At 39.8% G+C, this 72089-nt stretch overlaps 1 protein-coding gene across 22 annotated transcripts; it reads right to left on the bottom strand.

Annotated features, from left to right (window-relative positions):
• Positions 1-35790: 35790 nt before the first annotated feature.
• LOC130982254 (heparanase-like protein 3) lies at positions 35791-46030 on the bottom strand. 22 transcript variants are annotated; one of them, XM_057906185.1, is made up of 19 exons: positions 45545-46030; positions 45346-45460; positions 44283-44408; positions 44131-44183; positions 43077-44040; positions 41558-41628; positions 41240-41328; positions 41032-41092; positions 40882-40926; positions 40751-40792; positions 40339-40495; positions 39865-40095; positions 39578-39767; positions 39410-39481; positions 38986-39088; positions 38838-38909; positions 36989-37919; positions 36760-36876; positions 35791-36033 (listed from the first exon to the last, which is right to left on the bottom strand). In XM_057906185.1, coding segments are annotated over exons 8-14 (714 nt in total). In that variant the 5' UTR covers positions 41080-41092; positions 41240-41328; positions 41558-41628; positions 43077-44040; positions 44131-44183; positions 44283-44408; positions 45346-45460; positions 45545-46030; the 3' UTR covers positions 35791-36033; positions 36760-36876; positions 36989-37919; positions 38838-38909; positions 38986-39088; positions 39410-39480. The 22 variants fall into 22 exon arrangements, with proteins under 22 accessions (XP_057762168.1, XP_057762166.1, XP_057762167.1 ...); XM_057906183.1 differs by having other exon boundaries at positions 38986-39099; XM_057906184.1 differs by having other exon boundaries at positions 39410-39493.
• Positions 46031-72089: the final 26059 nt, after the last annotated feature.

Below are 72089 nucleotides of genomic sequence, written 5' to 3' on the forward strand. Positions count from 1 at the left end.
ACTAAAAACAGGCCAAAGTCATGGAGTGGGTCTTATAGAGTTTGGTAGGCCTTATGTTCAGAGTTGCTAGAGTTTAGTCTCCCCCTGTTTCATGGCTTGTTCATCGCATAGCCAGATTTGTCTCTTACTTCCTACGAGACAAAATCAATCAAATTTATCAAAATCATAATTTTTCAACAAAACTTAAATCCAACATACCCAAAATGTTCCTCAATGAACAGAACCTATCTTCACACAATGGTTTAGTGAATTTATCAGTGAGTTGTTCTTTGAATTTTACAAATTGAATATCAATAATACCCTTTTACACATATTCTCTAATAAAATGATATCTAACTTCAATGTGCTTAGTTCTAGAGTGCAGAACAGGATTTTTGGAAATGTTTATTGCACTCATATTGTCACAGAATAAAGGTATACTATTGATTTTTAATTTATAATCCTCTAATTGAGTTTCTAACCAAATTAATTGAGAACAACACACAGAGGCAGTTATGTATTCAGCTTCAGCTGTGGATAGAGCAACTGTGGCTTGTTTCTTGCTTGACCACATGTTTAGTGAGCTTCCAAGGAAGCAACATATACTGGATGTGCTCTTTCTATCCACCCGATCTCCCGCATAATCTGCATCACAAAACCTACTGCACATAAATCATTACATCTAGGGTACCATAAGCCGAAATCACAAGTTCCCTTAATGTATCTAATGATTCTTTTGACGACCGAAAGATGGGATTCTTTTGGGTGAGATTGAAACCTAGAACATACACCCACACTTTGAACAATATCTGGCCTCGAGGAAGTAAGATACATAAGTGAGCCTATCATGCCTCTATACCGTGCTTCAGCTACATCTTTGCCATTTTCATCCTTTTCAAGTTTAGTATTTGGATGCATAGGTGATGAGCGGATAATTTATACGCTTTTTGGCATTGTTTTTAGTATGTTTTAGTTAGTTTTTATTATATTTTTATTAGTTTTTAGTTAAAATTCACTTTCCTGGAATTTACTATGAGTTTGTGTGTTTTTCTATGATTTCAGGTATTTTCTGGCTGAAATTGAGGGACCTGAGCAAAAATCTGATTCAGAGGCTGAAAAGGACTGCAGATGCTGTTGGTTTCTGACCTCCCTGCACTCAAAGTGGATTTTCTGGAGCTACAGAAGCCTAATTGGCACTCTCTTAACGGCGTTGGAAAGTAGACATCCTGGGCTTTCCAGAAATATATAATAGTCCATACTTTGCCCTAGATTTGATGGCCCAAACCGGCGTTCCAAATCAGCTCAAGAATGCCCGGCGTTAATCGCCGGAATTGGCACAAGAATGGGAGTTAAACGCCCAAACTGGCATAAAAGCTGGCGTTTAACTCCAAGAAAAGTCTCTACACATGAAAGCTTCAACGCTCAGCCCAAGCACACACCAGTGGGCCCGGAAGTGGATTTTTATGTCATTTACTCATTTCTGTAAACCTTAGGCTACTAGTTCTTTATAAATAAGACCTTTTGCTATTGTATTTTCATCTTGGTTCTTCTGGTTCCCTCTCTGGGGCCGAAGCCAATGATCACATTATCACTTATGTATTTTCAACGATGGAGTGTCTACACACCATAGATTAAGGTGTGGAGCTCTGCTGTACCTCGAGTATTAATGCAATTACTATTGTTCTTCTATTCCATTTAGCTTGTTCTTGTTCTAATATATCACTTGTTCCTCAACTTGATGAATGTGATGATCCGTGACACTCATCATCATTCTCACTTATGAACGTGAGCCTGACAACCACCTCCGTTCTACCTTAGATTGAGTGGATATCACTTGGATCCCTTAATCGGAATCTTCGTGGTATAAGCTAGAATTGATGGCGGAATTCAAGAGAATCTGGAAGGTCTAAACCTTGTCTGTGGTATTCTGAGTAGGATTCAATGATTGAATGACTGTGACGAGCTTCAAACTCTTGAAGGCTAGGTGTTAGTGACAGACGCAAAAGAATCAATGGATTCTATTCCAACCTGATTGAGAACCGACAAATGATTAGCCATGCTGTGACAGAGCATTTGGACCATTTTCACTGAGAGGACAGGACTGTAGCCACTGACAACGGTGATGCCCAACATACAGCTTGCCATGGAAAGGAGTAAGAAGGATTGGATGAAGACAGTAGGAAAGCAGAGAGACGGAAGGGACAAAGCATCTCCATATGCTTATCTAAAATTCTCACCAATGAATTACATAAGTATCTCTATCCTTGTTTTAAGTTTCATTCATAAATCATCCATAACCATTTGAATCTGCCTGACTGAGATTTACAAGGTGACCATAGCTTGCTTCATACCAACAATCTCCTTGGGATCGACCCTTACTCGCGTAAGTTTTATTACTTGGACGACCCAGTGCACTTGCTGGTTAGTTGTGCGAAGTTGTGATAAAGAGTTGAGATTGCAATTGAGTGTACCATGTTGATGGTGCCATTGATGATCACAATTTCGTGCACCAAGTTTTTGGCGCCGTTTCCGGGGATTGTTTGAGTTTGGACAACTGACGGTTCATCTTGTTGCCTAGATTAGGTATTTTTTTTCAGAATTCTTAAGAATGAATTCTAGTGTTTCAAGGTGATGTTCTTATCATCACCAAAGCTGATTGATTCTCATCAATTTAGCTCTTGAATGCAATGTCCTGCTGAAGCTTGGCTAGCCATGTCTAATTTCTTTAGAATGAAACTTTAGACTAACATTGCATGATTCCTGGAATTCTCATTAAGAATTTTGATATGTTTATTTTTTTTCCACTTAATTTTCGAAAAAGCACAAAAATATTTCTTGTTTGAGTCTAGTGTTTCATGTTAAGTTTAGTGTCAATTGCATGTTTCTATTCTTCTTGCATTACATGTGTCTTAAGTGATCTTCAAGATGTTCTTGATGATTTCCTTGCTCTGATCTTTAAATTCTCCTGTCTTGAGTATTTTTGTTGTTTGTCATATGCATTCTCATTTTGTTAGTGTCAATGGTATACAAACTGCTAAGTTTGGTGTCTTGCATGCATTGTTATTTGATTTTAGTTACATTTTGATTATTAAAAAAATCCAAAAAATTTTTTAATTTGTGTCTTATCTAGTCAATAATACAGAGAATTGAAGATTCAGAATATTCAGCAGAGGAATTACACAGAAAAAGATGGGCGTTCAAAACGCCCAGTGAGGAAGGAAAACTGGCGTTTAAACGCCAGCCAGGGTGCCTGCTTGGGCGTTTAACGCCCAAAAGGGTAGTATTTTGGGCGTTTAATGCCAGGATGGCACTAGAGGGAAGATTTGTTTTTAATGCAAATTTTTTTCAAGTTTTCAAAGTTTTTCAAAATCAAATCTTTTTCAAATCATATCCTTTCAATCATATGTTTTCAAAATCAATTTCTTTCCATTTTTAAAAATACTTGCTAACAATTAAGGATTTGATTCAACATTTCAGGTATGTTGCCTTTTCTGTTGAGAAAGGTTTAATGTTTGAATCATATCTTTTCTTGTTAGCCAAGTCATTAATTTTTCAAATCAAATCTTTTTTAAATTGTTTTTCAAATCATATCTTCTCAATCACATCTTTTTAAAAACTATATCTTTTCAATCATATCTTTTAATCACATCTTTTTCAAAATAGTTTTCAATCATATCTTTTTGATTTCTGATTTCAAAATTCTTTTAAAAAATCACTTGATTTCTTTTCCACTCTTAGTTTTCGAAAATCAATTAGTATTTTTCAAAATGTTTTTAAAATCTTTTTAATTAATTTTTGAAAATTTCTTCCCCTCTTTGCACATCCTTCTATTTATGGACTAACACCCCTCCTCAATGCACAATTCAAACTCCATCATACTTGATAAGTTCGAATTCTTCTACCTCCTCCTTCTAATTTTCTTTTCCTCTGACGCCTCAAGGAATCTCTATACTGTGACATAGAGGATTCCATATTTCCTTGTTCTTTTCTCTTTCATATGAGCAGGAACAAAGACAAAAGCATTCTTGTTGAGGCTGACCTTGAACCTGAAAGGACCTTGAAGCGAAAGCTAAGAGAAGCTAAGGTACAACTCTCTATAGAGGATCTAACAGAAATCTTCAAAGAAGAAGACATGGCAGCCGAAAGCAACAATAATGCCAACAATGCAAGGAAGGTATTGGGTGACTTTACTGCACCTACTCCCGACTTTTATGGGAGAAGCATCTCTATCCCTGCCATTGGAGCAAACAAATTTGAGCTTAAGCCTCAATTAGTTTCTATAATGCAACAGAATTGCAAGTTCCATGGACATCCATTGGAAGATCCTCATCAGTTTTTAGCTGAATTCTTGCAAATCTGTGACACTGTCAAGACTAATGGGGTTGACCCTAAGATCTACAGACTTATGCTATTCCCTTTTGCTGTAAGAGACAGAGCTAGGATATGGTTGGACTCACAACCTAAAGAAAGCCTGAACTCTTGGGAAAAGCTAGTCAATGCCTTCTTGGCAAAGTTCTTTCCACCTCAAAAATTGAGTAAGCTTAGAGTGGAAGTCCAAACCTTCAGACAGAAGGAAGGAGAATCCCTCTATGAAGCTTGGGAAAGATACAAACAATTGATCAGAAAGTGTCCCTCTGACATGCTTTCTGAATGGAGCATCATAGGTATCTTCTATGATGGTCTATCTGAACTGTCCAAGATGTCATTGGACAGCTCTGCTGGAGGATCTCTTCATCTGAAGAAGACGCCTACAGAAGCTCAAGAGCTCATTGAAATGGTTGCAAATAACCAATTCATGTACACTTCTAAAAGGAATCCTGTGAACAATGAGACGAATCAGAAGAAAGGAGTTCTTGAGATTGATACTCTGAGTGCCATATTGGCTCAAAATAAAATATTGACTCAGCAAGTCAATTTGATTTCTCAAAGTCTGTCTGGAATGCAAGCTGCACCAAGCAGTACTAAGGATGCTTCATCTGGAGAAGAAGCTTATGATCCTGAGAACCCTTCAATGGAAGAGGTGAATTACATGGGAGAACCCTATGAAAACACCTATAATTCTTCATGGAGAAATCATCCAAATTTCGCATGGAAGGATCAACAGAGACCTCAACAAGGTTTCAACAACAATAATGGTGGAAGAAACAGGTTTAGCAATGGCAAGCCTTTTCCATCATCTTCTCAGCAACAGACAGAGAATTCTAAGCAGAGCCATTCTGACTTAGCAACCATGGTCTCTGATCTAATCAAAACCACTCAAAGTTTCATGACTGAAACAAGGTCCTCCATTAGAAATTTGGAGGCACAAGTGGGTCAGCTGAGTAAGAAAGTTACTAAACTCCCTCCTAGTACTCTTCCAAGCAATACAGAAGAGAATCCAAAAGGAGAATGCAAGGCCATTAACATGACCCACATGGCCAAATTTGGAGAGGAGGAAGAGGCAGTAAACGCCACTGAGGAAGACCTCAATGGACGTCCACTGGCCTCCAATGAGTTGCCTAATGAGGAACCATGGGAATCTGAGGATCAGAATGAGACCATAGAGATTCCATTGGATTTACTTCTGCCATTCATGAACTCTGATGAGTATTCTTCCTCTGAAGAGGATGAGTATGTCACTGAAGAGCAAGTTGCCAAGTACCTTGGAGCAATCATGAAGCTAAATGACAAGTTATTTGGTAATGAGACTTGGGAAGATGAACCCCCTTTGCTCACCAAAGAACTGGATGACTTGTCTAGGCAGAGATTACCTCAAAAGAGACAAGATCCTGGGAAGTTTTCAATACCTTGTACCATAGGCACCATGACCTTTAAGAAGGCTCTGTGTGACTTAGGGTCAAGTATAAACCTCATGCCTCTCTCTGTAATGGAGAAGCTAGGAATCTTTGAGGTACAAGCTACAAGAATCTCACTAGAGATGGCAGACAATTCAAGAAAACAAGCTTATGGGCTTGTAGAGGATGTTCTGGTAAAGATTGAAGACCATTACATCCCTGCTGATTTCATAGTCCTAGAGACTGGGAAGTGCATGGATGAATCCATCATCCTTGGCAGACCCTTCCTAGCCACAGCAAAGGCTGTGATTGATGTGGACAGAGGAAAATCGATCATTCAAGTGAGTGAAGAATCCTTTGTGTTTAAGGCTCAAGGATATCCCTTTGTCACCATGGAGAGGAAGCATAAAGAGCTTCTCTCAAAACAGAGTCAAACAGAGCCCCCACAATCAAACTCTAAGTTTGGTGTTGGGAGGCCACAACCAACATCTAAGTTTAGTGTTGAACCCCCACATTCAAACTCTAAGTTTGGTGTTGGGAGGTTCTAACATTGCTCTGAGTATCTGTGAGGCTCCATGAGAGCCCTCTGTCAAGCTACTGACATTAAAGAAGCGCTTGTTGGGAGGCAACCCAATGTTATATTTAATCTATTTTCCTTTGTTATTTCATGTTTTCTATAGGTTGATGATCATAGGAAGTCACAAAATCAATTGAAAAAGCAAAAACAGAATGAAAAATAGAAAAAAATAGCACACCCTGGAGGAAGATCTTGCTAGCGTTTAAACGCCAGTAAGGGTAGCAAATGGGCGTTTAACGCCCAGTCTGGCACCATTCTGGGCGTTTAACGCCAGAAAGGGGCACCAGACCGGCGTTAAACGCCAGGAAAGGGCAAGAAGCTGGCGTTAAACGCCAGAAATGGGCACCAGCCCGGCGTTTAACGCCAGAATTGGCATAAAGAGCATTTTTGCTCGCCACTTGGTGCAGGGATGAATTTTCCTTGACACCTCAGGATCTGTGGACCCCACAGAATCCCCACCTACCCCACCACCCTCTCTCTTCTTCTTCACTCCTTCATTTTCACACAACCTAAACACTACTTCTCCCCCTTTGGCCGAACCACAAAGCCATCTCCATCTCCTCTATTTCTTCTTCTTCTACTTTCTTCTTTTTTCTTTTGCTCGAGGACGAGCAAACCTTTTAAGTTTGGTGTGGTAAAAGCATTGCTTTTTGTTTTTCCATAACCATTTATGGCATCCAAGGCCGGAGAAACCTCTAGAAAGAGGAAAGGGAAGGCAAAAGCTTCCACCTCTGAGTCATGGGAGATGGAGAGATTCATCTCAAGGGTGCACCAAGACCACTTCTATGAAGTTGTGGCCAAGAAGAAGGTGATCCCAAGGTCCCTTTTCAAACTCAAAAAGGTCAACTTTAATCAAAGGTTGGACCAAGTCCTCATGGATATCTGTGTGGAAGGAGCTCAAAGCAAACAAGAGATCAAACTCATCATGAAATCCCTGAGATACCTCAAGGGATGAACTTTCCTCCACAAAACTATTGGGAGCAAATCAACACCTCCCTAGGAGAATTGAGTTCCAACATGGGACAACTAAGGGTGGAGTACCAAGAACATTCCATCCTCCTCCATGAAATTAGATAAGATCAAAGAATCATGAGAGAGAAACAACAAAGGCAAGGAAGAGACATTGAGGAGCTCAAGCACTCCATAAGATCTTCAAGAGGAAGAACAAGCCGCATCACTAAGGTGGACCCGTTCTTTAATTTCCTTGTTCTTTATTTTCCTGTTTTTCGAATTTTAATGCTTATGTTTATCTATGTTTGTGTTTTTGATCATTAGTGTCTTAGTGTCTATGCCTTAAAGTTATGAATGTCCTATGAATCCATCACCTTTCTTGAATGAAAAATGTTCTTAATTAAAAAAGAGAATAATTGCATGAATTTTGAATTTTATAACAGATTAATTATTTTGATGTGGTGGCAATACTTTTGTTTTCTGAATGTATGCTTAAACAGTGCATATGTCTTTTGAATTTGTTGTTCATGAATGTTGGCTCTTGAAAGAATGATGAAAAAGGAGACATGTTACTGAGGATCTGAAAAATCATAAAAATGATTCTTGAAGCAAGAAAAAGCAGTGAATACAAAAAAAAAGGGAAAAAGGAGAAAAATGAAAAAAAAGAGAGAAAAAAAAAATAAGGTTGTGATCCAAGGCAAAAGGAGTGTGCTTAAGAACCCTGGACACCTCTAATTGGGGACTCTAGCAAAGCTAAGTCACAATCTGAAAAGGTTCACCCAATTATGTGTTTGTGGCATGTATGTATCCGGTGGTAATACTGGAAGACAGAGTGCTTTGGGCCACGGCCAAGACTTATAAAGTAGCTGTGTTCAATAATCATCATACTTAACTAGGAGAATCAATAACACTATCTGGATTCTGAGTTCCTATAGAAGCCAATCATTCTGAATTTCAAACGATAGAGTGAGATGCCAAAACTATTCAGAGGCAAAAAGCTAAAAGCCCCGCTCATCTAATTAATACTGATCTTCATAGATGTTTTTGGAATTCATTGCATATTCTCTTCTTTTTATCTTATTTGATTTTCAGTTGCTTGGGGACAAGCAACAATTTAAGTTTGGTGTTGTGTTGAGCGGATAATTTATACGCTTTTTGGCATTGTTTTTAGTATGTTTTAGTTAGTTTTTATTATATTTTTATTATTTTTTAGTTAAAATTCACTTTTCTAGACTTTACTATGAGTTTGTGTGTTTTTCTATGATTTCAGGTATTTTCTGGCTGAAATTGAGGGACCTGAGCAAAAATCTGATTCAGAGGCTGAAAAGGACTGCAGATGCTATTGGATTCTGACCTCCCTGCACTCGAAGTAGATTTTCTAGAGCTACAGAAGCCCAATTGGTGCGCTCTCAACGGCGTTGGAAAGTAGACATCCTGGGCTTTCCCGCAATATATAATAGTCTATACTTTGCCCGAGATTTCATGGCCCAAACCGGCATTTCAAATTAGCTCAAGAATGCCCGGCGTTAAACGCCGGAACTGGCACAAGAATGGGAGTTAAACCCCCAAACTGGCATAAAAGCTGGCGTTTACCTCTAAGAAAAGTCTCTACACATGAAAGCTTCAACGCTCAGCCCAGGCACACACCAAGTGGGCCCGGAAGTGAATTTTTATGTCATTTACTCATTTCTGTAAACCTTAGGCTACTAGTTCTTTATAAATAAGACCTTTTGCTATTGTATTTTCATCTTGGTTCTTCTGGTTCCCTCTCTGGGGCCAAAGCGAATGATCACATTATCACTTATGTATTTTCAAGGGTGGAGTGTCTACACACCATAGATTAAGGTGTGGAGCTCTGCTGTACCTCGAGTATTAATGCAATTACTATTGTTCTTCTATTCAATTCAACTTGTTCTTGTTCTAAGATATCACTTGTTCCTCAACTTGATGAATGTGATGATCCGTGACACTCATCATCATTCTCACTTATGAACGTGTGCCTGACAACCACCTCCGTTCTACCTTAGATTGAGTGGATATCACTTGGATCCCTTAATCGGAATCTTCGTGGTATAAGCTAGAATTGATGGCGGCATTCAAGAGAATCCGGAAGGTCTAAACCTTGTCTGTGGTATTCTGAGTAGGATTCAATGATTGAATGACTGTGACGAGCTTCAAACTCTTGAAGGCTGGGCGTTATTGACAGACGCAAAAGAATCAATGGATTCTATTCCAACCTGATTGAGAACCGACAGATGATTAGCCATGCTGTGACAGAGCATTTGGACCATTTTCACTGAGAGGACGGGCCTGTAGCCACTGACAACGGTGATGCCCAATGGTGCACGAAATTGCAATCACACTTTTGCAATCCCGCACAACTAACCAGCAAGTGCACTGGGTCGTCCAAGTAATACCTTGCGTGAGCAAGGGTCGATCCCACGGAGATTGTCGGCTTGAAGCAAGCTATGGTTATCTTGTAAATCTTAGTCAGGATATCAGAAATTATCAGGATTGATTGTAAAAAGCAAAAGAACATGAAATGGTTACTTGTATTGCAGTAATGGAGAATAGGTTGAGGTTTTGGAGATGCTCCATCTTCTGAATCTCTGCTTTCCTACTGTCTTTCTTCATCAAACACGCGAAGCTCCTTCCATGGCAAGCTGTATGTAGGGTTTCACCGTTGTCAGTGGATACCTCCCATCCTCTCAGTGAAAACGTTCCTATGCTCTGTCACAGCATAGGCTAATCAGCTGTCGATTCTCGATCAGGCCGGAATAGAATCCATCGATTCTTTTGCGTCTGTCACTAACGCCCCGCCTGCTAGGAGTTTGAAGCACGTCACAGTCATTCAATCATTGAATCCTACTCAGAATACCACAGACAAGGTTTAGACCTTCCGGATTCTCTTGAATGCCGCCATCAGTTCTAGCTTATACCACGAAGATTCTGATTAAGGAATCCAAGAGTTATCTACTCAATCTAAGGTAGAACGGAGGTGGTTGTCAGGCACACGTTCATAGTTGAGAATATGATGAGTGTCACGGATCATCACATTCATCCGAGTTAAGAACAAGTGATATCTTAGAATGGAAGCAAGCATGATTGAATAAGAAACAGTAGTAATTGCATTAATCCATCAAGACACAGCAGAGCTCCTCACCCCCAAACATGGGGTTTAGAGACTCATACTGTGGAAAGTATACAAAGAAACGTGTAAAGTGTCATGAGGTACAGATACATTGTCAAAAGATCCTATTAATAGTAAACTAGTAACCTAAGGTTTACAGAAATGAGTAAATGACAGAAAAATCCACTTCCGGGCCCACTTGGTGTGTGCTTGGGCTGAGCATTGAAGCTTTCATGTGTAGAGACCTTTTCTGGAGTTAAACGCCAGCTTTCATGCCAGTTTGGGCGTTTAACTCCAAGTTTTATGCCAGTTCCAGCGTTAAACGCTGGAATTTCTGAGGCTGATTTGCCACGCCGGTTTGGGCCATTAAATCTCGGGCAAAGTATGGACTATCATATATTGCTGGAAAGCCCAGGATGTCTACTTTCCAACGCCGTTGAGAGCGCGCCAATTGGGCTTCTGTAGCTCCAGAAAATCCACTTCGAGTGCAGGGAGGTCAGAATCCAACAGCATCTGCAGTCCTTTTCAGTCTCTGAATCAGATTTTTGCTCAGGACGCTCAATTTCAGCCAGAAAATACCTGAAATCACAGAAAAATACACAAACTCATAGTAAAGTCCAGAAAAGTGAATTTTAACTAAAAACTAATAAAAAATATACCAAAAACTAACTAGAATATACTAAAAACATACTAAAAACAATGCCAAAAAGGGTACAAATTATCCGCTCATCACAACACCAAACTTAAATTGTTGCTTGTCCCCAAGCAACTGAAAATCAAAATAGGATAAAAAGAAGAGAATATACTATAGACTCCAAAATATCAAAGAAACATAGTTCCAATTAGATGAGCGGGACTAGTAGCTTTTTGCCTCCGAACAGTTTTGGCATCTCACTCTATCCTTTGAAGTTCAGAATGATTGGCATCTATAAGAACTCAGGACTCAGATAGTGTTATTGATTCTCCTAGTTAAGTATAATGATTCTTGAACATAGCTAGTGTATGAGTCTTGGCTGTGGCCCAAAGCACTCTGTCTTCCAGTATTACCACCGGATACATACATGCCACAGACACATAATTGGGTGAACCTTTTTAGATTGTGACTCAGCTTTGCTAGAGTCCCCAATTAGAGGTGTCCAGGGTTCTTAAGCACACTCTTTTTGCCTTGGTTCACAACTTTATTTTTTTCTTTTCTCTTTTTTTTTTTCAAAATTTTTTTTTTTCACTGCTTTTTCTTGCTTCAAGAATCACTTTGATGATTTTTCAGATCCTCAATAACAGTTCTCCTTTTCCATCATTCTTTCAAGAGCCAACAATTTTAACATTCTTAAAACAACAAATTCAAAAGACATATGCACTGTTCAAGCATTCATTCGGAAAACAAAAATTATTGTCACCACATCAAACTAATTCAACTAGTTTCAAGGATAAATTTCGAAATCCTGTACTTCTTGTTCTTTTGTGATTAAAGCATTTTTCATTTAAGAGAGGTGATGGATTCATAGGACATTCATAACTTTAAGGCATAAATTTTATTAATTATGAATTAAGAACAAGACTCAAATATAGATATAAGATGAGACTAAAAAAATAAAAATAGGAATAGAAAACAAAAGAAAAACGCAAAAATAGGCTCCTAATGATAGAGGTTTTCACAGAGTTAGGACTCAACAACCTTGATTTTGAGAAGTGGATGCTCCCTCAGCTTGAGAGGAGAGCTTTTGGCGTTTCATCTCTTGGAGTTCACGCCCCTGCTTCTCTTGTTCCTTCAGCAATTTGCAGAGCATGCAGTTCTGATTCTGCTGTTCTTCCTTCAGTTGCTCCATAGTTTCTTGCAACTTGGTGATAGATGCTTCTAGGCTGGCCCAGTAGCCAATTTCAGGGAATTCAGGGAGGAACTCCTGCGCCCTCCTTTTGATAGAGTTGTCTTGCATTTGTCCTTCCATTGACTTCTTGGTGATTGGATGTTCAATGGGTATGAATTCATCTACTCCCATCTTCACCCCAGCCTCTTTACAGAGCAAGGAGATCAAGCTTGGGTAAGCCAATTTGGCTTCAGTGGAATTCTTATTTGCAATTGTATAGATCTCACAAGCAATCACATGATGAACCTCCACTTCTCTTCCAAGCATAATGCAATGAATCATCACTGCTCTCTTGATGGTGACCTCAGAACGGTTGCTAGTGGGTAGTATGGAGCGCCCAATAAAGTCTAGCCAACCTCTTGCAATTGGTTTGAGGTCTCCCCTCTTGAGTTGGTTTGGGACACCCTTAGAATTGGTTATCCATTTAGTTCCAGGGAGGCATATGTCCTCTAGAACTTGATCCAACCCTTTATCTGCTCTCACCATCCTCCTATTAAAGGATTCAGCATCATCTTGCAGTTGAGGTAATTTGAAGATTTCTCTTATTTTGTCCAGATGAAAGTACATAACTTTCCCTCTGACCATGGTTCTGTAGGTATGGTAAGCAGTTCTAGTCATTCTCTGCTTATCTGTTAGCCACAGATTTGAGTAGAATTTCTGAACCATGTTCCTTCCAACCTTTATCTCAGGATTGGTTAGAACTTCCCATCCTCTGTTTCGAATTTGCTCTAGGATCCCCGGATATTCATCCTCTTTCAGATCAAATTTAACTTCCGGGATCACTGACCTCAGACCCATTATCTTGTGATAATGGTCTTCGTGTTCTTTGGTTAAGAACTTCTCTTGGTTCCAAAGATTCTTTGGATTATTCTCTTTCTTTCCTCTTAAATTGGTTTGTTTTCCTTTAGGAGCCATGATCTTGATGAATCTTGGCTTAGTGATCACGGAAAAGCACACCAAACTTAGAGGTTTGCTTGTCCTCAAGCAAAAGAAAGAAGAGAAGAGAGAGAGAGGAAGAGGAAATTCGAATGGTGTGGTGGAATGAGGGGGGACAAACGTGTATTTATAAGGTGGGGAGGGGAGATTTCAAAAAGAAAAGAAAAATTTGAAAGGAGATTTGAGAAGATATGGAAAGAATTTGAGAGAAAGGTGAGTTTTTGAACAATATTTGGAATTGATTTGAAATAGATTTGAAGAATGGTTTTGATTTTTGAAGATTTGAAAGTGAATGATGAATGGTTGAAGTGTGATTTTGTAGAAAAGTATGGGTAAGAAAAGGAAAGTTTGAAAAAATTTGATTTGAAAATAAAATTGTGGTCCCCCCACCTTTCTGGCGTTAAACGCCCAGAATGGCACCCATTCTGGCGTTTAACGCCCATTTGATGCCCCTTTTGGGCGTTTAACGCCCAGCCAGGTGCCCTGGCTGGCGTTAAACGCCAGAATTCCTTTATCACTGGGCGTTTTTCCAAAACGCCCAGGATGTTGCACACCTGGCGTTAAACGCCCAGAATGGTGCCCATTCTGGCGTTTAACGCCCAAAATGGCACCATTCCTGGCGTTAAACGCCCAGAATGGTACCCATTCTGGCGTTTAACGCCCAAAATGCCCCTTACTGGCGTTTTTTTGCCAGTAAGCTCATTTTCTTTGCTTTTTGAGCTGAATCCTTCTGTAACTCTGTGAATTCCTTCATTTTTGATACTTGCCTCTGTAAGAACAAATCATATAACCTCCTAATGACTGGGTTGCCTCCCAGCAAGCGCTTCTTTACTGTCTTTAGCTGGACCTTCACTGAGAATCACTCAAGTCTCAGTTTTGAGCATTCCTGCTCAAAATTGCCTTCAAGATAATGCTTGATTCACTGTCTGTTAACAATGAACTTTTTGTCAGAATCAATATCCTGAAGCTCAACATATCCATATGGTGAAACTCCTGTAATCACATACGGACCCCTCCACCGGGATTTGAGTTTTCCCGGAAACAATTTGAGCCTAGAGTTGAAGAGCAGAACTTTTTGTCCTGGCTCAAAGACTCTGGTTGACAACTTCTTGTCATGCCATTTCTTTGCATTTTCCTTATAAATTTTTGCATTTTCAAAGGCATTGAGTCTGAACTCTTCTAGCTCATTTAGCTGGAGTAATCTCTTTTCACCAGCTAACTGTGCATCCATGTTTAGGAATCTGGTTGCCCAATAGGCTTTATGTTCCAGTTCCACGGGCAGATGACAGGCCTTCCCATACACCAGTTGGTATGGAGAGTGTTCATACCCTGACCGAGCTCCTCCAGCTCGGCAAAATCCTAAAAGGTCCGACCTCATCTTAAGGCTCACGCCTAAAGGTCGGACCTCGGGCGATAATGCAAGGAAGGCCCATCAGAAGGAACACAGCCCAAAATCTAAAGGCCGAAAAGGCCTAGAAGAGGCGGTTCCACAAAGATAGAGATGAAACTCCCAAAAGATAAGATAAGATAAGAATATCTTATCCAGGGAAGATCACGGCCAACTACTATAAATACACTGGAGCACCCAGGTATGAGACACATTCCACATTCTACACATATCTGCTTGGACCCATGCTAACTTAAGCATCGGAGTGTCATTGCAGGTACAACCACCAATCGCCAACACATCAAGCTCGGGTCCCTGACCCCCACCTCGGGCATCTCCAGACGACCGAGCTGCACGTTTCAGGTAACCCCCGGAACATTGGCGCCATTGCCGGGGACCTGGAAGTCATCCCTTTACCATAGCAGACGACCCTCTCAACAATGACCACGCTGCTTCAGAACAAGAGGAGGAAGTTGACACCGGAGAACGACCGGACAGCCCTCTATCACCACGCACTCCAGGAGAAAACAAACAGAATCGCCCAAAGACATCACTCCCAAACAAAGATCCACAAAATCCCGAAAGAGAAAAGAGCTCGGAAATTCTAGAAGCAGTCCGGGCACAACAAAACCGACTGAAACAACTCGAAGAGGACATAAAGAAGCAAAAAGAAACTGAACAAGATCTGAGAAGGGAGGCTCGCAAGCGCAGAGAATTAGAAGAAAAACTGCGGAAAATAGAGGCCAACCTGAAAGATCGGACAGAACGCGACACCACCCCCGAAGGCAATCATGATCCCTTCACAAAAGAGATCATGAAGGAGAAGGTACCGCAAAACTTCAAACCACCCGATATGGATCTCTACGACGGCACCACCGATCCAAGTCACCACCTCAGCAACTTCAGAAGCAGAATGTACCTAGTCGACGCCTCCGACGCGATTCGGTGCAAAGCCTTCCCCACCACTCTCACCAAGTCAGCTATGAAGTGGTTCGACAAACTGCCACCAAGATCAATCACCAGCTTCGAAGACCTAACCAAAAAATTCCTAACAAGGTTCTCCATTCAAAAGGACAAGGCAAAACATGCCCCCAGTCTACTCGGGATCAAACAAGGTAACCAAGAAACTCTCCGAGAATACATGGAGCGATTCAACAAAGCCTGCCTGGACATAGAACACTTGCCCACTGAAGCGGCCATCATGGGACTAGCAAACGGCCTAAAAGAGGGACCTTTTTAGCCAATCCCTATCCAAACGATACCCGACCTCCCTATACGAGGTGCAGGAGCGGGCAGAAAAATATATCAACATGGAGGAAACCTCCTAGCTAAGAGACTCTTCTAGGAAGGAATCAACCTACCCACTCCGAGATCGAGATCGGGAACAGAAGAAGAAAGAAGAACCCAGCTCGGACAAGCCACGGAAGTACCACAACTACACCCCCTCCGAGTCTCCCTGGTAGACGTCTACAGAGAAGTATGCCACACCGAAAAAATTCCACCGCCCCGACCTCTAAAACACAAGAGAGCGGGGAGAGATCGGTCCGAATACTGCGAATATCACAAGCTCTACGGTCATTCTACTAACGACTGCCACGACCTAAAAAACGTTATAGAAAAGCTAGCCAGAGAAGGAAAGCTTGACAGATACATAGCAGAGAAAGGAGAAGAGACCAGGAAGAGAAGACGGGGAGACAATGAAGGTCGGGCCGAACAAGTCCCGCGAACCCCTGAAAGACACGTCCACATGATAAATGGAGGTTTTGCAGGCGGAGGAACATCCAGATCCTCGCGAAAAAGACACCTCAAAGAAGTCTATCATGTCCGAGAAGACAGTCCCCTGCCCGAGTTACCCACTATCTCTTTTACCCGAGAAGATGCTCAAGGGATAATACCCGGGCACGACGATCCAATGGTGATCACCGTTATTCTAGCAAACGCCAACTTACATCGAACCCTGATTGACCAGGGAAGCTCAGCAGATATCATGTTCAAAGCGGCCTTCGACAAGCTCGGACTTGAAGAAAAGAGCTAAAAGCCTATCCCACCGACCTATTTGGGCTAGGGGACACCCCGATCCATCCCTTAGGATACATCTCGCTACACACTACCTTTGGAAGAGGCGAGCAATCTAAAACATTAAGCATCGACTACATTGTAGTCGACGTCACTTCAGCATACAATGCCCTCATTGGGCGACCAACCTTAAACAGACTGGCAGCTATAGTCTCGACCCCACACCTCTGTATGAAGTTCCCTACCACAAAAGGAATCGCTACCCTAAAGGGCGACCAAAAACTAGCACGGCGATGCTACAACGAAAGCCTAAGCCTAAAAGGGAAAGAGATCAACACGATAGAACTCGGACGAGTTCAGGCCCGAGAAGATCTTCGGCCACAACCAGAGGGAGAAACCGAAAAAGTCCAGATTGGGAGCACACCTGAAAAAATAACAAACATAGGGGCAAATCTCGAGGCAGGCCTAAGAGAGGAACTCATAAAACTCTTAAAGGAGAATTCCGACCTCTTCGCCTGGAAAGCCTCCGACATGCCAGGCATAAGCCCCGATCTGATGTGCCACAAGCTATCAGTGTACCCGGGATCCCGACCTGTCCAACAAAGACGCAGGAAGCTCGGGCCCGAACGCATGCAAGCAATAGAAGAACAAGTACAAGCACTACTAGATGCAGGGTTCATTAGGGAAGTAAAATACCCCCTATGGCTCGCAAACGTGGTCCTGGTAAAAAAACCCAATGGAAAATGGAGGATGTGCGTCGACTACACGGATCTCAACAAAGCCTGCCCCAAAGATCCATATCCGCTACCAAACATCGACGCCTTAGTAGACGCAGCCTCAGGCTATAGATATCTCTCCTTCATGGACGCATACTCGGGATACAACCAAATCCCGATGTATGGACCTGACCAAGAAAAGACCTCGTTCATAACCCCAAGGGCAAACTACTGCTACGTAGTAATGCCCTTCGGGCTGAAGAACGCAGGGGCAACCTACCAGAGGCTAATGAACAAAGTGTTCTCAGAGCACATCGGACTACAACTGGAGGTGTACGTCGACGACATGCTGGTAAAGACACAAGAAGACAGAAACTTGCTGACCGACCTCACCAGTGTCTTCGGCACCCTCAGAAAACACAACATGAGACTTAACCCGACGAAGTGCACCTTCGCCGCAGAAGTCGGAAAGTTCTTAGGCTTCATGCTGACTCAAAGGGGCATCGAAGCAAACCCGGACAAATGCCAAGCAATACTCAATATGAAAAGCCCGACGTGTGTCAAAGAAGTACAACAACTGAATGGAAGGCTGGCCGCCCTATCAAGATTCTTGGCAGGATCAGCAATAAAATCACTACCTCTCTACTCACTCCTAAAGAAAGGGAAACCCTTCTCGTGGACCCCGGAGTGCGAAAAAGCCTTTCAAGAATTCAAGGAATTCCTCGGGCAGCCACCAGTCCTAACCCGACCTTTAAAAGGGGAAGAGCTCGTACTATACCTCTCGGTCGGACATCGAGCAGTCGCTTCAGCATTAATACGAGAAAATGACCAAGGACAACACCCCGTATACTTTGTAAGCAAGGCACTACAAGGGGCCGAATTAAACTATCAGAAAATAGAAAAATTCGCCTACGCCCTAGTGTTCACAGCTCGGAGGCTCCGTCCCTACTTTCAGACCCACACCATCAAAGTCCGGACAAACCAACCCATGAGACACATCCTACAAAAAACAGACCTGGCGGGACGAATCCTACAATGGGCGGTGGAACTGTCTGAGTTCGACCTCCACTACGAAGCCCGGACTGCCATAAAATCTCAGTATCTAGCCGACTTTGTCGCAGAATACACTGAGACCCCTGGAACACCACTCTCATGGAACCTGTATGTCGACGGGTCCTCAAACAAAACAGGAAGTGGAGCAGGGGTTATACTCGAAAGCGACCAAGGAACGCGGATAGAACTATCCCTAAAATTCGAGTTCCAGGCTTCGAACAACCAAGCCGAATACGAGGCCCTACTAGCAGGCCTAAAACTAGCCGAAGAGGTCGGAGCCCAGAAAATCACAATCTTCAGCGACTCCCAGGTCGTCACATCACAAGTAAATGGAAGCTACCAGGCCAAAGACCCAACTATGAAGAAATACCTGGACCAAACACAGGCACAATTACGCCACTTTTCAGAAATACAGATCCAGCACATACCTCGGGAACAAAATGCCCGGGCAGATGCCCTCTCAAAGCTTGCCAGCACCAAGCCCGGAGGCAACAACAGAAGTCTCCTCCAGGAAACCTTACGATCTCCCTCCGTGCTAAGAGAGGAAGAAACGCTAAATATATCCGACCAACAGCAAGGATGGATGACCCCCATACTCAGCTACCTGAAGTCGGGAACTCTCCCCGCCGAAAGAAAGGAAGCTAAAAGACTCACGAAAGACGCCCAGAATTATACACTAATTCACGACGTATTATACAGAAGAGGATTCGCAAACCCCCTCCTTAGGTGCGTCCCGACCTCAGAAACAAAGAGCGTCCTCGAAGAAGTCCACGGAGGCATGTGTGGGAACCACCTCGGAGCTCGGGCATTATCCAAAAAAGTAATCCGAGCCGGGTTCTACTGGCCAACTTTGCAAAAAGACGCCACGGAGTTTGTGAAAATATGCCCCCCCTGCCAAAAACACGCCAATTTTCACAAGGCACCACCCGAAGACCTTATCAGCATCACCGCACCATGGCCCTTCGCAAAATGGGGACTTGACCTACTCGGCCCGTTCCCCCAAGGACCGGGGCAAGTCAAATACCTCATAGTAGGGGTCGACTACTTCACAAAGTGGATCGAAGCTGAACCTTTAGCCACCATTACGGCTCAGAAAAGCCGGAAATTCCTATACAAAACATTGTCACAAGGTTCGGAGTCCCCTACTCCATTACAACAGACAATGGAACACAGTTCACGGACACAAGTTTTCAGAACTTGGTGGCCGAACTAAAAATCAAACAACAATTCACCTCAGTCGAGCACCCACAAGCCAATGGACAAGCAGAAGCTGCAAATAAAGTCATCTTGGCCGGGTTAAAACGGAGACTCCAAGAAGCCAAAGGGGCATGGGCCGAGGAGCTCCCCCAGGTGCTATGGGCATATCGGACAACTCCACACTCTACAACGGGAGAATCGCCGTTCCGACTAGCTTATGGGATGGAGGCAATGATTCCTATCGAAATAAATGAAGGGTCACCCAGAGTCATCTTCTACAACGAAGAAGGTAACCCACAGGCACAAAAGGAAGAACTCGACCTCCTCCCCGAGGTCCGAGAAAGAGCCCAGATCCGAGAAGAAGCCTTAAAACGGCGAACGGCCCTCAGATACAATCAGAAAGTAATAAAGCGAAGCTTCTCCATTCACGACCTGATTCTAATCCGAAACGACATCGGAACACAAAGGTCGGGAGAAGGAAAGCTAGCTGCAAACTGGAAAGGACCATACAAAGTAACAGAAGTCTTAGGAACAGGCTATTACAAGATATCCGACCTAGAAGGCAATGAGCTGCCCAGGGCCTGGCACGCCTGCAATCTAAGACGGTACTACAGCTAGAAAAATTTGACCCGAGGTGTACTCTTTTTCCCCTACAGGGGTTTTTTAATGAGACACCCGGTCAAGTAAGGCACCCGACCTAGTCAAGGGTAAACACTCTGTAAATATTCCTTCTTTTTTAAATACTAATCAAACCTTTCTATTTTCTTTTGTTCTTCCTCGTGATGAAACAAATCCTGAAAAAGTACCCCGCCAAGGCGCATTAATTTATGCTCGGCAAAACGCAAAAAATCATTTGCCAAGAGACCACACAAGGTCGGCAAAGATAAAGCGACGAGGTTCAAATTAATGTGAGAAGTTATAAAGTAACTCTGAAAAGGCTCAAAAAAGCCAAATAAAAAGAGATTACAAAAATAACTTAAAGGGCCGACCGACAACAAGGTCGGACCCAACAAAGGAGGTACTCGAAACGTCCGAGGTCCGAGGAAAAAGCCCGGATCAAAAGGAAGAAGCCTTAAAACGGCGAAAACAAGGATTTCGAAAACGCTTACTAAAAAGTTGCTTTACAAAAACAACTAAAAAGTACAAGCGAAAGAACGAAATCGAAGGAAGTTTCGAAAACGCTTACTAAAAAGTTGCTTTGCAAAAACAACTAAAAAGTACAAGCGAAAGAACGAAATCGAAGGAAGTTTCGAAAACGCTTACTAAAAAGTTGCTTTGCAAAAACAACTAAAAAGTACAAGCGAAAGAACGAAATCGAAGGAAGTTTCGAAAACGCTTACTAAAAAGTTGCTTTACAAAAACAACTAAAAAGTACAAGCGAAGGAACGAAATCAAAGGAAGTTTCGAAAACGCTTACTAAAAAGTTGCTTTGCAAAAACAACTAAAAAGTACAAGCGAAAGAACGAAATCGAAGGAAGTTTCGAAAACGCTTACTAAAAAGTTGCTTTGCAAAAACAACTAAAAAGTACAAGCGAAAGAACGAAATCGAAGGAAGTTTCGAAAACGCTTACTAAAAAGTTGCTTTACAAAAACAACTAAAAAGTACAAGCAAAAGAACGAAATCGAAGGAAGTTTCGAAAACGCTTACTAAAAAGTTGCTTTGCAAAAACAACTAAAAAGTACAAGCGAAAGAACGAAATCAAAGGAAGTTTCGAAAACGCTTACTAAAAAGTTGCTTTACAAAAACAACTAAAAAGTACAAGCGAAAGAACGAAATCGAAGGAAGTTTCGAAAACGCTTACTAAAAAGTTGCTTTACAAAAACAACTAAAAAGTACAAAGCGAAAGAACGAAACCAAAAGCAAAAGTCCCAAGCGCTAGCTAAAAAGTTGTTATCCAAAAACAACTAAAAAGCATAAAAGCGAAACAAAAAAAAACGCGAACAAAAACACCGCATAAATAAGCTAAAAAGTTACTACAAGTAGCTAATAAGCAAAGAGGTGTCCAAAGCGTTCACAAAAACCATCCAAAAACAAAAGAGCCCACAGGTCGGGCAAAACACCAAAAATAAAAGATTACAGAGGATCAAGGCCCTTTCCGGACTCCACATCAACAGCAGGCTGCGGAGGAAACATAGATATCGGGACTGCATCGACGGCAACGTCATCCCGGTTTGAAACCTCCACGCCAGATCCATTCCCGACCAAAGGTGAAGTCGGGTTCTCAACTGGAACACTGGGATCGGACATCGGAACCTCATCCTCGGTAGGAGCAGGAACAATCTTTCCCTCCACAACAACATTATCCGTACTAAACAAGCTCAGATCAAGGTCAGGAGCAAGAACCCGGACCTGAGCCTTCAAATTCTCGAACATAGCATCCATACCCTTAGCCACATGGCCTTCCAGCTTGTAAAAATCATCCTGAGCAGATTGCAACTTCTCCCTTGTCTCCACAAGCTCGGCATATACCCGAGTATAATTCTCTGTAGCCGCCTTCGCCATCTCCTCGGACGCTTTCGCTGCCACCACAGCCGCGGTAGCTTTAGCTTTCTCCTTCTCCAAAGAGGCCTCCAACTCCGTAATCCTAGCAGCCTTCAGCTCACTAAACTTCTCAAACTCGGACTGAGCCTTCTCAAGTCGGGAGCTGGTCGCGCCAATGGGAGATTTCTTGAACTCCCAGGCAATGGCAGCATGAAGACTGGCCATCCGAACACAACTCCGCGCCATATACTGAAAATGATGCTCCATAGACACGTCATGAGTAGAGATAAAAGTCTGAGGGAGAATATGCTGTTCAATCCAACCAAGAGCATCGAAATCCTTATCGTTAAAACCCGCAAGCTCTTGAGAGGTCTTCTGCTTCTTGGGAGGAGGACCCGAGAACGGGGGAGGAGAAGAGGTAGCAGGCCCGGAGGTCGGAGGGTCTTGATTTATAGCTCGGAACTGGGGAGTCGGAATAGTCTTCGACCGAGTCTGAACACCCACGGTAGCCTTCTGCGGAGAAGATCGAGCAGAAGCCTCAGCCTCGATATTTCGAGCAGCCACAGACTTCTTCGTCCGACGAAGGAACTTCATGGAATCCGCCTGAGAAGACATCTCTGCAGAAATATAAAGAAAAGGATTACCACAATAGAAATTCAACCAAAAACAAGTAAAACAACAATATTGAAAAAGAAGAATCTCGGAGAGGTCGGGAAACTACCTAACTCGGAACGGAGAAGGCTTGGATCCCCCAACATTTTCTTCGTGTCCAAGTGAGGTGCCCGACCCCATAAACTGCTCACCACACCCACGAAAGCCTGCTCAACCTCATCTAGACTCTCAAAAGTATACTTAACAGACACTACATTCTCCTGCCAACAAAGAGGAAAAGAAAGCTCCCCACTCTCATCCAGAAAGAAAGGTCGGACGTCTCCAATAGCCCGGACCTTGAAATAAAAGTTCTTGAAATCATGAAAGGACTCATCATAAAGGGTACAAAACTTCCTCCCCTGGTTAGCCCTAAAGGAGACCCAAGATACCTTCCCTCCACCCGAACCCGGCTTCGTCAACACAAACAAATAAGAAAAAAGGGAAATAGAGGGAGAGACACCCAGAAACTGACACAAAAGTTGAAACAGCTTCAAAAATGCCCAAGAATTTGGATGGAGCTGCGTAGGGGCAAGGTTACAAGACCACAACACCTCGGACTCCAGGTCGGTAAAAGGAAGTCGGACACTCAGCTTAGAGAAAAAACAATCATAAGCGTAAAAGAAGAGCTTCTCGGAACTATCTAAAGGCGGGAAGCAAACTCTCTCCTCGGAATCCGGGGCTACTAATTCATAATCCCTCTCAGACTCTCTATCTTCACATATGCTACATTGCCTACGAAACCTAGCTAAATACTCAGAATCTACCACAGAAGGGATTTTTAGAGGAACAGGATCTACCCAACCAAGACCACTCGGAATCTTGGTCGACATCGCTTGAAGAACCTTTTGAGACATAAAAATCTTGCCTCCAAAGAAAAATACAAACAGCAAGCAAAAATCATAAAGCAGACGGCGAAAACCCATTCAGCAAAACAAGAAACAAAGATCTTTTAGAAAGAAAATGCAGCAACCCGAAACGAAATACCAGAGAAAAGAGCCCCCCCATACAAACAAACAAAGTGATGGCGGCGCCTCTTTTCGGGGCAACCCAGGCATAGAGAAAAAGAAACAAACAGAGAGCCACACAAAAGAAACAGAAGCATATGTGCACGAGAAAAGAGATGGGAACAAACCTGGAAGAAGGAAGCGAGGACGACGAGCTCCAAAGACAAAGAGAACGGAACGGCGGCGCAGAGGAAACCCCGGAAAAGCACGCGGAAAAATTTGGAGAAGAAAAGCAAAGAGAAAAGCGATGCTCGAAAAAGGAAAATGGCGAAACTTAAAAAACAAAGAAGGGAACAGAATAAACGAAAGGAAGGGAGCAAATAAATAATACCGTCACAGAGCCCGAACGGAAATCGAGGAGAAACGGTAAAATGCAATAAATGCAGGAACGGTCATTTTGAATTTTGAAAAGACTACTATGCCCGAGCTCGACCTCCCAAAAAAAAAAAAAGGACGAACTCGGGCAGGGGCACTGTTCATACCCTGACCGAGCTCCTCCAGCTCGGCAAAATCCTAAAAGGTCCGACCTCATCTTAAGGCTCACGCCTAAAGGTCGGACCTCGGGCGATAATGCAAGGAAGGCCCATCAGAAGGAACACAGCCCAAAATCTAAAGGCCGAAAAGGCCTAGAAGAGGCGGTTCCACAAAGATAGAGATGAAACTCCCAAAAGATAAGATAAGATAAGAATATCTTATCCAGGGAAGATCACGGCCAACTACTATAAATACACTGGAGCACCCAGGTATGAGACACATTCCACATTCTACACATATCTGCTTGGACCCATGCTAACTTAAGCATCGGAGTGTCATTGCAGGTACAACCACCAATCGCCAACACATCAAGCTCGGGTCCCTGACCCCCACCTCGGGCATCTCCAGACGACCGAGCTGCACGTTTCAGGTAACCCCCGGAACAGAGAGGTTCCTATAGGAGTCTTGAATGCTGTTCTGTATGCCCACAGAGCATCATCCAAGCTCTTTGCCCAATCCTTTCTCCGGGCTATCACAGTCCGTTCCAGGATTCTTTTTAGCTCTCTGTTAGAGACTTCAGCTTGCCCATTTGTCTGTGGATGATACGGAGTTGCCACTTTATGGCTGATTCTATATCTAACCATAGCAGAGTATAGCTGTCTATTGCAGAAATGAGTGCCCCCATCACTGATTAGTACTCTGGGAACACCAAACCTGCTGAAGATGTGTTTCTGGAGGAATTTTAGCACGGTCTTGGTATCATTAGTGGGTGTAGCAATTGCTTCTACCCACTTAGATACGTAGTCCACTGCCACCAGAATGTAAGTGTTTGAGTATGATGGTGGGAATGGACCCATGAAGTCAATTCCCCATACATCAAACAATTCTATCTCTAATATCCCTTGTTGAGGCATGGCATATCCGTGAGGCAAGTTACCAGCTCTTTGGCAACTGTCACAGTTTCGCACAAACTCTCGGGAATCTTTATAGAGAGTAGGACAGTAGAAGCCACATTGGAGGACTTTAGTGGCTGTTCGCTCACTTCCAAAATGCCCTCCATACTGTGATCCATGGCAATGCCATAGGATCTTTTGTGCTTCTTCTCTGGGTACACATCTGCGAATTACTCCGTCTGCACATCTCTTAAAGAGATATGGTTCATCCCAGAGGTAGTACTTGGCATCCGAAATTAATTTCTTTCTTTGCACTTTGCTGTACTCCTGGGGTATGAACCTCACAGCTTTATAATTTGCAATATCTGGAAACCAAGGAGCTTCCTGAATGGCAAAGAGTTGCTCATCTGGGAAAGTCTCAGAGATCTCAGTAGAAGGGAGGGACGCCCCAGCCACTGGTTCTATTCGGGACAGATGATCAGCTACTTGGTTCTCTGTCCCTTTTCTGTCTCTTATTTCTATATCAAACTCTTGCAGAAGCAACACCCATCTTATTAGCCTGGGTTTTGAATCCTGCTTTGTGAGTAAGTATTTAAGAGCAGCATGGTCAGTGTACACAATCACTTTGGATCCTACTAGATAAGATCTAAACTTGTCAATGGCATAGACCACTGCAAGTAATTCTTTTTCTGTGGTTGTGTAATTCTTCTGTGCGTCATTTAGAACACGGCTAGCATAATAAATGACATGCAGAAGTTTGTTATGCCTCTGTCCCAACACTGCACCAATGGCATGATCACTGGCATCACACATTAATTCAAATGGCAATGTCCAATCTGGTGCAGAGATGACTGGTGTTGTGACCAGCTTAGCTTTCAGGGTCTCAAATGCCTGCAGACACTGTGTGTCAAACACAAATGGTGTGTCAGCAGCTAGCAGGTTACTTAAAGGTTTTGCAATTTTTGAAAAATCCTTTATAAACCTTCTGTAGAATCCTGCATGCCCCAGAAAGCTTCTGATTGCCTTAACATTGGCAGGTGGTGGTAATTTTTCAATTACCTCTACCTTTGCCTTATCCACCTCTATTCCCTTGCTTGAAATTTTGTGCCCAAGGACAATTCCTTCAGTCACCATAAAGTGACATTTCTCCCAGTTTAAAACCAGGTTAGTCTCTTGGCACCTTTTCAGGACAAGTGCTAGGTGATTAAGACAAGAGCTGAATGAGTCTCCATATACTGAAAAGTCGTCCATGAAGACTTCCAGAAATTTCTCTACCATATCTGAGAAGATAGAGAGCATGCACCTCTGAAAGGTTGCAGGTGCATTGCACAGACCAAAAGGCATCCTCCTATAGGCAAACACGCCAGAAGGGCAAGTGAATGCTGTTTTCTCTTGGTCTTGAGGATCTACTGCAATTTGGTTGTAGCCTGAATAGCCATCCAAAAAGCAGTAATAGTCATGCCCAGCTAGTCTTTCTAGCATTTGGTCTATGAATGGTAAAGGAAAATGATCCTTTCTGGTGGCTGTATTGAGCCTTCTGTAGTCAATACACATATGCCACCCTGTAACTGTTCTTGTAGGAACCAGTTCATTTTTTTCATTATGAACCACTGTCATGCCTCCCTTTTTGGGGACAACTTGGACAGGGCTCACCCAGGGGCTATCAGAAATAGGATAAATAATCCCAGCCTCTAGTAATTTAGTGACCTCTTTCTGCACCACCTCCTTCATGGCTGGATTTAGCCTCCTCTGTGGTTGGACCACTGGTTTGGCTTTATCCTCCAACAGGATTTTGTGCATGCATCTAGCTGGGCTAATACCCTTAAGATCACTTATGGACCACCCAAGAGCTGTCTTGTGTGTCCTCAGCACTTGAATCAGTGCTTCCTCTTCCTGTGGATTTAAAGCAGAGCTTATAATCACTGGAAAAGTTTCACCCCCTCCCAGAAATGCATATTTCAGGGATGGTGGTAGTGGTTTGAGTTCAGGTTTGGGAGGTTTATCCTCCTCCTGAGGAATTTTCGAAAATTCCTTTGCTTCCTCTAGTTCTTCTTGATCAGGTTGGGCATCTTTGAAGATGTCCTCAAGTTCTGATTCTAGGCTTTCAGCCATATTGATCTCTTCTACCAGAGAGTCAATAATGTCAGCGCCCATGCAATCATTTGGTGTGTCTGGATGCTGCATAGCTTTTACAGCATTCAACTTGAACTCATCCTCATTGACTCTCAAGGTTACTTCCCCTTTTTGTACATCAATGAGAGTTCGTCCAGTTGCTAGGAAAGGTCTTCCTAGAATGAGAGTTGCACTCTTGTGCTCCTCCATTTCCAGCACCACAAAGTCAGTTGGAAAGGTGAATGGCCCAACCTTGACAATCATATCCTCTATTATGCCTGATGGATGTTTAATGGAGCCATCAGCAAGTTGGAGGCATATCCTGGTTGGTTTGACTTCTCCAGTCAACCCAAGCTTTCTAATAGTGGATGCAGGTATTAGATTGATGCTTGCTCCAAGATCACATAGGGCTGTCTTGGTGCAAGCGCCTTCTAATGTGCATGGTATCAGAAAGCTTCCAGGATCTTGAAGCTTTTCTGGTAAGCTTTTCAAAATGACTGCACTGCATTCTTCAGTGAGAAACACTTTTTCAGTTTCTCTCCAATCCTTCTTATGACTTAAGATTTCCTTCATGAACTTAGCATAAGAAGGTATTTGCTCAAGTGCCTCTGCAAACGGAATCTTTATTTCAAGAGTCCTTAGGTAGTCTGCAAAGCGGGCAAATTGCTTATCCTGTTCCGTTTTACGGAGTTTCTGAGGATAAGGCATCTTGGCTTGATATTCTTCAACCTTAGATGCTACAGGTTTATTCCTTACAGAAGTGGTTGAAGAAGCCTTTTTAGAGGGATTACTATCAGCACTCTCAGGTGTCTGATCTTCCCTTGGCGTTTGAACGCCAGGAATGGGTGAAGATTGGGCGTTAAACGCCAACTTCTCTCCCTTTTCTGGCGTTTGAACGCCAGAACTGGGCAAGGAATGGGCGTTTAACGCCAGCTTTCCTTCCCTTTCTGGCGTTTGAACGCCAATAACATTCCTCTCTGGGCTCTTACTGTCCTCAGAGGGATTTTGAACAGTGGTTTGGTTATCCTCTATCAATTGTTCCCTGTTTGGCTTTTTGCTCTTTTGAGCAGTGGTATTCAGTGTCTTCCCACTCCTCAGTTGAACTGCTTGACACTCCTCTGTTATCTGTTTAGATATTTGCTGTTTTGCTTGATTCAATTGCAGTTCTATGTTCTTGTTAGCAACTCTAGTTTCATAGAGCATCTCTTTAAATTCTGCTAACTGTTCTGTCATCAGGAGCAATTGTTGATTAAGCTCAATCATCTGTTCTTGAGGATTAGGGTCAGTGACTACTGCCATGACTTCCTCTTTTGGAGAGAACTCATTGCTAGAGTACAAATATTGGTTTCTAGCAACAGTGTCTATAAGCTCTTGAGCTTCTTCAATTGTCTTCCTCATGTGTATAGATCCACTAGCTGAGTGGTCTAAAGACATCTGAGCTTTTTCTGTAAGCCCATAGTAGAAAATGTCTAACTGTACCCATTCTAAAAACATCTCAGAGGGACATTTCCTTAGCATACCTCTATACCTCTCCCAGGCATTGTAAAGGGATTCATTATCCTCTTGTTTAAAGCCTTGGATGTCCAGCCTTAGCTGTGTCATCCTCTTTGGAGGGTAAAAATGATTCAGGAATTTGTCTGACAACTGTTTCCATGTCTTTATGCTTGCTGTAGGTTGGTTATTCAACCACCTTTTAGCTTGATCTTTTACAGCAAATGGAAATAGTAATAGTCTGTAGACATCCTGATCCACCTCTTTATCATGTACTGTGTCAGCAATTTGTAAGAACTGTGCCAGAAACTCAGTAGGTTCTTCCTGTGGAAGACCGGAATACTGGCAATTTTGCTGCACTATGATAATGAGTTGAGGATTTAGCTCAAAGCTGCTTGCTTTGATGGGAGGTGTACAGATGCTACTCCCATATGCAGCTGTAATGGGGTTAGCATATGACCCCAGAGTCCTTTTGGACTGATCACTCCCACTTAGGTCCATAATGGACAAAAGGGAGATGATAATGATTGCAAACAGATAAATTTTGTTTTTTTTTTTATTTTTTTTTTTGAATTAAACGAAAAAATAAAATAAAACAAAAGAAAATTAAAATAAAAATTCGAAAATCAAAAAAAAAAAAGAAAATAAGATCAAAGCAAATTGAGAACTGAATCAATTAAGTAATTAAAAAGATTTTGAAAATAGCAATTAAAAAGATATGATTGAAAAAAATTTTTATGAAAAAGATTTTATTTTTGAAAAGAGGAAAGAGAAAAACACAAAAAGACACCAAACTTAAAATTTTTAGAAAATCAAACACTAATTTTTCGAAAATTTTAAGGGAAAAACACAAAGAGGACACCAAACTTAGAACTTTTACGGATCAAAAAGGGACTAAGGACATGCAAAATCAAAAATTAAAAGAAAAGCAAAAGCATGCAATTGACACCAAACTTAGAATATGAAACTAGACTCAACTAAAAGACTCTAAACCAATTAAAAACAAAACAGTCCTAATCTAAGCAACAAGATAAGCCGTCAGTTGTCCAAACTGGAACAATCCCCGGCAACGGCGCCAAAAACTTGGTGCACGAAATTGCAATCACACTTTTGCAATCCCGCACAACTAACCAGCAAGTGCACTGGGTCGTCCAAGTAATACCTTGCGTGAGCAAGGGTCGATCCCACGGAGATTGTCGGCTTGAAGCAAGCTATGGTTATCTTGTAAATCTTAGTCAGGATATCAAAAATTATCAGGATTGATTGTAAAAAGCAAAAGAACATGAAATGGTTACTTGTATTGCAGTAATGGAGAATAGGTTGAGGTTTTGGAGATGCTCCATCTTCTGAATCTCTGCTTTCCTACTGTCTTTCTTCATCAAACACGCGAAGCTCCTTCCATGGCAAGCTGTATGTAGGGTTTCACCGTTGTCAGTGGCTACCTCCCATCCTCTCAGTGAAAACGTTCCTATGCTCTGTCACAGCATAGGCTAATCAGCTGTCGGTTCTCGGTCAGGCCGGAATAGAATCCATCGATTCTTTTGCGTCTGTCACTAACGTCCCGCCTGCTAGGAGTTTGAAGCACGTCACAGTCATTCAATCATTGAATCCTACTCAGAATACCACAGACAAGGTTTAGACCTTCCGGATTCTCTTGAATGCCGCCATCAGTTCTAGCTTATACCACGAAGATTCTGATTAAGGAATCCAAGAGATATCTACTCAATCTAAGGTAGAACGGAGGTGGTTGTCAGGCACACGTTCATAGTTGAGAATATGATGAGTGTCACGGATCATCACATTCATCCGAGTTAAGAACAAGTGATATCTTAGAATGGAAGCAAGCATGATTGAATAAGAAATAGTAGTAATTGCATTAATCCATCAAGACACAGCAGAGCTCCTCACCCCCAACCATGGGGTTTAGAGACTCATACTGTGGAAAGTATACAAAGAAACGTGTAAAGTGTCATGAGGTACAGATACATTGTCAAAAGATCCTATTAATAGTAAACTAGTAACCTAAGGTTTACAGAAATGAGTAAATGACAGAAAAATCCACTTCCGGGCCCACTTGGTGTGTGCTTGGGCTGAGCATTGAAGCTTTCATGTGTAGAGACCTTTTCTGGAGTTAAACGCCAGCTTTCATGCCAGTTTGGGCGTTTAACTCCAAGTTTTATGCCAGTTCCAGCGTTAAACGCTGGAATTTCTGAGGCTGATTTGCCACGCCGGTTTGGGCCATCAAATCTCGGGCAAAGTATGAACTATTATATATTGCTGGAAAGCCCAGGATGTCTACTTTCCAACGCCATTGAGAGCGCGCCAATTGGGCTTCTGTAGCTCCAGAAAATCCACTTCGAGTGCAGGGAGGTCAGAATCCAACAGCATCTGCAGTCCTTTTCAGTCTCTGAATCAGATTTTTGCTCAGGACCCTCAATTTCAGTCAGAAAATACCTGAAATCACAGAAAAACACACAAACTCATAGTAAAGTCCAGAAAAAGTGAATTTTAACTAAAAACTAATAAAAAATATACCAAAAACTAACTAGAATATACTAAAAACATACTAAAAACAATGCCAAAAAGGGTACAAATTATCCGCTCATCACCCAACATACAGCTTGCCATGGAAAGGAGTAAGAAGGATTGGATGAAGACAGTAGGAAAGCAGAGAGACGGAAGGGACAAAGCATCTCCATACGCTTATCTGAAATTCTCACCAATGAATTACATAAGTATCTCTATCCTTGTTTTATGTTTCATTCATAAATCATCCATAGCCATTTGAATCTGCCTGACTGAGATTTACAAGGTGACCATAGCTTGCTTCATACCAACAATCTCCGTGGGATCGACCCTTACTTGCGTAAGGTTTATTACTTGGACGACCCAGTACACTTGCTGGTTAGTTGTGCGAAGTTGTGATAAAGAGTTGAGATTGCAATTGAGCGTACCATGTTGATGGCGCCATTGATGATCACAATTTCGTGCACCAATAGGTGTTCCCATTGGTTTGGAATTTTCAAGGCTAAATTTTTTGATTAATTCTTTTGCATATTTTCCTTGGTGAATAAAAATGCCACTAGGAGTTTGTGTAATTTGGAGACCAAGAAAGAATGTCAATTCTCCCATTAAACTCATTTCAAACTCACTAGTCATAAGTTTTCCAAACTCTTCACACAAGGTTTCATTTGCCGATCCAAACACTATATTATCCACATAAACTTGAACAAGTAGAATATCATCATTAGATTCTTTGATAAATAAAGTAGTATCGCTGGTACACCTTTGAAACTTATTTTCCAACAAGAAGGCACTAAGCCTTTCATACCAAGCTCTTGGAGCTAGCCTAAGGCGATAAAGAGCCTTTGAAAGTTTAAAAACATGAATTGGAAAATCTTTATTTTCAAAATCGGGGGGTTGAACAACAAATACTTCTCTATCTATAAAGCCATTAAGGAAAGCACATTTGACATCCATTTGGAATATTCTGAACCCCTTGTGGGCAGCATAGGCAAGAAGCAACCTAATTGCTTCCATTCTTGCTACCGGGGCAAAAGACTCATCAAAATCAATACCCTCCTTTTGATCGTAACCTTGGGCCACTAATCTAATCTCGTTACGAACAACACTACTATCCTCACCCAATTTATTTTTAAAGATCCACTTAGTACCAGTTACCTTCTTGCCATTAGGATTAGGTATAAGTGTCCAAACCTCATTCTTTTCAAATTGAGCTAGCTCTTCTTCCATGGCTTTGACCCATGACGGATCACCAAGAGCTTGCTTGACGTTGAGAGGCTCCAAGGGATAAGAGAGCAACATTGCTTTGATCAAATCATGGGGGTAACCCTTCAAAAACATCCATTCTCTTGGCCTTTGAGGTAAGGTTCTACCTTGATGAGCTTTAGCAGTCTGTTCTGTTCCGGTTTCTCTGGCTTGTTCAGGAGACAAAACTAGAATGTCTCCTCCATCCCGATGAGACATTTCTGGACGGACAGGTTCTTCACTTGGGATAGTTTTGGAATTTTCTTGACTTGATTGATGGTTCATATCAGCTTCACTTCCTGCATCATCATCTAAAAGGGCACTGGGAATTGAATTATTATCACAAAACGACACATCTATGGATTCCTCTATTGTTCTATGTTCCTTGAGATAAATTCTAAATGCTTTACTAGTGGTGGAGTATCCAACAAACATTCCTTTATAGGATTTTGGATCAAATTTTCCAAGATTTTCTTTATTGTTAAGTACAAAACATTTGCATCCAAAAATGTGGAAGTACTTAACATTAGATGGGGTACCTTTCTATAGCTCATAAGGAGTTTTCTTTAACCTTTTTCTAATGATCGTCCTATTCAAAATATAACAAGCTGTATTTATAGCTTCAGCCCACAAAAATTTTGGAACATCATTTTCACAAAGAAAAGCCCTAGTCATTTCTTGAAGGCTTCTATTCCGTCTTTCAACTACCCCATTTTGTTGAGGAGTTCTAGGACATGAAAAATTATGAGCAATTCCAAAATCATCAAAGAATTTTTCAAAATCTTGATTTTCAAATTCTTTTCCATGACCATTTCTTAAGTGGGCAATTTTCAAATTTTTTTCATTTTGAATCCTTTTACAAAGGGTTGAAAAGGCATGGAAATCATCATTTTTATGAGCTAGGAAGAGTACCCAACCAAATCTAGAGTAGTCATCCACCACCACCAAACCATAATGTTTACCTCCTAAACTTTGAGTTCAAGTTGGACCAAAAAGATCAATATGCAACATTTCTAATGGCCTCTTAGTGGAAATTCCATCTTTTGGTTTAAATGAGGATTTTACTTGTTTGCCTAGTTGACAAGCATCACAAGTAATATCCTTATCAAATTTAATATTAGGAATTCCTCTTACCAAGTTTTTCTTAACAAGCTTAGAAATTTGGTACATGCTTGCATGACCCAATTTCTTGTGCCAAAGCCATTTTTCAGATTCAAGAGATGTAAAATATGTTACGTTTTGATCCTTTAAGTCTTCTAGAGTTAATCCATACACATTATTACACCTTTTAGTTTCAAACAAGATTTCCCCAAAATTTTCACAAATAACTAAGCAATCCAATTTTCTAAAGATAACCTCATAACCAAGATCACATAATTGGCTAATGCTTAGTAGGTTGTATTTCAAACCATCAACAAGTAAAATATCATTTATGAAAGAAGAGAAACTTTTACCAACTTTTTCTATGCCCACTATTTTACCTTTTCCGTTATCACCGAAAGTGACAAAGCCTCCATCACACTCATCAAGCTTGATGAAGAACATTGCCTTTCCGGTCATATGCCTAGAGCATCCACTATCCATATACCACATGTTGTCCTTTCTTTTGGATGCTAGGCAAACCTACTCAATGTGATCTGCCATGAGGCAAGTTTGAGACTTAGCTTCTAATTCTTCATATGAGTTATTTTCCAAGTCTTCCCAAGAAGCCATGAGTCCCTTCTTCTTTCCATTTTTTGGCTTCTCCTCCTTCTTCAGTTTAGGGCAATTAGATTTGAAGTGCACAGCCTCTTTGCAGTTGTAGTAGATCACTTTGCTGAGATCCTTCTTCCTTAAGCTGCTCCTTTTGCTTCTTTCCTTTAGTTTCACCATTTTTCTGAAATTTTTAGCAAACAAAACAAAATCATTTTCAGACGAGTTATCAATGGATTCGTCATCTAGAGGGTTAGTAACAGATTTGAGAGCTATTCCTTTCCTTTTTGTATCTTTTTTCAAATATGTGTTTTCAAAAGCAAGTAAATTCAAAATTCTCCTCACAAGAACAGATTCTGGATATGTGATCCCCATAGCATCCAAGCCATTGATGATGATGTTGAATCTTTCAAATAGTTCATCTATCGATTCTCCTTCTTTCATTGAGAACATTTAATATTCTCTGTTCAGCATGTCTATTCTGATCTTCTTTACTAGGGTTGTACCTTCATGAGTGATTTGAAGTTTGTCCTATATTTCCTTTTCTATTGTGCATCTTGATAGCCGTCGGTATTCCTCAAAGCTGATTGCACAGTTGATAGCCTTGGCATTGAGCTCCATCTTTTTTCTATCTTCTTCAGTCCAACTGGCTTCGCCTTTGAGAGAAACCACACCATCAGCTCCTGTAGTGGTTGGAAATTGAGGACCTTCTAGGATTATCTTCCAGAGTCTGTAATCTATTGATCGAACAAAGATCTTCATTCTTTCCTTCCAATAAGTGTAGTTCTTTCCATTAAAGAGAGGAGGTCTATTGCTTGACTGCCCTTCTGTCAAAGTATAGGCCACCAGGTTTGAGCCACTATTATCTGCCATCAGGATCTTTTCTCCAAGCTACAAAGCTTGATCTCTTTGTGACCAAGCTCTGATACCAATTGATGGTAGTCAGTGGCTAAGAGAATGGATGGTTGAATCTTAGCCCTTTTTTGCTGAGTGTTACTTTCTGCCCTTTGAAATAACTTCAGGAGATTTTTCTTCTTTTTGTCTCGTAACTAGTCAAGACACTACAAGAAAATACGTCTCTTGTCACGCTTTTAAAGCATGGCAAAAAGCTGAAAAAAACGTGGCGATAGCTTTTCGCCACACTTTTTGAGCTACCGCCAGGCTTTTAAAAGGGTCACGACGGCTAGCGTGGCGATTGCTCTATCGCCACGCTTTTGGTGAGCTATCGCCACGCTTTTTTTGCCACGCTTTTTACATATTGCAACGCTTAAAAGCGTGGCCGTATGTGGGAAATATAGCCACGCTTTTAAAGTGTGACCATACGTGAGATATGGCCACGCTTTAAAAGCGTGGCGACAGTGAGATATGGCCACGCTTTTTCAAAGCGTGGCAACAGCAAGATATGGCCACGCTTACAAAGTGTGGTGAAAGCCTTGTCAAATTAAAAAAAAATTCTTTTTCTAGCTTAATCTTCATCGTTGCACAATAGAAATTCTCAACCCTTTTTTTTATTATCAAACCTATAAATATAGTATGCAATTTTTATTACAAGACAAATCAAACAGTCATTAGTGACATAATTTTTACTATAATTGTTTTAAACATTAAAAAACTAATGTTCAAATACAAAATAAATCTCGAGTTCAAATTCCAAAACTAAAAACTAAAGAAAAATACAGGAACAATACAGCTTAAACCTTGCTGTTCCTCCTTCCTTTAGCCCTTAAACTTCCTTCCTCACCTCCGCAACACCATTTCTCTCTTATGTACTATTTTCTAGTTTATCTTGCATGTCCTGCAATCCAGAAGTTACAGCTTTCTCCACTGCTTCAGAGACAGACCTGTCCACTTTGCTTTGTGCCTCTGCCAGCAAAGATTCATAATACTACAACAACAATGGCACAAAGAGAATTCGAGTTCAATCACACATCATCAATAATATTATTGCATCAAAAAGGTATACATATATATAAGATATACACAAATCTTGATGCCTATAAATTTTTTGTCCAAATGTTCCTCCTCAAGGTGATTTGAATTGAGATTTCTACTTAAAATATAATGCAACAGAATAAACAAAATAAATATATAAATTTAATAAAAATTATATTAAAAGTTAGTGTTTAAAATCTCAGCACATAAATTATACCCTCTCTAAATCAGAATAATATTACACATCTAAGTCTTCATAAATTAAGTTCAACAAAATTAAATAGTAAGACTTGAAATAATACTAGTCATAACTAATTTTTAATTTTTTATTATGATCATAAGCCCTTCAGAAATAATTATCAGGCAACATTATAATCCTTTCATGTCACTTCCAATAAAACCAGAAACAGCTGTTGGTACCAGAAATTCCCATATAATAATAGCAAATACAAACAGAACAATCAAACTGCAAAAGTAGTGTTGAAACTTTATGTTCATATGAGGTCACTCTTTCCAAAATCATACATGCCGAGATGTAGAAGGCATATAGCAAGGTGCTTCCTTCTTGAGATTTTTCAGAAAGTAACATTTTGTGACAATAGAATTGCCTAAACCAGCCAAAATAAGAACTTCAATACAAAGTGGAAACAAGAATTGAAGGAATGAAAAACCTGCTTACCTAGCAAGACAAGTATGTCCACTTTGAAACATAAGGGCATTGAAAGGAGTGATCGCAAAGTGTAGTGAGTATTCCACTTCTATCCGGGTCCAATCTCTCAATCATTCAAAGAACAAACTAGAAACATAAATCATATAAAACATCATTTCACAAGATTATTTCCATCCTCTAAAAACATAATGAATGAAGCAACACACACAAAGCCACAGCAAAAGCATATGCAGCCTACCGAGGCAAACTGGACAAGTTGGTATTTCATTACATCCATTAGGAGTTGTCCCAGCAATATCTACACATTTTGAGTACTCCACAGAAACCAACACTACAAGAAAAACACCCATTCAGGTACACTTGAAAACTGTAGCCAAAAGTGGAAAAAAATGATGCCTTAGGCTACGGCTACGCTTTTTGGGCTACGGCTACGTTTTTTGGGGTGATTCCTATTCGGCCATTGCCTATTCTCAAAGGCTACGCTTTTCTGCACCAAGGACTACGTTTTTGGCGTTTGGGAATAGGCTACGTTTTTCAAGTGATGTTGTGCAAGACCAAAGACTACGCTTTTCAGCTTCAATTCTTACTAGAATAGGCTATGCTTTTCAACACTATTGCATTACCTGTCAAGCGTAGCCACGTTATATTCCATGGCTACTTTTTATAAGTGTAGCCTTAGGTCCCTCATTTTTTTTTCATACTATAGCTACTGTATATAAATATAGCCTTAGGTCCGTTATTATTATTATTTTATTATATATATATATGTATATATATAATAATTCTGCATTTTTTAATTAAATGAGTTAAATATTATAAAATAAAAATAAATACATAATTATACTAAATAACTTTTTTAAATAATAAAAATTATCTGTAACCAAAATATATTTATAATAATGATCCAAAAGTACTAGAATAATGTTAATTTTAAATATTCATACATCTCATTAAAATAAACATAGCCATATCAAAATAACTATAATATCACTTAGAATTTACTACTAATACTCTATAAAAAACTAAAATATTATATCCTACATAAGTATCTTCTAATAAAAGTCATTAGTCAACTATACATGCATCCATTTCCAACACTACTCTATCTTATCCAATAAACCACAATAATAATCAACTTAATCTTCATTATCATCATCCTCAATATTATCCTGCATAATTATATAGAAAAGTAATTAGAAAAATATTTATAATGACATTCGCGATTATAAAAATTAAAAAACTAGACTGAAAACTATCAATGACTAATATCATTAATCCTTTCTGTACCATGTACAAGTTTCACCAATGCATAGTACTGTTTCACAAATCCAAAATTAGAATTCAAAGATCAAAAAAGTATAAGCTATAAACCATAAGATAAAGAGCTATAATTTAAAAAATCATCACCCTAGCAGTTAGACAAAAATCCCCTGCCTATTTCCACAATGCCAAAATCAGAACTGTTGCCACAAAGTTTCCCTATTCTCTTCACATTTGAAAAGTTGAACTCTCCTACACAAGCTAATCTTGAATTATTACTCCTCCAACTACTACTACTACATGCAACAGCAACATATAGAACATGATTAGGACTAGCACCTAAAAACTAAAATTTTAATATATTATTATCATGTTATACATACTATATCTGCTGTTGTAACATTTTTTTAAATTAAAACTAATAACTTTAATTTGAAAATACTAATACTATAAGTCTATAACCATAGCTAGTATTATTTGCTTTTTATCGGCAGATGAATAAAGAAATAGGGAAAAATTCATATATACCAAGTCATCCCATGTTTCTTCTAGTTCATGGTGAAAAGAAAAGAGCCAAAAATAGCAATATAACTTTCAGCCATAGCAAACAGAAGTGCACAAAATCAGAAATACAATAACCAGAATTGCACAAACAATTTTTAGCCACAAACAAACGGAAGTGACACACATATCATTGCAAGAAGTCAGAGGAGGAGATATGTGCTCAGTTTTACAGGGGAACAAAGTGAAACAGAACCAATAAACCAACCAAATTAGCAATTAGCAGTTGAATAATTTTCTTTTACCAACCAAGCATAAATCATCACCTTAGTCGCAGCTTCCAGGCTTACAAGGTCTAAGTGGAAGTCAAGCAGTCCAGGTGACCTATCAGCTAGAACCTAGAGCCAAAATAGAAAAATGGAAAGAAGGTAAGTGATCAAATGATATATTCCTTTAGTGCAATTGTTATTATACCTTGCAAAGATAGTGCATCAGTGTCATCTTATTGTTAGAAGCACGAGTGTCAGTAAGCTTTAAAAGACTATCCTACTTGAATCCAATTGCGGATCTTGCGGATCTGGCAAGCAACTAATGAAGTAAACATCTATATATGTCAGAACACAAGTTGGATATATCAGCTCACAAAGAAGGAATGTATAATTTGTACTCATTTTTATTTTATATATCGAAACAAAACACATCTTTTCACCATTGGATAGAATGTGTGATCTGCATATGATAAGTCTACACCCTCAACCAATGGTAGAAAGGTATGTGCGAGTTTGTAAAATGAGCACACAATATATTTTTCTGTAATAATGACACTTGAAAGCTAAAATGAGATAGTCCACAATAACATGCTGCACATCCTTCAACTATGAAATTTAATATTTGGTACCTATAATAATCTGGATTTGGCACAAAAGTAGAAGTGTTTAGTAAACCATAGTTTCCTCCAACCAAACTCTGTCTGCAGTATGTTCTGGTGTCATAAACAGTTGACATTCCAATGACAAAAAAAATAAAAAATAATAAAAAAAATTCAAGGTGAGTTAGTTAAACTAACCAGAAGCTGTAAACAAATGCATCAGACACAAGATGGTGGCCATTGTTGTAAGCCCCTCCTACCTCACCAACCCATGCTTTTGCTTTGGTTGCTGATTTTTGAAGTATGTTTTTGAGGCCACTGAATGTGCTAGCCACTCCATCAAGATATGATGGATCAAGAATTCTTTCAATTAGGTGCTCATCAACTCCTGTATGTAAGATAAAGTAGTAGCTTTTGTTATAACCGAAATTCATAAGCATTTGTCAAATATTATAACAGTAGTATTCCTTTTTGGTGGATGATACCTACTCCAAGGTTATATATATAGTGAGATACCACATCAACAGATTTACCATATTTGTTTACAAATTCCTGGAACCAGTTTGCATCATAGAAGCCACCGGGAGCAATGATCAGTGGCTTATGCCTGATCCCTCTATATACATCATGAAATATGTTTCTTAATGCAGCAATATCAGAAGCATATTGATTTGCAGAAACATTTGCTCCAACTCCACTCCCGCACAATTCATTGCCTGCACAAGCAAGAAGGAATTCATTTAAACTATTAATTCTATCAAGAGAGACATGTTATTTTCGTTTCGCAAAAAGAACTTGAAATACTTGCAATGTTTGTGTTAGAAACTAAATGTGAAATCCTGCTATGTGGCAAAGATAATGAGTCTTAAAACCACTATTTTTTAATTTTAGTCTTATTGAATCAATTACACTGATGCTTGCTACTTTGGCATATATGTAATCAGGGAGCATAAACTTACCAAATTCCCAACCAGCAATGCTGTAATTCTTCCTTATAGTATAACAGATAAAAGATTCGGCATTGGAAGAGTTCCATGGTCCAACTGCAGAACCAGATTGTAATGTTCTTCCAGCAAGAGCATTCAATCCAAAGATAACCTTAGCCCTGAAATATACCTATCATTAATGTTAAACTTTCTTTTTTTTCCCCCTTAAAATAAGTTTCCTCTCTTCTCTACTTCATTTCTCCACCATTCCTCCCAACTCCCTATCAGATTTTAAAGTAAGTAAAGGGTCTAAGAAATCAAATGCTGGTAGACGGATCCTAGTTATGGAGCCTACAAACAGTATCCTATATAATTCTGAGTACTTAGATTTACACTAAATTAGCTATCATAAATAATGATACGGCTATAACAAATTAGTACACACCTGTTCGCATTTTCCCAAATTCTCTTTGTCACCAGTGTATCCCTTCATAAACAAGGGGAATCGAAATTAGAAAAGCAAACAAACCAGAGTAAAAGATATGTTTTCGTAACAGCAGACGCCAAATGAGAAACCTTAGCTGACAAAACAAGAAGGGGAGAGGCTGACAAAACCTTCATCTATTGTAAACATAAAAATATTAGAAAAATTGAACGATCCATCATTGAAACTCTAATGTAATTTAAAAAGGGGAGAGGCTGCATAGCACCAACATAATAACTTACAGCAAATAAGGTAAGAATGTAAGCCCCGGCAGCTACTCCCATGCACATTACTGCACTAAAACTGTAGACAAAAAGAATATTGGGGTGAGATTGCCTTCTCAAAATGAACAACTGCCAATATTCAAAGCCTAATGGAAATTGGTGTAAACTAATTTTCTTTATGTCATTAAATGGAAATCAATTACAAATTAAGCTTGAACTTATTCACCCAAAAAAGTTGAGAACCTCGGCTATTTGATCTGCTAGGTCGTCAACAGAAAGAATTCGATAATCTGGAACAATCTCAAGAGCTCACAACTGCAACAACTCTTGAACAAAGTACAAGATGATAAGAAAGCAAGAACTTAAAATATTATCAATGAAAGAATTTATAACAGTGAGGAGATATATACATCAAGTAACACTACAAAACAATCAAACACAGCTTAACATGATAAGCACAAAACAATTAAACATAGCTTAACATGACGGAAGCAGGAAATGAATGCTTAATTTACAAAAAGTTGAAGAAATTGGGATCAAAGACCTTCAAAATCAAGAGGAGTAACATATTAAACCTTTTTTCTCAACCTTCTGCCTGCCATTCATGGCACTTTCCTGAAACAAAGATCACGAAAATAATTGGGAAACATCAAAACCAAAAACAAATTAAAAATAGAACATGATGCTTCTTAACTAAAAAACAAATAATCACAGAACCTCCCCTAATCAGAACAAATTCAACACAACAACAACAAGGATCAGTAACAAATTCAACTCATAGTTTTTGATTGCGGATGGCGGCTCATGGCGGTGAGCCAAAAATCCGCCATAAAGTTATAGCGGATGGCGTTGCGGAAAATGGCGGAAATGGCGGATTACCTAAAAAATACACATATATGTACAAAAAAACATGCAGAAAATTGCAAATATAATAAACTATAAAATCTATCTATATAAGCAACTTTCTAGTCATAAAACATCCAATTAATATAGCAAATAGAGTAGCAAATTTAGCAAATAAACATCAACAGGAGCAGCACCAACAGTAGGACCAGCAGAGGCAGGGGTAGGGGCATTAGAATTAAGGGCTTGTCTAGAAGTGGACATAGTATACTGAATGGAAAAAAATGGAAGAAGAGAAGTTTAACACTGATTATTGATAAAGAAGGGGCAGCAGGGAAGAGAGAAAAGAAAAAAAACAGGAGCAGAGAAGATGAAACACGTACGAACCAGCAGTGATGAACAGGTGATGAGCAGCAGTGATGAGAGAACAGAGACGAGCGGCGCGTCAGGCGGCGCGACGGGCGGCGCGACGGGCGGCTAGATGGGCGGCGGCGATGGCAGCGTGGTGAAGAAATCTGGGTCGCAGGGATGAGAGAACAGAGACGAAGAGAGGGATTTTTTTGAAGAGGCAAAGGAGGTAGTTTTTGAATGAGGGGCTGAAAATTAGGGTTAGTGGTTAGTGGGATCTGACTTAGGTTTATTAAATTACCCAAGCCACCCTCAAATTTTTTTGAAAAACCTGAGAAACCCCGCTATTTCCGCCATGCAGATTGCGTCCCGCCATGGCGCCACCGCAATTGCGGCCGCCATGGCGCCCCCCGTTATAACCCCATCGCGGCACCGAGTAAATGGCGGCAGGGTCAAAACCCGCCACGCCATACCGTTATGGCGCCGCCATAACCGCCATTTAAAAACACTGATTCAACTCAACTCAATTATCCAGCAACAAATTCTACTTCCAGCAACAACCACATTTATGATATGTTCAGCATCAAATTCAACTTACAGCTGACAACAAATTCTACTTCTAGAATTCTAGCAACAAATTCAGCTATGATAACTATGATAACTTTCAGGCAGCAACAAAAACTTAAACTATGATAACTTTCAGGAAGCAACAAAAAAACTTCAATTCTCCAAATATGATTTACAGCAGATTAACATTAGCTAAATCATAATTTTAGCAACAAACTCAACTTTGAGCAATAAATTCAAGATGTACTAATAATTTACAACAATAAAATTGAAAGAGGAATAACAGGGCTGAAGAAGAAACTCACATAGGTAGAGAGACGAAGCAAGCGTTGATGGAAGACCCGAGCCGAAGCTGAAACCCTAAACCCAGACTCGGGGCCGAGGAAGCGTTGATGGCTGAAGCAGAAAGGCGAGCTTACGAACTATGACAGAGCGCGACAGAGCTTGAGCGGCGATGAGCTTGAAGCGGCGACGTGAGCTCGAGTCGGCGATGAGCTTGAAGCGGCGACGCGAGCTCGAGGCGGTGACGTGCTTAAGGTGGCGACGTGAGCTTGAGGCAGCGACGAGCTTGAGGCGGCGACAGAGCTTGAGGCCGTGACGAGCTTGAGGGGGCGACAGAGCTTGAGGCAGCGACGAGCTTGACGGGGCGACCAAAGCTTGAGCGGCGACGAGCTTGAGGGGGTGACCAAAGCTTGAGGAGCTGGCGATGGGCTTAAGGGACAGAGTGGCGAGAGAAGAGAGAGGTGAGATGGGTTCTGATTCTAGGTTAGGGCACCACGCAAAGAGGGTAAGTGAGGGAGAAAAGGAAACAAAAAATTACTAAGTGTTTGTGAGTTGTGTTAAATTTTTTTGCACTAGATACATTAGGCATCACTTTTAAAATGCACCCAAAACTTAACAAATAGGCTACTCTCTAAAAGCGTCTCCTTTGATACGAAAAGTGAACCTATAGATATCAACCTACGGCTACGCTTTGGAAGTGATTTCTATAATACCTAAGGCTATACTTTTTAAATGATGCCACAATTGTGTATCCTTTTCTCTTATAAAAAGGCAACACGGAAAAAAGCGTAGCCTATTCATAGAATAGGATACGCTTTTCAAATGTAGCTTAAAAAAGTGTGGCTGAATGGGTATTTTTCTTGTAGTGTAAAAACAGGATATGGCACAAGAATGGAAAAAAGGAAACAGAAAAAAATGAACAAGAACCATGGCGAACTTCTCCCCACAATCTTCACGATCAAGTGCACATGCATAGAACATCACAAACTGAAACAAAATAAAGGCATTGATAACATATTTCACAAAGTATTACCAAATTAAGAGAGAGAGAGAGAGAGAGAGAGAGAGAGAGTGTACCTGGGTGAATTTTGACTTGTAGGAATTCAAAATAGTCCTTTGAAATGATCTCACTAGAACATCAAATACGTAGTTAAGAATTTAATAAACATATAAGTTAAGTATATAATACAAACTAATCAAAGCAAATATATGTAATGTCTGAAAAATACCTCAAACAACCGGCCACTGCTTTGACAGGACTCAAGATGCAAAAAAGTCAGCTCAATTAAGCTATCTAATTTCTCCACAATTGTCTTTCCCTCCAAACTTTTCCTATTTAAATATTCTGGAGCAGGCTGTAATAAAATAAAAAAACAACCATGAGATAGCACATAAGATATGTGAAACACACGAAAGTGAAGACAAAATATAGACCACATATTTCTGTTGATAAGATGATATATAGACTAGCAACTAACATACGTAGTAAATTCGAAGAATTACGTAATGAATAAAAGTTGGAAATATATTGCTCATAGATGAGCCAATAGCCTAATAGAACCTAACTACATTCATCTTTCAAAACCTTGCAACTAATTCTCATAGAAGTTGACTGAAAAATTAACAGTAAGCTAATTGCAGAACAAGGATTCAAATATGATGCATGAGCAACGCTTTGCCATGACAGGAAAGGAGTTTCATCCATGATCACTGCTAAAGGAAAAATGATGAACCGGCCAAAAACTAATTATAAGTGAGCCAATATATGTTACCTTGCGCTCACGATTAGCATAGAGACAATCCATTGGAAATGGAAACTTAACATACCAAAATATCAAGTCAAACAGAACATGTCAGTTTTGACATCAAGAGGCCAAAAAATGTGCATGGAAAAACAGATATGGAACAATAATAGGAATCCTTCAAATATTTGACCAAATAATTGAAAATAAGTTTGATAAGCGTGACAATTACCATCTATAAACCCTTACGAAAATTACCATCTATTGTTACCAACATAATCAAACCCTCAAGGTTGTCCCTCGCAACATAACCAAAAAAGAGCAAAAAAGAAAAGAGTAATGGTTCAATTTAGTTCCTAAAAGTGTACCTTCAAAAATATATTGATACTTTTGAAATTTCAGAGACTAAGATAAACACATGCAATTTCAAGAACCAAATTGAATCTTTACTAAAAGTGAATGACTTATCTTGTTTTATATTTAGTTATGTATCTAAGCATATACTTTACAACAAAAACATTGAAGAAACAAAGCAAGAGAAAGAAATTACTCGCTCAGCAAGCATGCGGGCTTTACTGGAGCCACCAACACCAACTGTAATTAGTTTAACACCAGCTTAATCAAACCTAGCTTTGGCTTCTTTCAAGGCTAAAGCTAATTCCCAACTTGGAACAAGATCAAACAAAGCATAATTAGAAGAACTATTCTTCAAAAAACTCTTCAATGGTGATCGAAAGAATATTAGTTACCTGCAAGGAATATTTACTCAACAGCTGCGACGACGACCAAACTGACGGCTCCCTCTCGCGTGTCCCCCTCTTCCCCGACGGCAACGATTCTCGCGGCTCCCTCATCAGCAACCAGGAAGTAGGACGGTGACTGGTGCAACGGGAGCAGCTCCTCTTTCCCCTCCTCGGCAATGGCGAAGAGCGAAGCTCTTCCAGCGGCGGCGACGCTTTTGGTGATAGCTCTTCCTCTCTCATCGTCGCATACACTCTCTCCCGGGTTTAACTCGACACCGGCGGCGGACTGGTCTTCGACGGAGCTGGTAGCAAGGCAGCATCTCCTTCCTCGAGAGGGGAAAATGGGGAGTGGGGCTACGGTGCTCTTGTGAGGGGAAAGGGGGGGAGTACGGTGGGTGTTAGGTTAGGGTTTGTGAAATGAAAAGTGGCAATATTCTCTGGATTGCAAAGGGTTTAGGGTTTTTTTTAAGGGTGAATACAAAATGTTGGAAGAGTTGTAGGCTTCGAAGGAAAGAGATAGAGTTTCAAAGAGGTGTGTAATTATAACCTTTTCGAAAAAAAAAAATTAAAACCTTTTTGGCCACGCTTTTAAAGCATACCAAAAAAATCATAGGAAACGGACACGTTTTTAAAATGTCACAATAACAAAACTCTATTGCCACGCTTTAAAAGCGTGCCTGTTTCTCCTTATGGCTACGCTTTTTAAGCGTGGCAAAACAAAGGGTGGCCAAATCTCGAATCAATTGTCACCCTAAAAAAAGCGTGGCCGTAGACCCCTTTCACCACGCTTTTCAAGCGTAGCAAGAAAAAAGGTGGCCAAATATCTAATCTATCGCCACCGTCATAAAAGTGTGGCCATTGACCACTTTTGGCCACGCTTTTAAAGCGTGGCAAGAAAAAAGCATTGCCATAGACCTTTTTTCTTGTAGTGAGAGACATTTTCTTTTTGTCTCGTAACCAGTCAGGAGATATTTTTCAATTTTGTCTCCTATGTAATAGAATCAGAAATGGAGTAGAAGAGGGAGAGAGAATCACACCAAGAAGTATCCTGGTTCAGCTGCTAAGTGCAATGCAGCCTACATCCAGTCTCCATCACAATAACGATGGAATTTCACTATAATCATGCATATTACAGGCACCAATTCTCCCTAGGAACTACCCTATCTATCTGGGACAAGTCCAGAATCTATCCCCAAACCTGAACTTGACTTGGTCACCTACTAAGCTTTCAACTGCTAAGTGCTAACCCAACTTGCAAGGGGATTTTCACAGAATCATGATACACAACACAGATGTACAGAGGACCTCTAAGACATCTATGTCTTTTTCTTTAATTTTGTACACTCTGCCTTTTTTCGCTCACTAGCTTTTTCTTACAAACCTCACACTGTTTGCCTTTTTCAGCATGAGACTTAAGACAGACAAAACTAAGGAAAGTACAAAATGAAACACATTGAAGGAGAAGAACTTCTGTTAGCTTGGGTAGCTGTGAGAATTATGTGCTTACTCTCCTTGTCTCAAGCCTTGGTCGTTCACCCTTATTATAGAAGGGGAAGCTTCCAAGGTTGAAACGGTTCAACCGAGCCAACTTCTTCTTCTTCAACACCAAAACCGGTTCGGACAGAGAGAAGAGAGAGGAAATCGAAAGCAAAACCAACATGCAATTACCTCTCTCTCATCCCTTCTCATCAAGCTTCATCAATCTGAGCCTTCCATCTTAACTTGGTCCCCAAGAAGGATTTCTAACCCTTGATGAACACTTGATCCTTGACAGCTCTAACTTCTCCATTTCTGCTTCCTCCTCCACGTAGCTACAGTAGCTACCTTCTGTGATGGATGAACAAAAAGTAGAAACGAGCCATACCACAGGGATCTTCTTCTCTGACCGAGTTGGATTGCAACCATTTTTGGCATGGTGATCTTGAGGCTTCTTCTCCACTTCTTACCTTTAGTAGAAAAGATCTCAGCCATGCCAATCTGTAGATCTTCTTTTTGCAAGGACCATTGGTGCACGAAATTGTGATCTCAATGGCGCCAATAACATGGTACGCACAATTGTAATCTGAACTCTTTTTTCACAACTTCGCACAACTAACCAACAAGTGCACTGGGTCGTCCAAGTAATAAACCTTACGTGAGTAAGGGTCGATCCCACGGAGATTGTCGGCTTGAAGCAAGCTATGGTCATCTTGTAAATCTCAGTTAGGTGGATTCAAATGGTTATGGAGATTTGATAATTAAAATATAAATGAACATAAGCGTATGGAGATGCATTGTTCCTTCTGAAAATCTGCTTTCCTATTGCCTTCATCCAATCCTTCATACTCCTTTCTATGGCAAGCTGTATGCTGGGTGACACCGTTGTCAATGGCTACTTCCCGTCCTCTCAGTGAAAATGGCTCTCTACGGTTTTTGTACAGCTAATCAACTGTCAGATTTCTCGTCTCGGATGAAAAATACCATGCACAGATATCGTATGGCTAATCAACTGTTGGTTCTCGATTGTGTAGGAATAGGATTTACTATCCTTTTGTGTCTGTCACCACGCCTTACAGTCGCGAGTTTGAAGCTCGTCACAATCATCCCTTCCTAGATCCTACTCGGAATACCACAGACAAGATTTCCAGATCTCGGGAATGCTACGAATTGATTCTAGCCTATACCATGAAGGCTCTAATCTCAGATTCAGATGCCCCATTGTCAGAAGGGAGTCGATGTGAATCGTTGATTAGAAATCCAAGAGATATACATTCAAGCTTGTTTTCATGCAGAACGGAAGTGGTTGTCAATCACGCATTTATAAGTGAGAATGGTGAAGAGTGTCACATAATTATCACATTCATCATGTTCTTGTGTGCGAATGGATATCTTAGAATAAGAATAAGCATGAGTTGAATAGAAGAACAATAGTACTTTGCATTAATACTCGAGGAACAGCAGAGCTCCACACCTTAATCTATGGTATGTAGAAACTCCACTGTTGAAAATACATAAGTGATAATGGTTTTCATTGGCTTCGGCCACCAGAGGGGGAACCAGAATAACCAAGACCCAAGATGTCTAATACAATAGTAAAAAGTTCTATTTATACTAAACTAGTTACTAGGGTTACAGAAACAAGTAAATAATGCAGAAATACACTTCTGGGCCCACTTGGTGTGTGCTTGGGCTGAGCATTGAAGCTTTCGTGTGTAGAGACTTTTCTTGGAGTTAAACGCTAGTTTACAGCTTGTTTTGGGGGTTTAACTCTAGCTTGTAACCTGTTTCTGGCATTTAACGCCAGAATAGGGCAGGAAGTTGGCATTTGAACGCCAGTTTGCGTCGTCTAAACTCGGGCAAAGTATAGACTATTATATATTACTGGAAATCCCTGGATGTCGACTTTCCAACGCGATCGAGAGCCCACCATTTGGGTTTCGATAGCTCCAAAAATTTTATTTCGAGTGCAGGGAGGTCAGAATCCAACAACATCAGCAGTCCTTTTTCAGTCTCTGAATCGGATTTTTGCTCAGGTCCCTCAATTTCAGCCAGAAAATACCTGAAATCACAGAAAAACACACAAACTCATCGTAAAGTCCAGAAATGTGAATTTTGCTTAAAAAATAATAAAAATATACTAAAAAGTAACTAGATCCTACTAAAAAGTACCTAAAAACAATGCCAAAAAGCGTATAAATTATTCGCTCATCACAACACCAAACTTAAATTGTTGCTTGTCCCCAAGCAACTGAAAATCAAATAGGATAAAAAGAAGAGAACATACAATGAATTTCACAATATCAATGAAACTTAGTCCCAATTAGATGAGTGGGGCTAGTAGCTTTTTGCTTTTGAACAGTTTTGGCATCTCACTTTATCCTTTGAAATTCAGAATGACTGACATCTATAGAAACTCAGAATTTTAGATAATGTTATTGATTCTCCTTGTTCAGTATGTTAATTCTTGAACACCTTGGCCGTGGCCCTAAGCATTTTGTTTTCCAATATTACCACCGGATACATAAATGCCACAGACACCAAACTGGGTTAACCTTTTCAGATTGTGACTAAGCTTTGCTAAAGTCCCCAGTTAGAGGTGTCCAGAGTTCTTAAGTACACTCTTTTTGCTTTGGATCACGACTTTAACCACTCAGTCTCAATCTTTTTGCTTGGACCTTCATGACACAAGCTCGTGGTTAGGGACAGCTTGATTTAGCCGCTTAGGCCAGGATTTTATTCCTTTGGGCCCTCCTATCCATAAATGCTCAAAGCCTTGGATCCTTTTTACCCTTGCCTTTTGGTTTAAAGGGCTATTGGCTTTTTCTTCTTTTTTTTCACTGCTTTTTCTTGCTTCAAGAATCAATTTCATGATTTTTCAGATTATCAATAACATTTCTTTTTGTTCATCATTCTTTCAAGAGCCAACAATTTTAACATTCATAAACTTCACTATAAAAAATATGCACTGTTCAAGCATTCATTCAGAAAAAAAAGTATTACCACCACATTAAAATAACTAAACTAATTTCAAGATAAAATTTGAAATCCAAGTACTTCTTGTTCTTTTGTAGTTAAGCACATTTTTCATTTAAGAGAGGTGACGGATTCATAGAATTATTCATAGCTTTAAGGCATAGACACTAGACAATAATGATCATGTAATGAGGACACAAACATGGATAACACATAAAGCATCAAATTCGAAAAACAGAAAAATAAGAACAAGGAAATTAAAGAACGGATCCACCTTAGTGATGGCGGCTAATTCTTCCTCTTGAAGATCCAATGGAACGCCTAAGCTCCTCTATGTCTCTTCCTTGCCTTTGTTGCTCCTCCCTCATAGCTCTTTGATCTTCTCTAATTTCTTGGAGAATGATGGAGTGCTCTTGGTGCTCCACCCTTAGTTGGTCCATGTTGTAACTCAAGTCTTCCAAAGAGATATTGAGTTGCTCCCAATAGTTGTGTGGAGGAAAATGCATCCCTTGAGGCATCTCAGGTATTTCATGAGGAATTTCCTCATGCTTTTGTTGAGGTCCATGAGTGGGCTCTTGGTGGACGAAATTGTGATACTCACAATATTGTATTCTTTATTTTATATGGAATTATTCTTGTGGCTCTCTGCTATGTGTGGTCACAACTCCGTTTAACTAACCAGCAAGTGTACTGGGTCATCCAAGTAATACCTTACGTGAGTAAGGGTCGATCCCACAGAGATTGTTGGTATGAAGCAAGCTATGGTCACCTTGTAAATCTCAGTTAGGCAGATTAAATTGATTTATGGGTTTTCGAATAATTAATAATAAAAAGAGAATAAAAAGGATAGAAATACTTATGTAAATCAATAGTGGGAATTTCAGATAAGCGTATGGAGATGCTGTGTTCCTCTTGAAACTCTACTTCACTACTCTCTCTTCCAATCCTTCTTACTCCTTTCCATGGCAAGCTGTATGTAGGGCATCACTATCATCAATGGCTACTTTTAATCCTCTCGGGAAAATGGTCCTATGCGTTGTCAATGCACGGCTAATCGTCTAGAGGCATCACCCTTGGTTGATAGCTACATCCCATCCTCTCAGTGAAAATGGTCCAAATGCTCTGTCACAGCACGGCTAATCATCTGTCGGTTCTCAATCAGGTTGGAATAGAATCCATTGATTCTTTTGCGTCTGAAGCTCGTCACAGTCATTCAATACTGGAATCCTACTCGGAATACCACAGACAAGGTTAGACTTTCCAGATTCCCGGGATCCTACTCGGAATACCACAGATAAGGTTAGACTTTCCGGATCCCCATGAATGCCGCCATCTATCTAGCTTATACCACGAAGATTCTGTTGGGGAATCTAAGAGATATGCGCCCGGCCTAAGGTAGAACGGAAGTGGTTGTCAATCACGCGCGTTCATAAGTGAGAATGATGATGAGTATCACGGATCATCATATTCATCAAAGTTAAGTGCAACGTATATCTTGGAATAAGAATAAAAGAGAATTGAATAGAAAGTAATAGTAATTGTATTGAAACTTGAGGTACAGCAGAGCTCCACACCCTTAATCTATGGTGTGCAGAAACTCCACCGTTGAAAATACATAAGTAAAAGGTTCAGGCATGGCCGAATGGCCAGCCCCCAAAACGTGATCAATAGTCTCCTAAGATGAAGAATAAAACAAAAACTGAGACCAAAGATGAAACGTGGTCAAAAGACGACTAATACACTAGTTAAATGTTCTATTTATAATAAACAAGCTCCTAGGGTTTACATGAGTAAGTAATTGATGCATAAATCCACTTCCGGGGCCCACTTGGTGTATGTTTGGGCTGAGCTTGATCTATCCACGAGCTGAGGCTTCTCTTGGAGTTGAACTCCAAGTTATGACGTGTTTTGGGCGTTCAACTCCGGATCATGACGTTTTTCTGGCGTTTAACTCCAGACAGCAGCATGTACTTGGCGTTCAACGCCAAGTTACGTCGTCAATTTCCGAATAAAGTATAGACTATTATATATTGCTGGAAAGCCCTGGATGTCTACTTTCCAACGCCGTTGAGAGCGCGCCAATTGGAGTTCTGTAGCTCTAGAAAATCCATTTTGAGTGCAGGGAGGTCAGATTCCAACAGCATCAGCAGTCCTTTTGTCAGCCTTTTTCAGAGTTTTGCTCAAGTCCCTCAATTTCAGCCAGAAATTACCTGAAATCACAGAAAAACACACAAACTCATAGTAAAGTCCAGAAATGTGAATTTAACATAAAAAATAATGAAAACATCCCTAAAAGTAGCTTGAACTTACTAAAAACTACCTAAAAACAATGCCAAAAAGCGTATAAATTATCTGCTCATCACAACACCAAACTTAAATTGTTGCTTGTCCCCAAGCAACTGAAAATCAATTAGGATAAAAAGAAGAGAATATACTATAAATTCCAGAATATCAATGAATATTAATTATAATTAGATGAGCGAGACTTGTAGCTTTTTGCTTCTGAATAGTTTTGGCATCTCACTTTTTCCTTTGAAGTTCTGAATGATTGGCTTTTTTAGAAACTTAGAATTTCGGATAGTGTTATTGACTTTCCTAGTTAAGCATGTTGATTCTTGAACACAACTACTTATGAGTCTTGGCCGTGGCCCTAAGCACTTTGTTTTCCAGTATTACCACCGGATACATAAATGCCACAGACACATAACTGGGTGAACCTTTGCAGATTGTGACTCAGCTTTGCTAGAGTCCCCAGTTAGTGGTGTCCAGAGCTCTTAAGCACACTCTTTTGCTTTGGATCACGACTTTAACCACTCAGTCTCAAGCTTTTCACTTGGACCTTCATGACACAAGCACATGGTTAGGGACAGCTTGATTTAGCCGCTTAGGCCTGGATTTAATTTCCTTGGGCCCTCCTATCCATTGATGCTCAAAGCCTTGGATCCTTTTTACCTTTGCCTTTTGGTTTTAAGGGCTATTGGCTTTTTCTACTGCTCCTTCTCTTTTTTTTTTTCGCAAGCTTTTGCTATTCACTGCTTTTTCTTGCTTCAAGAATCAATTTCATGATTTTTCAGATCATTAATAACATTTCTCTTTGTTCATCATTCTTTCAAGAGCCAACAATTTTAACATTCATAAACAACAAGATCAAAAATATGCACTGTTCAAGCATTCATTCAGAAAACAAAAAGTGTTGTCACCACATCAATATAATTAAATTAAATTCAAGGATAAATTCGAAATTCATGTACTTCTTGTTCTTTTGAATTAAAACATTTTTCTTTTAAGAGATGTGAAGGATTAATGGATTTTATTCATAGCTTTAAGGCATGGTTACATACTAATGATCATGAAATAAAGACACAAAACATAGATAAACACAATATTAAAAACCGAAAGGCAGAAAGAAATAAGAACAAGGAATGAGTCCACCTTAGTGGCGTCTTCTTCTTGAAGGACCAATGATGTTCTTTAGCTCTTCTATGTCCATTCCTTGCCTTTGTTGCTCCTCCCTCATTGCTCTTTGATCTTCTCTAATTTCATGGAGAATGATGGAGTGCTCATGATGTTCCACCCTTAATTGTTCCATATTGTGGCTTAAATCTTCTAAGGAGGTGTTGAGTTGCTCCCAATAGTTGTTGGGAGGAAAGTGCATCCCTTGAGGCATCTCAGGGATTTCTTGATGATGAGCTTCCTCATGCATCTCTTGAGAACTGTGAGGGGCTTCTCTTGCTTGCTCCATCCTCTTTTTGGTGATGGGCTTATCCTCTTCAATGAGGATGTCTCCTTCTATGATGACTCCAGCTGAGTAACATAGATGGCAAATAAAGTGAGGAAAAGCTAGCCGTGCCATATTGGAGGGCTTGTCGGCTATTTTGTAGATTTCATTGGAGATGACCTCATGAACTTCTACTTCCTCTCCAATCATGATGCCATGAATCATGATGGCCCGATCCACAGTAACTTCAGATCGGTTGCTAGTAGGAATGATGGAGCGTTGAATGAACTCCAACCATCCTCTAGCCACAGGCTTGAGGTCCAGTCTTCTTAGTTGGACTGGCTTGCCTTTGGAGTCTCTCTTCCACTGAGCTCCTTCCACACATATGTCCATAAGGACTTGGTCCAACCTTTGATTAAAGTTGACCCTTCTAGTGTAGGGGCGTTCATCTTCTTGCATCATGGGCAAGTAAAACACCAACCTCACATTTTTCGGACTAAAATCTAAGTATTTCCCCCGAGCCATTGTGAGATAATTCTTTGGACTTGGGTTCATACTTTGATCATGGTTCCTAGTGATCCATGCATTGGCATAGAACTCTTGAACCATTAAGATTCTGACTTGTTGCATGGGGTTGGCTAGGACTTCCCAACCTCTTCTTCGGATTTCATGTCGGATCTCCGGATACTCATTCTTTTTGAGCTTGAAAGGGACCTCAGGGATCACCTTCTTCTTTGCCACAACATCATAGAAGTGGTCTTGATGGCTCTTGGAGATGAATCTTTCCATCTCCCATGACTCGGAGGTGGAAGCTTTTGTCTTCCCTTTTCCTTTTCTAGAGGATACTCCGGCCTTAGGTGCCATTGGTAATGGAAAAATAAAAAAAAAGCTTATGCTTTTACCACACCAAACTTAAAATATTGCTCGCCCTCGAGTAATAAAAGAAAGAAGAGAAGAAGAAGAAGAAGAAAATATGGAGGAGAGGGAGAGAAGTAGGTTCGGCTATGTGGGAGAAGAGGGGGTTGTGTTGTGTGAAAATGAAGTAGAATGGAATGATATTTATAGGGAGAGGGGGGAGGTTATGTTCGGCCATTTTGGGTGGGAATGGGTGGGGAAAATGTTTTTGAATTTTGAAGGTAGGTGGGGTTTATGGGGAAGAGTGGATGGATGTGAGTGGTGAATGGTGTAGTTGGGAAGAGGAATTGAGGTGATTGGTGAAGGTTTTTTGGAAGTGTGATATGGGGAAGGGAAATCACAAAAATAGGATTAGGAGGTAAGGTGGGAATATGTTAGGTGGGGATCCTGTGGGGTCCACAGATCCTGAGGTGATCCTGTGGGGTCCACAGGTCCTGAGGTGTCAAGGAATTCCATCCTTGCACCAAATAGGCATGTATAATGCCTTGGCACACCATTCTGGCGTTTAAACACCCATTGGTGCACGTTCTGGGCGTTCAACGCCCATGTAAAGCATGTTTCTGGCGTTTGAACGCTAGTTTCATGCTTGTTACTGGCGTTCAGCGCCAGTTTTTCCTCTCTGGGCACATTCCTGGCGTTCAGCGCCAGGATGTTGCTTGTTTTTGGCGTTTAGCGCCAGAATGGTGCTCTGTTCTGGCGTTGAACGCCGGCCAGATGCACCTTACTGGCGTTGAACGCCAGCCTGTGCGTCCTCCAGGGTGCGAATTTTTTCTTCTGCTGTTTTTGATTCTGTTTTTAATTTTTATGATTTTTTCGTGACTCCTCATGATCATGTACCTAATAAAACACAAAATAGCAATAAAATATAATAAAATAAAAATTAGATAAAATTGGGTTGCCTCCCAACAAGCGCTTCTTTAATGTCAATAGCTTGACAGTGGCTCTCATGGAGCCACAAGGTGATCAGGTCAATGTTGTATAGTTGTCCACACCAAACTTAGAGTTTGGATATGGGATCTTAACACCAAACTTAGAGTTTGGTTGTGGCCTCACAACACCAAACTTAGAGTTTGACTGTGGGGGCTCTTCTTGACTCTGAACTGAGAGAAGCTCTTCATGCTTACTCTCTTTTGTCACAGAGGGATGGCCATGTGCCTTAAACACAAGGTAGTCCCCATTCAATTGAAGGACTAATTCACCTCTGTTGACATCTATCACAGCTTCTGCTGTGGCTAGGAAAGGTCTTCCAAGGATGATGCATTCTTCCTCTTCCTTCCTAGTGTCTAAGATTATGAAATCAGCAGGGATGTAAAGGCCTTCAACCTTTACTAGCACATCTTCTACTAATCCATAAGCTTGTCTCAATGACTTGTCTGCCAATTGTAATAAGAACAAGGCAGGTTGTACCTCAATGATCCCCAGCTTCTCCATTACAGAGAGTGGCATAAGATTTATCCTGACCCCAGATCACACAGAGCTTTTGCAAAGTTCATGGTGCCTATGGTTCAAGGTATTAAGAACTTGCCAGGATCTTGTTTCTTTTGAGGTAGAGTTTTCTGAATCCAAATATCTAGTTCACTAATGAGCAAGGGAGGTTCACTTTCCCAAGTTTCATTACCAAACAACTTGGCATTCAGCTTCATGATAGCTCCTAAGTATTGAGCAACTTGCTCTCCAGTCACATCTTCATCCTCTTCAGAGGATGAATAGTCTTCAGAGCTCATGAATGGCAGAAGGAGATTTAATGGAATCTCCATGGTCTCTATATGAGCCTCAAATTCCTCTGGATCCTTAATACGAAACTCCTTCTTGCTTGAGGGACGTCCCAGGAGGTCTTTCTCACTAGGATTTTTGTCCTCCTCCTCCCTTGTGCATTCGGCCATGTTGATCACATCAATGGCCTTGCACTCTCCTTTTGGATTCTCTTCTGTATTACTTGGGAGAATACTGGGAGGAGTTTCAATGACTTTCTTACTCAGCTGGCCCACTTGTGCCTCCAAATTTCTAATGGAGGATCTTATTTCATTCATGAAACTGAAAGTGGCCTTTGACAGATCAGAGACTATATTGGCTAAATTAGAAGTGTTTTGTTCAGAATTCTCTGTCTGTTGCTGAGAAGATGATGGATATGGCTTACTATTGCTCAGCCTATTGCCTCCACCATTGTTAAAACCTTGTTGAGGTTTTTGTTGATCCTTCCATGAGAAATTTGGATGATTTCTCCATGATGAGTTATAGGTGTTTCCATAAGGTTCACCCATGTAATTAACCTCTGATGTGCGGAAAACGATCCGACACAAAACTCACCGGCAAGTGTACCGGGTCGCATCAAGTAATAATAACTCACATGAGTGAGGTCGATCCCACAGGGATTGAAGGATTGAGCAATTTTAGTTTAGTGGTTGATTTAGTCAAGCGAATCAAGTATTGGTTGAGTGATTTGTGTTTAACAGAAGCTAAATTGCTTGGAATGTAAAGGGGGAAGGGAAAATTGCAGTAAATTAAAGTGCAGGAAAGTAAACTTGCAGAATCTTAAAGAACAAGAAAGTAAATGACTGAAACTTAAAGTGCAAGAAATGTAAATTGCAGTAACTTAAATTGCAAGGAATAGAAATTGCTTGAATGTAAAAGGGATTTGAGGACAGGGATTTCAGAATTTAAACAGGAGAAATTGAATTGCAACAATCAATAGAGCAGAAATTGAATTAGAAACAATTAGAACTCAAACAGTGAGGAAATTAGGTGCAGCAAAGGTTCACAGAAGAACCAAAAGTAAATTGGGATCTCAGGACTCCAGAGACTAGGTAGCAAAGCCTAGATCTCAATTGCCTTCCCAGATCCAAGTTCACAAAGCAATTGACAAGAAATAGAAGAAGAAGTAGTAAAGGAAATGTGTTTGAATTCAATTATGCAGAAATGAAATCAAAGAGATTTTGAATGGAGATTGAGACAGAATTTCCTCAATTCTTCACACCCAAAACTCAAAACAAGAAAAGTAAAAGTGCCCAAGCAAGAACGAGGAAGAAGAGAGATCAATTCTCCTCCCCAATTCTCTGAAATCTCAGTGAAGTCACCAAGAGAAATTTCAACAGCTCCAAATAAAAGCAAAGGTTCAAAGGAAAATTCAAAGTTCAAAAGCAAAGCAAAAGGTCCTAATTACATCAAACTAGCTCCTATTTATACACTTTCCATTCTTGGATCTTAGGATTTGGATGGGCTTTTGATTTGGTGAAGAAATGAATTAAATTGGATTTTTAATTCAATTTTTGGCCCAAAAATAATAGCTTCCAGGAGGCTGCCCTGCCCTTGTGGAGGGCAGGGTAGGATTTGGTGCTTGGTGCGTTGCTGGTGCGGGTGTGGTGCAGGCTGGTGCGCAGGATGCTGCCCTGCCCTCGCGGAGGGCAGGGCAGAAAAAGTTGGTGTGCCAGAATTGTGCTGTGGTGCGCTGCTGGTGCTGCCAGAATCGTGCCTTGGTGCGCCAGAAACGTGCCTTGGTGCGCCAGATTCATGCCACAACAAAATGCTGCCCTGCCCTCGCGGAGGGCAGGGCAGTGTTTCCAAACTGAAGTCCCGCGTTCGAATCCTGGCAGAAACACACGCTCATTCAATTTCCTTGGCTTTCTTGGCACCGTAATGGAGCCTAGTTCCTTGCTTCCTCATGGTCCCGTGTTCAACTCTTGTGGCAAGCATTGTAGGCATTTTCCTTTGATTTTCTTCCCTTGGTGAGCCCGATACTGCCCTTGTGGAGGGCAGGGCAAGGTTTTGTTCTTCTTGATTCCAAGGCACAAATTTGTGCTCTGCCCTTGTAGTGGGCAGGGCAGAGTTGCCTTTCATGCTTTGTTCCCTTATGTTGCCCTCCTAGAGGGCAGTGTGCCCTTGTGGAGGGCAATGCTTGCCTTCCTCATTTTGTGCGCCACACTTCTTCTCTCTTTGACCATATTTTCTTCTCCTTGGGCCACACTTCCTTAGGCTACGCTTTTCCCTTTTTTATCTTTTCTTCACCTACAATAAACCAAAACAACCACTCAAAGTATCACTAAATTCAAGAGGCTTATAAATCAATTAAAAATCAATTAAATTTAGCTTAAACCTCATGAGTTAACATTAATTTCATGGTGGTTGTTTGATTTAAAGAAGTTATGCATTTTCACTCCAAATCACTTACTTAGAATGCAAGAAAGTGCATAAATGCTAATAAAACAAGTGAAATTAGCTTGAAAAATGGGTATATGATGACTTGTCATCAACCTCTGCCATGGCAGGGTTCTCAGGATCATAAGCTTCTTCAGAAGCTGCCTATCTAGTACTGTTGGATGCATGTTGCCATCCATTCAGATTCTGAGAGATCATGTTGACCTGTTGAGTCAACACTTTGTTCTGAGCCAATATGGCATTCAGAGCATCAATTTCAAGAACTCCTTTCTTCTGAGGTATCCCATTATTCACGGAATTCCTCTCAGAGGTGTACATAAACTGGTTGTTTGCAACCATGTCAATGAGTTCTTGAGCCTCTTCAGGCGTTTTCTTCAGGTGAATAGATCCACCTGCAGAATGGTCCAATGATATTTTCGAAAATTCAGAGAGACCATAAAAGAATATATCTAATATGGTCCATTCTGAAAACATGTCAGATGGACATCTTTTGGTCAGCTGCTTGTATCTTTCCCAAGCTTCATAGAGGGATTCACCATCTTTTTGTTTGAAGGTTTGAACATCCACTCTCAGCTTGCTCAGCTTTTGAGGAGAAAAGAATTTATCCAGGAAGGCTGTGACCAGCTTATCCCAGGAGTCCAGGCTATCCTTAGGTTGTGAATCCAACCATATTCTAGCTCTGTCTCTTACAGCAAAAGGGAAAAGCATGAGTCTGTAGACTTCAGGATCAACTCCATTCGTCTTTACAGTCTCACAGATCTGCAAGAACTCAGTTAAAAACTGATAAGGATCTTCAGATGGAAGTCCATAAAACTTGCAGTTTTGTTGCATTAAGCCAACTAGTTGAGGCTTAAGCTCAAAGTTATTGGCTCCAATGGCAGGAATGGAGATGCTTCTTCCATCAAATTTGGACGTTGGCTTTGTGAAGTCACCAAGCATTCTCCTTGCATTATTATTATTTTCGGCTGCCATCTCCTTCTCTTGTTCGAAAATTTCTGAAAAGTTGTTTCTGGATTGTTGTAACTTAGCTTCTCTTAATTTTCTCTTCAGAGTCCTTTCAGGTTCTGGATCAATTTCAACAAGAGTGCCTTTATCCTTGTTCCTGCTCATATGAAAGAGAAGAAAACATGAAAAGAAAGAGTAATCCTCTATGTCACAGTATAGAGATTCCTTTATGTTAGTAGAAGAAGAATGGGGTAGGAGAATGAAGAAGGGTGGATTCAGATATTTAGATGAAGAGAGGTGAGGAGAAGTGTTAGTAATTAAATAATTAAATAGAAGAATAAAAGAGAAGGGAAATTTCAAAAATAGTTTTGAAAAAGGATTAGTAATTTTCGAAAATTAAATATAAAATAAGATTAAAATTAAAATTTAAAACAATTAAAAAGAATTTTTGAAAAAGGGATGAGATATTTTCGAAAATTAGAGAGGGAAAAGTAGTTAGGTAGTTTTGAAAGAGATAAGAAACAAACAAGAAGTTAGTTAGTTGATTGAAAAAGATTTGAAATCAAAATCGAAAAAGATAATAAGATAATAAGTTAGATAAGATATTTTGAAATCAAATTTTGAAAAAGATAAAATTTTTGAAAAATATCAAATAAAAGATAAAAAGATTTAATTCAAAAATTTTGAAATTATTTACTTCACTAACAAGAAACTACAAGATAAGATTCTAGAACTTAAAGATTGAACCTTTCTTAACAAGAAAGTAACAAACTTCAAATTTTTTAACCAATCACATTAATTATTAGCTCATTTTTGAAAATTTTATATAAAGATAAGAAAAATATTTTTAAAAAAAATATTTTGAAAAAGATTTTTTTTAAATTTTCGAAAAATAAAAAATGAAAAAGATATGATTTTTGAAAAAGATTTTGAAAAGATAAGATTTTAAAAATTGAAATTTTGACTTGACTTGTAAGAAATAACTAATTTTAAAAATTTTTGACCAAGTCAACCCAAAATTTCGAAAATTTTGAGGGAAATAAGGAAAAGATATTTTTTTGATTTTTGAATTTTTAATTATGAGAGAGAAAAACAACAAAAATACTCAATGCATGAAATTTTTAGATCAAAACAATGAATGCATGCAAGAATGCTATGAATGTCAAGATGAACACCAAGAACACTTTGAAGATCATGATGAACATCAAGAACATATTTTTGAAAAATTTTAATGCAAAGAAAACATGCAAGACACCAAACTTAGAAATCTTTAATGCATGAAAAATATGAATGCAAAGATGCACATGAAAAACAAGAAAAGACGCAAAACAAGAAATCATCAAGATCAAACAAGAAGACTTGTCAAGAACAACTTGAAGATCATGAAGAACACTATGAATGCATGGATTTTTCGAAAAAATGCAAGAAAAATTTTTAAAGCATGCAATTGACACTAAACTTAAAAATTGACTCAAGACTCAAACAAGAAATACAAAATATTTTTTATTTTTATGATTTTCTAATTTTTTTTGGATTTTTATTAATTTTTTCGAAAATAAAGTTTAGAAAAACGAAAAATAAAAGAAAAATTTTGAAAAAGATTTTGAAAAGAAAATTACCTAATCTGAGCAACAAGATGAACCGTCAGTTGTCCATACTCGAACAATCCCCGGCAACGGCGCCAAAAACTTGTTGGACGAAATTGTGATACTCACAATATTGTATTCTTTATTTTATATGGAATTATTCTTGTGGCTCTCTGCTATGTGTGGTCACAACTCCGTTCAACTAACCAGCAAGTGTACTGGGTCGTCCAAGTAATACCTTACGTGAGTAAGGGTCGATCCCACAGAGATTGTTGGTATGAAGCAAGCTATGGTCACCATGTAAATCTCAGTTAGGCAGATTAAATTGATTTATGGGTTTTCGAATAATTAATAACAAAAAGAGAATAAAAAGGATAGAAATACTTATGTAAATCAATAGTGGGAATTTCAAATAAGCGTATGGAGATGCTGTGTTCCTCTTGAAACTCTACTTCACTACTCTCTCTTCCAATCCTTCTTACTCCTTTCCATGGCAAGCTGTATGTAGGGCATCACTATCATCAATGGCTACTTTTAATCCTCTCGGGAAAATGGTCCTATGCGCTGTCACTGCACGGCTAATCGTCTGGAGGCATCACCCTTGGTTAATAGCTACATCCCATCCTCTCAGTAAAAACAGTCCAAATGCTCTGTCACAGCACGGCTAATCATCTGTCGGTTCTCAATCAGGTTGGAATAGAATCCATTGATTCTTTTGCGTCTGTCACTAACGCCCAGCCTTCAGGAGTTTGAAGCTCGTCACAGTCATTCAATACCGGAATCCTACTCGGAATACCACAGATAAGGTTAGACTTTCCGGATTCCCGGGATCCTACTCGGAATACCACAGACAATGTTAGACTTTTCGGATCCCCATGAATGCCACCATCTATCTAGCTTATACCACGAAGATTCTATTGGGGAATCTAAGAGATATGCGCCCGACCTAAGGTAGAACGGAAGTGGTTGTCAATCACGCGCGTTCATAAGTGAGAATGATGATGAGTGTCACGGATCATCATATTCATCAAAGTTAAGTGCAACGTATATCTTGGAATAAGAATAAAAGAGAATTGAATAGAAAGTAATAGTAATTGTATTGAAACTTGAGGTACAGCAGAGCTCCACACCCTTAATCTATGGTGTGCAGAAACTCCACCGTTGAAAATACATAAGTAAAAGGTTCAGGCATGGCCGAATGGCCAGCCCCCAAAACGTGATCAATAGTCTCCTAAGATGAAGAATAAAACAAAAACTGAGACCAAAGATGAAACGTGGTCAAAAGACGACTAATACACTAGTTAAATGTTCTATTTATAATAAACTAGCTCCTAGGGTTTACATGAGTAAGTAATTGATGCATAAATCCACTTCCGGGGCCCACTTGGTGTATGTTTGGGCTGAGCTTGATCTATCCACGAGCTGAGGCTTCTCTTGGAGTTGAACTCCAAGTTATGACGTGTTTTGGGCGTTCAACTCCGGATCATGACATTTTTCTGGCGTTTAACTCCAGACAGCAGCATGTACTTGGTGTTCAACGCCAAGTTACGTCGTCAATTTCCGAATGAAGTATGAACTATTATATATTGCTAGAAAGCCCTGGATGTCTACTTTCCAACGCCGTTGAGAGAGCGCCAATTGGAGTTCTGTAGCTCCCCAAAATCCATTTTGAGTGCAGGGAGGTCAGATTCCAACAGCATCAGCAGTCTTTTTGTCAGCCTTTTTCAGAGTTTTGCTCAAGTCCCTCAATTTCAGCCAGAAATTACCTGAAATCACAGAAAAACACACAAACTCATAGTAAAGTCCAGAAATGTGAATTTAACATAAAAACTAATGAAAACATCCCTAAAAGTAGCTTGAACTTACTAAAAACTACCTAAAAACAATGCCAAAAAGCGTATAAATTATCCGCTCATCAGCTCTCTTGTTTGATCCATCCTTTTCTTGGTGATAGGCTTGTCTTCTTCAATGAGGATGTCTTCCTCTATGACAATTCCAGCTGAATTGCATAGGGATCACCTTTTTCTTGGCCACAACTTCATAGAAGTGGTCTTGATGGACCTTTGAGATGAATCTCTCCATCTCCCATGACTTGAAGGTGGAAGCCTTTGCCTTCCCTTTCCTCTTTCTAGAGGTTTCTCCGGCCTTAGGTGCCATAAATGGTTATGAAAAAATAAAAAGCAATGCTTTTACCACACCAAACTTAAAATGTTTTCTCGTCCTCGAGCAAAGGAAGAAAGAAGGACGGAAAAGAAGAAAATGGAGGAGAAGGAGGGAGAGATAGGTTCGACCAAGGAGGTAGAATAGTGTTTATGATATGTGAAAATGAAGGAGTGAAGAGGGGTATTTATAGGGAAAGAGAGGGAGAGTGGCCGAATGGAATTGGGTGGGTTTGGGAGGAAAAAGTGTTTGAATTTGAAAGTGAGGTAGGTGGGGTTTTTGCGGAAGAGATATGGGGAAGAGGATAGGATTTGATTGGTGAGTGGTGTTTTGGGTGGAGTATTATAGAGATGTGTGAGGGGGAGAGATTGAGAGGTGGGGTAGGTGGAGATCCTGTGGGGTCCACAGATCCTGAGGTGTCAAGGACTTCTCATCCCTGCTCTATTTAGGCGTGCAAAAATGCCCTTATTGTGCAATCCTGGCATTTAACGCTAGACTACTACCTGTTTCTGGCGTTAAACGCCAGCTTTTATTCCTTTTCAGGCATTAACCGCGAAGCTGCAACCTGTTTCTGGCGTTTAACGCCAGTTTGTTGCTTTTTTCTGGCGTCTAACGCCAGTTTGGTGCTTCTTTCTGGCGTTTAAACGCCACTAAGTTTCTCCTCCAAGGTGTGCTGTTTTTTATTTTTCTTTAATTTTTGCAGTTGTTTTTGTGACTCCACATGATCATCAACCTAAAAAAAATAACATAGATAAATAAAATTGGGTTGCCTCCCAAAAAGCACTTTTTTAATGTCAATAGCTTGACAGTGAGCTCTTATGGAGCTTCACAGATGTTCAGAGCATTGTTGGGACCTCCCAATACCAGACTTAGAGTTTGAATATGAGGGTTCAACACCAAACTTAGAGTTTGGTTGTGGCCTCCCAACACCAAACATAGAGTTTGAACGTGGGAGCTTTGTTTGACTCTGTATTGAGAGAAGCTTTTCATGCTTCCTCTCCATGGTTGCAGAGGGAGATACTTGAGTTTTAAACACAGGGTAGTTCTCATTCAATTGAAGGATCAACTCTCCTCTGTCCACATCAATCACAGCTTTTGCTGTGGCTAGGAAGGGTCTTCCAAGGATAATGGATTCATCCTCATCCTTCCCAGTGTCTAGGATTATGAAATCAGTAGGGATGTAAATGCCTTTGAACTTTACTAGCACGTTCTCTACCTGTCCATAAGCCCTTTTCATGGATTTGTCTGCCATCTCTAATGAGAATTTGGCAGCCTGTTGATGAGCAGATAATTTATACGCTTTTTGGCATTGTTTTTAGTATGTTTTTAGTATATTTTAGTTAGTTTTTATTATATTTTTATTAGTTTTTAGTTAAAATTCACTTTTCTAGACTTTACTATGAGTTTGTGTGTTTTTCTGTGATTTCAGGTATTTTCTGGCTGAAATTGAGGGTCCTGAGCAAAAATCTGATTCAGAGGCTGAAAAGGACTGCAAATGCTGTTGGATTCTGACCTCCCTGCACTCGAAGTGGATTTTCTGGAGCTACAGAAGCCCAATTGGCGCGCTCTCAATGGCGTTGGAAAGTAGACATCCTGGGCTTTCGTATAATAGTCCATACTTTGCCCGAGATTTGATGGCCCAAATCGGCGTTGCAAATCAGCTTCAGAATTCCCAGCGTTTAACGCCGGAACTGGCATAAAAATTGGAGTTAAACACCCAAACTAGCATAAAAGCTGGTGTTTAACTCCAGAAAAAGTCTCTACACATGAAAGCTTCAATGCTCAGCCCAAGCACACACTAAGTGGACCCCGGAAGTGGATTTTTACGTCATTTACTCATTTATGTATATCCTAGGTTACTAGTTCACTATTAATAGGATCTTTTGACATTGTATCTACACCTCATGACTCATTACACATTTCTCATTGTATTGTCCACGGCATGAGTCTCTAAACCCCATGGTTGGGGGTGAGGAGCTCTGCTGTGTCTTGATGGATTAATGCAATTACTACTATTTTTCATTCAATCACGCTTGCTTCTATTCCAAGATATCACTTGTTCCTAAACTTGATGAATGTGATGATCCGTGACACTCATCACCATTCTCACCTATGAATGTATGCCTGACAACCACCTCCATTCTACCTTAGATTGAGTAGATATCTCTTGGATTCTTTAATCAGAATCTTCGTGGTATAAGCTAGAATTGATGGCGGCATTCAAGAGAATCCGGAAGGTCTAAACCTTGTCTGTGGTATTCTGAGTAGGATTTAAGGATTGAATGACTGTGACGAGCTTCAAACTCCTGTGAGCTGGGTGTTAGTGACAGACGCAAAAGAATCACTGGATTCTATTCCAACCCGATTGAGAACCGACAGATGATTAGTCGTGCTGTGACAGAGCGCGTTGAACATTTTCACTGAGAGGATGGGAGGTAGCCATTGACAACAGTGAAACCCTACATACAGCTTGCCATGGAAGGAGCCTAGCATGCTTGAAGAAGAAGACAGTAGGAAAGCAGAGGTTCAGAAGATAGAGCATCTCCAAAACCTCAACCTGTTCCCCATTACTGCAAACAAGTAATTATTTCATGTTCTTTTACTTTTCACAATCAAACCTGAAAATTATTGATATCCTGACTAAGAGTTACAAGATAACCGTAGCTTGCTTCAAGCCACAATCTCCGTGGGATCGACCCTTACTCACGTAAGGTATTACTTGGACGACCCCGTGCACTTGCTGGTTAGTTGTGCGGGATTGCAAAAGTGTGATTGCAATTTCGTGCACCACCTGTACCTCAAAGATTCCCAGTTTCTCCATTACAGATAGTGGCATTAAGTTTATGCCTGACCCCAGGTCACACAGAGCCTTCTCAAAGGTCATGGTGCCTATGGTACAAGGTATTAATAACTTTCCAGGATCCTCTTTCTTTTGAGGTAATGTCTGCCTAACCAAGTTATTCAGTTTATTGGTGAGCAAGGAGGGTTCATCCACCCAAGTCTCATTACCAAATAACTTAGCATTCACCTTCATGATTGCTCCAAGGTACTTGGCAACTTGCTCTTTAGTAATATCTTCATCCTTTTCAGAAGAGGAATACTTATCAGAGCTCATGAATGGCAGAAGTAGGTTCGATGGAATCTCTATGGTCTCTAGATGAGCCTCAGATTCCATGGGTTCCTCAACTGGGAACTTCTTTTTGTCCAGAGGACATCCCATGAGGTGTTCCTCACTGGAATTCACGTCCTCCTCCTCCTCTCTAGGTTCGGCCACACCAAGTAAGGTTATGGCCTTGCACTCTCATTTTGGATTCTCTTCTGTATTGCTTGGGAGAGTACTGGGAGGAGTTTCAGTGACTTTTTTACTCAGCTGGCCCACTTGTGCCTCCAAATTTCTAATGGAGGACCTTGTTTCATTCATGAAATTTAGAGTGGCCTTAGATAGATCAGAGACTATGTTTGCTAAGCTATAGGGACTCTACTCAGAATTCTCTGTCTGTTGCTGAGAGGATGATGGAAAAGGCTTGCTATTGCTAAACTTGTTTTTTTCCACTATTATTAAAGCCTTGTTGAGGCTTTTGTTGATCCTTCCATGAGAAATTTGGATGATTTCTCTATGAGGGATTATAGGTGTTTCCATAGGCTTCACCCATGTAATTCACCTCTGCCATTGCAGGGTTCTCAAGATCATAAGCTTCTTCTTCAGAAGATGCTTCTTTAGTACTGTTGGATGCATTTTGCAAACAATTCAGACTCTGAGAAATCATATTAACTTGCTGAGTCAACATTTTATTCTGAGCCAATATGGCATTCAGAGCATCAATTTCAAGAACTCCCTTCCTCTGAGGCATCCCATTACTCACAGATTCCTTTCAGAAGTGTATATGAATTGGTTATTTGTAACCATGTCAATGAGTTCCTGAGCTTCTACAGGTGTTTTCTTCAGGTGAATAGATCCACCTACAGAATGGTCTAATGACATCTTAAATAATTCAGACAGACCATCGTAGAATATATCAAGGATGGTCCATTCTGAAAGCATGTCAGAAGGACACTTTTTGGTTAGTTACTTGTATCTTTCCCAAGCTTCATAGATGGATTCACCTTCTTTCTTCCTGAAGGTTTGAACATCCACTCTAAGCTTGCTCAGCTTTTGAGGAGGAAAGAACTTGGCTAAGAAAGCCGTGACCAGCTTATCCCAAGAGTTCAGGCTATCTCTAGGTTGAGAGTCCAACCATATTCTAGCTCTGTCTCTTACAGTAAAAGGGAAAAGCATAAGCTTATAGACCTCGGGATCAACTCCATTGGTCTTAACAGTATCACAGATCTACAAGAATTCAATTAAAAACTGAAAAGGATCTTCTGATGGAAGTCCATAAAACTTGCAATTCTGTTGCATAGGAGAAACTAATTGAAGCTTTAGCTCAAAATTGTTTGCTCCAATGGCAGGGATTGAGATGCTTCTTCCATGGAAGTTAGAATTTGGTGTAGTAAAGTCACCAAGCATCTTCTTTGCATTGTTGTTGGGTTCGGCCATGTCTCCTTTTTTTCGAGATTCTCTGTAAGGTTTTCCCTGGAATGTTGTGCTTTAGCTTCTCTTGGCTTCTTCTTCAGAGTCCTTTCAGGTTCAGGATCTGCTTCAACAAGAATGTCCTTGTCCTTGCTCCTGCACATATGAAAAAGAAGAGAATAGAAAAGAAGAGGAATCCTCTATGTCACAGTATAGAGATTCCTTTATGTGAGTAGAAAAGAAGAAGAACAGAAGAGGAAAAATTAGAACACAGAGAGAGAATAGAAGAAGGTTCGAATTATGAGTAGAAGAGAAGTGTTAGTAGATAAATAAATAAATAGAAGGAGATGAGAGAAAGGAGTTTTCAAAAATAATTAAGAAGAAAAGGAAAATATTTTTGTTTTTATTTTAAAGTTTTGTTAGAGTTCGAAAATTAAGAAAAGGAATAAAATAAAAATTAAAATTTAAAACAATTAGTTAATTAAAAGAATTTTGAAAAAGAGGAAGGTGATTTTCGAAAATTAGAGAGAGAAAAGTAGTTAGGAGGTTTTGAAAAAGATAAGAAATAGTAAAACAAACAAAAAGTCATTTAGTTAGTTGAAAAAGATTTGAAAATCAATTTTGAAAAGATAAGAAGTTAGAAAAGATTTTGAAATTGACTTTGAAAAAGATATGATTTGAAAAAGATATGTTTGAAAAGATATGATTGAAAATATATGATTCAAAATATATGATTGAAATTTATTTTGAAAAAGATTTGAAAAAGAAATTTAAAAAGATTCGATTTTTGAAATTAAAATTGATTACTTGACTAACAACAAACTAAAAGATATGATTCTAGAATTTAAAGATTGAACCTTTCTTAACAAGAAAGTAACAAACTTTAAATTTTTGAATCAATCACATTAATTATTAGTAAAGTTTTCGAAAAATATGCAATAAAATTAAGAAAAAGATTTTGAAAATCAATTTTAAAATTTTCGAGAATGTTAAGAAAAATGAAAAAGATTTGATTTTTGAAAAAGTTTTGAAAAAATAGGATTTTTAAATTGAAAATTTGACTTGACTCATAAGAAACAACTAATTTTTTAAAAATTTTACTGGGTCAACTCAAAATTTCGAAATTTATGAAGGGAAAAAGGGAAATATATTTTTTTTCTGAATTTAAAGAGGAAAGAGAAAAACTACAAAATGACTCAACACATAAAAATTTTGGATTAAAACAAATGATGCATGCAAGAACACTATGAGTGTCAAGATGAACACCAAGAACACTTTGAAGATCATGATGAACATCAAGAACTTATTTTTGAAAAATTTTCAGAAAAAAAGACACATGCAAGACAGCAAACTTAGAAATTTTTAATGTATGGATACTAACAAATTGAAAATGCATATGAAAAATAACAAAAAACACAAAATAAGAAAATCACAAGATTAAACAAAAAAAATCATCAAGAACAACTTGAAGATCATGAAGAACACATGCATGAATTTTTAAAAATTTTTTAAGGAAAATTAAACACATGCATGAACACCAAACTTAAAATTTGGCACAAGACTCAAACGAGAAACACAAGATTAATTTTGGTTTTTATGATTTTATAAATTTTTTTGGATTTTTCGAAAATATCTTTTTGGAAAAATGAAAACAAAGAAAAATTTTGAAAGGTTTTTGAAAACTTTTTGAAAATAAAATAATGGTTAAAACAAGAAGAAAATAACCTAATCTGAGCAACAAGATAAACCGTAAGTTGTCCAAACTCGAACAATCCCCGGCAACGGAGCCAAAAACTAGGTGCACAAAATTGTGATCTTAATGGCGCCAACAACTTGGTACGCACAATTGTAATCTCAACTCTTTTTTCACAACTTCGCACAACTAACTAGCAAGTGCACTGGGTCATCCAAGTAATAAACCTTACATGAGTAAGGGTCGATCCCACGGAGATTGTCGGCTTGAAGCAAGCTATGGTCATCTTGTAAATCTCAGTCAGATAGATTCAAATGGTTCTGGAGTTTTGATAATTAAAATATAAATAAACATAAAATAAAGATAGAAATACCTATGTAATTCATTGGTGGGAATTTCAGATAAGCGTATGGAGATGCGTTGTTCCTTCTGAATCTCTGCTTTCCTATTGCCTTCATCCAATACTTCTTTCAATGGCAAGCTGTATGCTGGGTGTCACCGTTGTCAATGGCTACTTCCCATCCTCTCAGTGAAAATGGCCCTCTACGGTTTCTGTACGGCTAATCAACTGTCGGATTTCTCGTATCGGTTGAAAAATACCATGCATAGATATCGTATGGCTAATCAGCTGTTGGTTCTCGATCATGTAGGAATAGGATTTACTATCCTTTTGCGATTGTCATAATGCCCAACAGTCGCGAGTTTGAAGCTCGTCACAGTCATCCCTTCCCAGATCCTACTCGGAATACCACAGACAAAGTTTAGACTTTCTGGATCTCGGGAATGCTACCAATTGATTCTAGCCTATACCACGAAGGTTCTAATCTCAGATTCAGATGCCCCATTATCAGAGGGGAGTCGATGTGAATCGTTGATTAGAAACCCAAGAGATATACATTCAAGCTTGTTTTCATGCAGAACGGAAGTGGTTGTCAATCACGCGTTCATAATTGAGAATGGTGATGAGTGTCACATAATCATCACATTCATCATGTTCTTGTGTGCGAATGGATATCTTAGAATAAGAATAAGCATGAATTAAATTGAAGAATAATAGTACTTTGCATTAATACTCGAGGAACAGCAGAGCTCCACACCTTAATCGATGGTGTGTAGAAACTCCACCATTGAAAATACATAAGTGATAATGGTGTTCATTGGCTTTGGCCCCCAGAGGGGAAACCAGAATAACCAAGACCCAAGATGTCTAATACAATAGTAAAATGTACTATTTATACTAAACTAGTTACTAGGGTTACAAAAACAAGTAAATGATGCAGAAATCCACTTTCGGGCCCACTTGGTGTGTGCTTGGGCTGAGCATTGAAGCTTTCGTGTGTAGAGACTTTTCTTGGAGTTAAACGCCAGTTTGCAGCTTGTTTTGGGTGTTTAACTCTAGCTTGTTTTGGGCGTTTAACTCTAGCTTGTAAGCTGTTTCAAGCTTGGGCAAGGGAGGAGCAATTGTTTGTAGTATAGCATCATATAGTTCTGTTTCTAGAGAGAGAAGCTCCCTTTTCTCTATAGAATTAGGGTTCTTAGGCCAAATTTCATCTTAGATCTAGGTTCAATTTCTTGATTTCATCTTGTTTTCTCTACAATTTCTTGCTTCTACTCCTTTATTGTTCTTAGTTCTCTTGTCAATTTTACTTCCATGTCTCTTTTATGTTTATGAATGCTCATGTTGGATTTGGTTTCTTTTTAATGCAATTGATGTTTGATGTTCTTTCTATTGATGATTTGAGTTGCGAATTTTACTTTTCTTGCAATTGATAGCTGGTAGATTTACTATTCCATGCAATTTATTATGCTTTCCATTTATACCCATCAACTGTTTGACAAAATGCTTGGTTGGGTTTTAGAGTAGATTTTGAGCATTCATGGCATGGAAAGAGTAATTAGACAATCTTGAGTCATGAAAACCCAACCTATGTTGGTGATCTAGAGTTGTTAGCTAATATTGTTTCCATTGATGCTAATCTTTTGCTAATTCAATTAGTAAGTTGATTAGGACTTTTGGATTAAGATTAGCTAGTCTTATTAGACCTTCTTCAAGTAGGAGGATAACATGATACCTTCCTCCATCGTCGGGGATGACGTACTAAGATAAATTCTTGTTTATTATTTTGATATGATTGATTAGTCTTGTTTGACATTCTCCCTATGTGAAGATAACATGATACCTTCTTCCATTTGTTGGAGTTGACTAAATAAGATGAATTAATCTTTGCATGACTAGGATAGAAAGCCTATGTTATCAATCTTTGCCATGAATGTCTCTTTTTATTACTTGCTTTCTTTAATTTCTTACTTGATTTACTCTTCTTGCCATTTAATTTCTTGCCCCTTTTACTTTCTTACCCCTTTTACCTTGTTCTTGCATAGCCAATAATTGACCACTTCATTGCAATTCCTTGTGAGAA

Source organism: Arachis stenosperma, chromosome 5 (genome assembly GCF_014773155.1).
Source record: "Arachis stenosperma cultivar V10309 chromosome 5, arast.V10309.gnm1.PFL2, whole genome shotgun sequence".
NCBI lineage: Eukaryota > Viridiplantae > Streptophyta > Magnoliopsida > Fabales > Fabaceae > Arachis > Arachis stenosperma.

What these genes read in the sequence shown, in the direction of transcription:
- LOC130982254 (XM_057906174.1), bottom strand. Translation starts at nt 41,079, where the DNA reads ATGTGCATGGGAGTAGCTGCCGGGGCTTACATTCTTACCTTATTTGCT. An exon ending in TTCTTGTTTTGTCAGCTAAG is followed by an intron (nt 40,793 to 40,881) that starts GTTTCTCATTTG and finishes TTGTTTATGAAG; the next exon opens with GGATACACTGGTGACAAAGA. An exon ending in CATTGCTGGTTGGGAATTTG is followed by an intron (nt 40,096 to 40,338) that starts GTAAGTTTATGC and finishes TTGCTTGTGCAG; the next exon opens with GCAATGAATTGTGCGGGAGT.